Source organism: Megalops cyprinoides, chromosome 23, assembly GCF_013368585.1.
Source record: "Megalops cyprinoides isolate fMegCyp1 chromosome 23, fMegCyp1.pri, whole genome shotgun sequence".
Lineage (NCBI taxonomy): Eukaryota > Metazoa > Chordata > Actinopteri > Elopiformes > Megalopidae > Megalops > Megalops cyprinoides.
The window spans coordinates 8,035,001-8,088,336 of NC_050605.1; the positions used below are offsets into that span (position 1 = coordinate 8,035,001).

General features: G+C 44.0%; 2 protein-coding genes across 3 annotated transcripts in view; both read right to left on the reverse strand.

Moving 5' to 3' along the window:
* The window catches only part of LOC118770194 (FERM domain-containing protein 4A-like), a 165,560-nt gene extending 161,688 nt beyond the window's left edge, over positions 1–3,872 (reverse strand). Inside the window, exon 1 of the mRNA XM_036517720.1 lies at positions 3,641–3,872. Coding sequence (XP_036373613.1) covers positions 3,641–3,685 — 45 coding nt within the window. The 5' untranslated portion in view covers positions 3,686–3,872. The remainder of the gene's footprint in view (positions 1–3,640) is intronic.
* A 13,146-nt stretch (positions 3,873–17,018) lies between these two features.
* Positions 17,019–39,201, reverse strand: LOC118770334 (protein FAM107B-like). 2 transcript variants are annotated; one of them, XM_036517939.1, is made up of 4 exons: positions 39,021–39,201; positions 22,107–22,290; positions 18,168–18,324; positions 17,019–17,564 (listed from the first exon to the last, which is right to left on the reverse strand). In XM_036517939.1, exons 2-4 carry the CDS (start codon positions 22,232–22,234, stop codon positions 17,445–17,447), a joined length of 405 nt encoding a protein of 134 aa, XP_036373832.1. In that variant the 5' UTR covers positions 22,235–22,290; positions 39,021–39,201; the 3' UTR covers positions 17,019–17,444. The 2 variants fall into 2 exon arrangements, with proteins under 2 accessions (XP_036373832.1, XP_036373831.1); XM_036517938.1 differs by lacking the exon at positions 39,021–39,201 and adding an exon at positions 24,423–24,534.
* Positions 39,202–53,336: the final 14,135 nt, after the last annotated feature.

Consider the following 53,336-nt stretch of genomic DNA (forward strand, 5'->3'; position numbering starts at 1 on the left):
GACATCTCCGCTTAGCACAGGCTGTCTAAAGGTAGAATCTTATGAGCTCATCCCATCAGGCACCATGATACCATCTCATTACAGATCGGATGACAACATACAACTCTGTGACCTTCCGCGGCAGATATGAGAACATGCTATCAATCCTACATTTTAAAACACAGCCTTTTAGACCATTAAAAAAAGAGACAAAAATCTGGCTGAAATAGCATAGACCCAGTTCTGGAGTTAGAAAGCAATCTAAATGTACCCACTGAAGTATACATACTGACCATGAGCTGAAATATAAAACAAAGGATAAGGGACAAATAGGTTGCTATCAAGTTTCACATTTTAAGTTTAATATTCAGAGTGGTATCTTAATAAAATTTACTGGGAACAAACCACTTAATTATTTTCGATTTGTTCCATCCACTTAATGATTCTCAGTTTCTCTGTATTACTGCTAAGGGCCATCACATCCACTGAAAATAAACATGTTATCTCTACCCTGAAGCGAGCTGGGGCGCTGGAGGATTTATTTTTTAGCCTTTAGCCCTATTGAGAAAAAAGGAAATAATTTCCAACCAGGATAATTATATTGTGTCAATAAGAGCCTGCTTCTGTGGCGCTGCAGGGCCTGATGGGAAGGCAGGGCAGGATGTTCCAGTAACTATGGCGACTAATTTGGCAGGTGGACAGGCGGCCCAGCAGGATCTTACCCACTGGGTTCTTGTGTCATTAGCTTGCCCTGCTGGGCTCGGGGTAGGATGGAGAGGTGGGGTGGAGGACTCCCTCTGCACCACGACCTGTCCCTATGTCATCGCATACAAACTAGGAACGTGGAGAAACATGGAGAAAACCGAAATATACAGCTAGAAAAATGTCTGAAGTAATTTACAGCAACAGTTCTCCAGTTACGAATGACACACTGGATTCTGACCAGATATGGCTTGCTCTTGGCATGTCTTAGGGTTTCCTTACTGAATGACATCACATGAAGGAAGCTGTGTCCTACAATACAATTTTTTAATCATCATATTTTCCACTCTGACTTCAGAATGGTAGGGGTAGCATTTTACCCCACTACAGCAAAGTCCAGCTCCTCAGACTTAATCTGGTTTCCAGAACTAGGACAAAGCTTGTGCCTTGATCCTGACACATCTACCCCCTGACCCTGAAAGAAGTCTGATGTAGTGTTACGGATCTCACAAACAAGAGGATCAAGAGGAATCAAGAGGAAATGCATGAATCCTGTGTCAAAATTATGAAACGGACTTCACATTTTCAGACTGATGTAAAAACTCAAGCTTCACTCTCATGAGAAGGGTACACTATAACTATGTTTCGTAACAACCAACAGTAGAAATAATTATGAGAATTCATTTTAGATGGAAAACCAGCGGTACTCTTTTTAATAAGCTAGTTGGCTAGTCCCAAAAATTCAATCAATATTGCAATATTAGATTTCAAATTATGTACAAAGGCTATCAGCTTCAGATGACCAAGATGACCAGGTCACTAAAATTAAAGCTGAATTAGTACCAGCAGGCTTTATAAGTGATGCTCTCCAACCAAAATATTAAATGTTTATCGAGAGATATCCCAGCGGCAAACAGAGCTAAATAGAATGGACCCTTCTGTTGGTTCAAGCCTTCACTGATTACGCAAATGACTAATGAGTATAACGCCTGCCACAGTTGTCTGCGAACTTGGCACAAATTAATCAACAGATGCTGTTATTCACATGAGGGGTGAAGAGAAGATAAAAAGGCATTTTATTTTTGCGGTGGCAAACAGGTTTGCATGTCTATGTTTGGTAGACAGGGTGTGGTCTGATTGCATATGACCTACAGCTACACGCTTTGTGTCATGGATCACTGTCATTATTATTGGTAGCATGATTTATAACACTGTTGCCCTAATATTGGAGGTATTAGTGACATTTCCAACAAGTAGAAATCAGCATAATTAATGTTCAAGTTCATAAACATGTGAGCTCTATGAAATATTTATGAGCACGGCAGAATAAAATCATAAATATTCATCGCCATGCCAATGGTGGATAAATTCAAATGAATATTTCAGTAATGTTCACAGTCTTAACAGGATAAGCAGAATGCGATTTGGTGAGGAAATCAAGTGTGTTAAAAAGCAATGACTTTGGTGAAAAAATAATTCTGACCACATGGTGATGTGACACGGTTTTCTTGAGATATGATAGCACAAAAGAACATGGCAATCATTCAAAATGGAAAACTCAAGCTAAGTAGTCATTTATCACATTCTAGATAACGCAGGGTAAAGAAACAACAGATTTTTGCTAATCCACAGAGCACAAATTCAATATAAATTGAAAAGGTGAGAGAACTTGAAACAATTTTGACTGATGCAACACAGAGATGTTTGTTTCATTAGCAGCGCCCCTATACCAGGTGCCACCTAGTAAAGTCTGTTACGGGAGTCAGAAACTGGGAGGCAGTTTCCATGCTGGGAGTTAGTCTGACAGCTGCCTATGAGAGTTTCAGCTCTGCTCCCCTCCCTGGACGAGCCTCCGTCCACACTGATACTACATTGACCGCGAGGGAGATTTCTGAGTGAGGCCGTGAAGCGTTCCGCCTTTCAAAGCAATACCACGCAAGTGTCTGATACACGTCTCTCTCATTATCGCCTCCCCATTAGGACCCTGGGCAAAGACAACGGGGAGAGGTCTGGCGGACCCCGCCTGCTTCCATCCCAGCGGGGGGAGAGGCTCTGTCACCATGGCAACGGGCTTCCCTGACAGGTGCGAGGCACAGGTAGAGCAGCGATGCAGAATTCTCCTCGGGACAGGAGACAGAAAGCTCTGCAGATGCCACGCTCTGCCCTAACAAGCCCCAGCTACTGAGGTCAAATGGGACCGGGGCTCTCCCTCAAAGCACATCAAAGTGGAAACACAGCCCCCAGAAACAAAACACTCTTGCCCCCCCCCCATGCAAAAAGCGCACCGCACACACTGGTTTTGGCTCTCTGAGCAGAAAAGATCCCGCAGTGAAACCGTGATCGGTGTGCGAATCCTCCCAACCGGCAGAGAAATAAAGCGTTCCCAGGTTCCCGTCTTTCACTTCTCGTTGCTCTCGTGCTCATCAGAACCGTTCTTTTCAAAACGACGTGGCCGCGCATGTAAAACACCGCTGTGACTGCTGCAATCCCGGCTTAACTTCGCCATCCAAGCGCCTCTCCCTGCTTGATAAGCAAGCTTTAACGCCATTCACAATCCTGTAATCTGTTTGTAATAAATCTTTCAGGAACAAAAAAGAAAAAAACCGAAGCCATATTTAAGAAGCTACTAAACTGCTTATGAACGCATAGCTCCTGAAATCACCTACATTAAGCCTGCTGAAATACCCCCCCCCCCCCCCCCCCCCCCCCCCCCACCGATTGCTGCTAGTGCACAGAGGGAATTGAAAAGCAGAAAGTTACTTAGCAGATTAAAGTCAAGGATGCGCATCAGGAGTCAAATGGCTGGAGATTACGGTTTCTCCCGATCGCCTCGAACAGGGAGCACGCGCAGATTAGGACTTTGACAGGTGACGGAGGCCGGAGCAGCATGCGAGCCGGCGGGAGCGGGAGATCCAGGTACGGCGGGCTGCGGAGAGGAGAGAAAAGCAGCGGGACTCACCATGAGAAGGCAGACGGCCGAGTCGGGCATGAGCTGGATGGCCATGGTGTCTCCCGCTCTCTGCGGCTGAAAGGACGGTCACGCGACAAAGCCCCCGCGGTCTCTCCTCCTCCTCCTCCTCCTCGATCACTGAAGCGCTGGGTGCTGGACCTCGGAGCCTCTATCAGGGAAGCAACGCGCTACAGACTGCTCTCAGAGGCTGGCTCTCACAAATCCCCACTTCATATCTTGATGCACGCATGACACGAGTAAAAAAGAGAGGAGAGAGCGACAGAGAGAGAGAGAGGGAGAGGGAGAGGGAAAGCGCGAGACAGAGGGAGGGAGAGAGAGAGAGAGAGGGAGAGCTTCAGAGGAAGGCGAAAGAAGCCAATGAGAGATTTCCCAGGCAGAGCGGGAGAGAGGAAGCAGCATGCCCATTCACGAAGGTGGAAAGCATTATCAGGCAGCGCATGGCTGCTTAGTTAGGATACAGCCAAACACACCTCGACACGCTCAACGTGATTGGGCTGTTAACCCTCGGAGAGCCACGGCGCGGCAACGTCGCCGGCCATCCAGACTCCATTTTTTAAAGACGACTGAACACATGGTGATAAATAATTCAGAGTGAAACACAGTGGCGGTGCTCGCGGTGGCTTGTGCTGCGTGCATGCCTGTTCCCTTCAAAGGGAGAAAGAACAGACAAGAGGAGGATGACACAGGGGATGGAGGGTACGGTGCATATGGTGCTGCGTTGCACAAAAAAGGCACGAGGAAAAAAAAAATACGCTGACATGCAACAACTGCTTCTGCACAGTACTGTACTACTACTCCCCCTTCCCCTTTACCGGCGCAGAAAATGGGTTAGGATGTGACCATCTTTCACCTCGCCGATATTGGTACCCCGCTGAGAGGAGCTTGGAGGCAGCGGGGTGTCCCTGTGGGGCTAACACACTTTCTCCAAACATGCGATTACAAAGCTGGTTCTCCACCAGTGTGTCCCGCACTCCAGAAGGCACCAGCTGCACCTCTCTAACGAGCCCCATCCCCCCTCCTCTCCGCTCCGCGGGGCTCTGCTTTTCCACCACCCCCCCCCCTTCCCCCACCCCCCAATCCCGAAATCCCCCATCCCATTTTTCCTTAGCTGCTCCTGCGTGCTCGCAGGATTAATTACAATCGCAGAGAGCTCGCAGGACAAAAAGACAAATGATTCGACCCCAGATTCAGAGCGACTGAGTCCGCCGTCTGATACCGTGGCAACCACAAGTACATTACTTGGCTAGTCTTTTTCAAAGAAAAAAAAAAAAGATTAAATGATGCGTCTAGACTTCATCATACGGTTGTCTACGCTTCGTTTCCAGGGGAGGGGCAGGAAGGAAAAACTCACGTGGGGATAGCGGAGAGGAAACCAGCAGTTGAAACGCGGCGGACTGTAAAAGGAAAAATAATAATTGGCAAGCGCAGGACCCACACTGTCAGCACAGTCAAAGGTATCTGGGTAATTGGTATCTGACTTCATTATGCCGTCGTTCAATGGCACATTACTAGCACCACTGTGGCTCTCCAGCTCTTTTAACGATTAAACTGCTGTGCCCTTTGGGTGTGCCCTTCTCCCCCTGACGGGCGGATAAGCACTGACTTTCCTTTCTTCTCGGTGGAACGGTGATCATGTCCTCGGTCACATACTGACTAATCCACCGTACTGATATGTAAATTCCGCACAAATCCCCGCCTTTGCTGGGGCTACAAGAGAATCCCTGTTTCTTTGAGGTGTTACAAAGCTGGCGACAATCACGCAGTTTTCAGCGTCCAAATCTCACGCCACCTCAAACGACGCCAAGCCACGTGTCTCCAAAACCGGGGAGCGTCATCGTCAGCCCAAGAAGTGACATCAAACATTCCACAGAGCACCTCTGAACTTGCAGAGGTGGTCAGCATGCTCAAATCTGGGTCTGAGTGATCCAATTTCAGCTGGAAACATATTAAATGCGACTAAAACTAAACACGGAACACTTGCAGTCACAGTTATTTGATCTATGGGCCATACTAACAGATGTGTTTTCAGCCATATTGGTTGGCATTTCACACAGGAAAACGGTGGGACTAGCTGGACCACGAGAAATTTGTAAAACATTTATAACTGTCATATGTATAACTGCACAGAGAGAATGGAATAATCGTGGTGTACTGGTTAAGATGAAAATATGCATTGCGAGTTTATTCGCAAAGCCTCAACATTTCCATGCTTGAGTAATGAAGGATGAACAGACGCATACATAAAGGATCAATCATTTTTAGCAGGGAATTTGAATCTGTTTAAGATAATGTATTCCCACAGATTGCACCAGTCTGCACATTCAAAACACAATGTGATGTGAATGAAATATATAAAGGCTGTAGCACACCCATGAAATAGGAGGGAATCAAAATATGCCTGCAAAGGCTTACTTTAGAGTACAACTGAGGCAAAACAGCTGACCACATAATGGCTATGTCACGCTCACTCAGCTGCCCATGACAAAAACTTTCACCTGAAGATGATCTCTAAATACATGCTTTGTACAAAAGCACATACTTAGCATACTTGACTTTACAGAAAAAAATACAGTTGTGTGTTACTGACTATTGTCATCATGATTAGGGAACCAATTACACTGTGTTTAATGTTAGCCAGCAGGGGAGTGGAGAATCAACTGACTGGTCTTTGGTGTGTTCTGCGATGAGCGCAATTTCAGAATGTGCAAATTAGTGACATCTAAGGCGTGACAAAAAAAGCACAAAAAGAAAAATCACGCCACCACGTGCAACATGGGTAATGTAGAACTGAGCAGGGCTTGCTTTGCAGAGAGCGTTGGAAGCGAATTAGGCCGCATTTCTCCCCGAGAGACGCGGTTTTATCTCGCGGTTCCTTCTGGTTCCTCGTGGCAGCGCCAGCCAGCCCTGTGAGGAAAGGCGACCGCGCCGGGATGATTAAAGAGGGGGGAGATAAAGAATGCTGCGCGGGCCCCTTACGTTTATCAGCGTGGGCTGGAGCCTGCGCCCCGCGCTCCGCCTCGCTCTGATCTGACAGAGCGCCCGCCGTATCCACGGGCATGTCACGGCCGTGTCAGGCCCGGCGCGCGGAATCCGCGGGAAATGGGATTCCGCCACCAATAAGCGCGCAATCTCCCCACAGGTAGCTGATAAACGGCTGGGATTATTCCGCGCTGAAGAAGTGAGATGGGGGACAGGCGAACGTTTGAAGGTCACACCTTCGCTTCACAGAACCTGTCTTGGTAAATCTTGTCCGTAAATACCACACAGGCAATCAAGTCTAAGTCGCAATTCCTGACTTTTCTACGAGGAGTGATTGACATTCAAATGTGTCTTTTTTTTAAACATTACATCAGCATCAACCAATCAAATTGCTTTGCATTAGGTACGCAAAGTGCTCCTTCAATAAGAGATATTTCCCGTACATTTTCCGTTCCATCGTTTGGCTTGGGCTGATGACAAGCCATTAAAAAAGGCTGTTTACAGACTGAAAGAGACTGAAATTTGCAGATGGCTGGAAATCGCGTGCGTGCAGCTCATTTCTGCTCGGACAGCAATGAGACCTGCGCCGTCCTCCTGAATGTCTCTGTCAGGGCGGATAAGCTCTGCGAAGCTGGCAGCCCCTCGCCCCCCCCGCGGATGACCCTTCAGGGGCTGAGAGCGGAGCTGCCAGGCGGAAACAATGACGCCCCGCAGGTGTGCCCTAGGACAGGCGCTCATCTCCCTGCTCCGGCTCCACTCTGCCGACGAAACACACGCAGATCGAATCACCTCACTCTTATTCCGCCCGTCAGAGGGCTACATGTTCATTAGACTGAGTAACTACAGCACTGCTGTATCTGTTCAACAGGGCAGACACTACCAACCCCCTTTCCAACAATGAAGAGAAAATGAATACATGCATCTTCCTGAGAATAGTGGTGAGACTGGCCTGGCTTCGATGGCAAGGTTCCATGCCAAAATGTGTGTATAAGGTGGTTCCATAGTTGCAACTCTACTGCGTATGTTAACAGTGAGCTTTCAATTAAATCTGTCCTGATACAATATAGGCATGATGTATGCAGAGACCTTCTACACACCAGCACTTACGACATAAAATTTGCTTGGATCCACCTGTAAAGTCAAGGGTGACAGGAGTGTGGCTCCATTTCTCCGACTGTAAATCAATATTCTAGCCCTCCTCACAGTTAAACACTTCTGACAATATCTACCTGGCCTGTGAGAGGAATTGATCCAACCAGCCTGATTGTTGGTGGGGGTTGGAGCGTCACCAGTTTTTCTACGTTGTGTTTTTTCTGGGGTAGTTTTTTTTTTTTTTTTTTATGAAATGGTGGTAAATGGGTGGAATCCCTAAGGGCAACATGATATTAGTAACTAAGTCAACAGACCAGTCAACTGACTTACAAACTATCACAAGGGATATGAATTTAAAAGCAACACTTGTGTTTCCTAGTTGGTGACAGAAAAATGCACCCCGCTTATACTCCAAACACTCCGGTAGCACTACCCGTAATGACAGGAAACTTCAGGAAGCTTCCGTAAAAAGTGCACAAAAAGGGTTTCCCCTAAAACAATGATTGCATTCTGATTAATGAGCCAGAAACCCACTGCAGTGACCAGACCAGAAATGACCACTAATCACCACCCCACTGAATATCATCACAAGCCTGGGGGTGTCTCTGAGAGTCATATGTCAACTTAAATAATTCTGCATCAATGCCCTCTATATATACAAGCCTGTTGCAGTGATAAGGCTGTTAAAACCAAATTACTAAAATATGTACAGTACAATGCATACAGCTTCAACAGGTCATGCTGCGTTTAAGGCATCAGACAGAACTCTTTTCACAGCCTGGAGACGGAAACAGGGAGAGAGATAAGGATCCGCACCAAGGTGCTTCACTCTGTCACAGTGATACAAAAATAATATTGCATTTCAGGCAAGGGCAGGAAATACATTTTTGTCTTTGAGTGCCATGGAGATTCTGCCGGAATCAATATTAATTCATGTGACATTATTGAAGTGGCTATCATCGCTGCTTGATCTTCACTGCTTCTTTGAATGGTTCGGAGGACACGGGAAACTGGATCAAAGGGATGACGTGTTATGCAGTGCTTTTTCTTTATGCCTGAAACTCAGTAAGGCAGAGAAATTTAACAGCAGAAGATAAATGCGCTATTGTATAGCTCTGCCATGTAAAAAGCATGTTGAACTGCCTCTATCATTACACTATCAATACCATCTACACTATCTACATAATGTTGTTCATTACTTACTTCAAAGACATCCCTATCTATCAAGTTAGTATAAGATTCATTTCTACAACAGAAGCACACTGTCCGAGACTCAAACTGACAGCATTTTGGTTACGAGTCCAATTCTAGAGTTGATGGTAATACAGATGAAAAACATCAGCACTGATGACGAGAGAGCCAAGCTATTTCAGGACATACTATACAAAGCGTAAAAGTGCTTATCTGAATTTTTTTCCCCCACACAAAATGTTCATGATTCAGCCATGCGGTGCTGATAAACCCACACAGAAAATAATTTATTGTGACAGATCAACTGTCAAGGCACATCAGTCATCAGATGATGCATTAACTCTGGACTATTCCATCACTGGCACACCATGATAGCAAAGAGCATTGTTTCCTTTGATCTGCTCAAACATGGGCACGTTTCAAAGGAGCGGGGCATGACAGGCACCGGGCAGCGCTTAACTTACAAGCTGCACTAACACACACCAGAAGCGCCACTGAACTCTAATCACGGATTATGTCAGCTGTGTTTTCAGATGTTCTGGTAAAGGACAGAGCGCGTTCAAAGGTCAGTTTCAGGGCCAGCTTCATCAAGCCGGCTGAGAACGTGAAGCTTAACAGAGAAAGCAAAGGGCCAGAAATTGGACGAGAGGAGGCATTGGTGAGCTGGTGCGGATTTACGAGCTCCCTCGTCAGCACAGGGAGAGGGGGAATGATTGTGTAATGAACAGGAAGAGAGGGCCAAGCCCCTGGAGAGACTTAAGTCTGGGGATCTCAGCTGTTGGCTCCTTCCTGAGTAATACCACCAAACCAACTGCGATGTAAGCCCTGGATGCTGAGCAAGCAAGACTGAATACGTGAACTGCACACCTCCTTGAAGGTTAGCTACTAGTGAGCTAACTAAGGATACGGTCAGGATGATAAGAAGAGGCAGAATATTAAATTATCTAGTTTAATGGAATTTTAAACGGGAGAAATGTTCTTTCTTTATAAATCTGACTTTTCCGTACTTACTCTTTCCCATTTTTCTACCCAGTTTCATGTATAAGTACGTTTTATATCAGTCTTGTGTATTTCTTTCCCAAAAGGACATCTTCTCATGGAAACGGACTCTTTCTGTCTGTAGCTAGCTACAGACAATGCAAATTCAACTGCTACAGGTATAGCTGTAAGTCATGTTGCTGGCTGACAATTTTGCTTACTAGTAATAGGTGTTAGATTTCAGGCTATGATGGTCAGTTTTTGAAAGCTTAAGCTTAGTATTTCTTCCCCCTTAAAAGGACTGATGACCAAACGCAACCTTACTGAGCTGTGCTCATCTTAATAAATTCTGTCACAGAATGGTGTCACTAAATTCTGGATGGGCATCCCAGCTGTCCCCAGACTGAAGGTTTAAAGCTCGACTATTCGCCTACTTGAGTGACCTGCTCAGTGACAGCAGAGAAAACATCCCATCAAGGGGTCCTCAATGTAAGGAGATGGGCGGATTGCAGTTTAGCTGTGGGCTAGCTCCAACCAAAGAAACTAAGACACACCTGACAGTGATAAGAAAGCAAAAACCCACGTTTGGCCATTTCCAACGCTTTCTAAGATTTGGGTTGTGCTTAAGTATCTGCCACACATAGTCAGAAAGTCACAACCACATCCTGAGAGGTGGAAAGGCTTATATTAAGGGTCTTCACAGCCCAGGGGCTGCGACTTAACATTCTGCAGAGTTCTGAAAAAATAATAAAACGATGTATGCACTCATAATTATGCCCCACACGCCTTCCCTGCACCAATTACCATTCATGTATTCATGTAAACTGAAAATAAATTGCTTTATAAGAGGCATAAACTGCTGTAGGTTAAGGAGAGAGCGCAACAAGAGGCAAGATAATGAAATTCTAAATTTTCCATTTCGTTTTCTTTTTGAGGACCCACAGGCCCACGGCAGGTCTTCCTGGCACAGCAGGCCTGATTACCCCAGGACTGTCAGTCCAACTAGAGGCGCAATCCATTCCTCTGGACTAAGGCTGGACTGACACATCGCCAGTCTGTTCTCCTCTCTCCTGGTTCCTGACCTCAAGTGTAAGCATAGACTAGAAAGATGAACCCAATGCAAAAAAAAGTGACTTCTGCAGGTGAAAACATTCAGAAAAAATGGCAATCTAGAGAGACAAAGAGAGAGAGAGAGAGAGAGAGATGCCACAAATATTACACCAGAATGAACATGTCACTGTTGGCATGGCTCCCACAATGAAATGCCTTTTGACACAGTAGCCCAAGTGTAACAACTTTCAATTCATACCACCAGAGGGCACTGGCCCCTTACTTTTCATTATTGCTTGTCGCAGCAACTGACTGTACACATCACAATATTGTTTTACCATAGCAAATGGTAAACACTGAAGTTAATGGTCAAACATGAAAATGTGTTTGTGGAATGATGAACTGCCTATCGGTTAAAGATAAAGCGAAGCATTCCCATGTGCTTTGGCAACACACGTAAAAATGTCCCATATTTCACGTTCATGGACGGAGCGATAGCACGCTATCTGTAGATAAGGACAATTGCTGTCTGGATAATTCAAACAACTGCAATACGCGTTTACAGATCCGGCTCCCTTTTACGCAACCGCTAGTGGTAACTATGCCTTTGTGATGCATAGACAGACATGTGGACCCTCCAGGCAGAGGTAATGATAAGAAGTTATCTAGACAATTATTCAACCATATGTCAACCCATTCAGACATCGAGCACACTAAATATGTGGTGGGAAACACTACATGGAAGATGCACAAGCATCGCTAATGAGGCTAAAACATATGTGGTCAACTTGGTATGGTGGGCTATGGCACAGGGTCTAACAGGTCCCACTAATTTGGTGGGAGTCCGTTATGAGCAAGATCAATGTCTGACAGTGGGAAAAACATGACCGCAGCTTCTCCCCATACCAACATTAAAACCTGGGACAGCTTCGAAACAATCTCACATTCAGTACCCTCAACAGCAGCAAGATACAAGCAGGCTCGCATTGTTTGCTATTCGATGCATGCTATGCTATTATTTGCTGTGTGAACAAATGTGACCTTCACATTTTCTGGAGTAAAAATCCTCATTTATAAACAATAGGGTCTTGTTCTGTGCAAGGCTATGAAATGTAAAATCTTTTTTTTTGGTTCCCACTTAATCAGGGGTATGAATAAATATGGAAGGTACTGTATCTAACATGAGAAAGCCAGAGACCAGGGGTATGAATAAATATGGAGGGCACTGTATCTAACATGAGAAAGCCAGAGACCAGGGGTATGAATAAATATGGAGGGAACTGTATCTAACATGAGAAAGCCAGAGACCAGGGGTATGAATAAATATGGAGAGCACTGTATCTAACATGAGAAAACCAGAGACCAGGGGTATGAATAAATATGGAGGGCACTGTATCTAACATGAGAAAGCCAGAGACCAGGGGTATGAATAAATATGGAGGGAACTGTATCTAACATGAGAAAACCAGAGACCAGGGGTATGAATAAATATGGAGGGCACTGTATCTAACATGAGAAAACCAGAGACCAGGGGTATGAATAAATATGGAGGGCACTGTGACAGTCAGAGGAAAAGGACTCACCATTGGAAGGTAGCAGGTGCAAACCCCAGCTGACACCCAGCTGCTGTGCATTGTGGGAAAAAAAGCACTGAACCAGAACTTGCTCGGTTAACTCCCACCCGAGTTTATATTTTCACCCTGGCCTTACGCCTAGAGCCTGCGGAGGAAATAAAACTAATTGCCAGGCCAATTGCATTATTTCATTTTGAGGTTTATCCTGTACATGCATCCTATCGTATCTAGTCAGGCAGATTTCCCAGCGTATAAACAGACGTGTCCTGACCCATTTTTCATGTCTTTCAGGAAGCGGGGAACCATGGAAAGGAGCTTACGTGGGAAGAGAGAACGTAAATCTCTGCCCCAAATTCCACATCCCCAGAAAAAGGATTCACTTCCAGCGCACCGCTGTATCTGACCCACTTTTTTCCAGGAAATCAGTTTAAAGTAGAAGTTTAAAGTTAGAAACTTGGCTAATTTAAAGTTGCACTTTGACATAAGAATGTTAAGATGTTTCAGAATACAGCTACAGATGCTTTTTTTTATTTATTTTATTTTCAAATTCATATGCAAGGGGAAGTGTCAGGGTAATGAATTATTAATTCCATCCTGTTGAATACCACTTAAGCAATGTGAGCTTAAATATGCAGCAAATCCCTTATACTAACATTACTGATGTGATAATGAGTCTACATAATTATAAAGATGTATTTGTCGATATATCCTTTGTTAAACTCTACTTTTATGATTATTTATATTGTACCTGTGAGAATGTGTGTGCATTTATAAACATAAAACATATTATATACAATTTAGCCATGATACTCAATTAATGAGTTTAATAAAATTGTAAATTTCCTTGTATGTTAAGGGTGTGTTTTCCTCACAAAAATGAGAGGACATCCATGCCTGCTGATTTAGTCATTCAGCCATTATGACTAGTACACATTCAGCTTTCTAGGTCAATGACGTAAAATCTCCCTAAATAAGACAAAATACAATTCTGAAATAGAGTTCAGCATCAATACAGAAGATATTTGGTGCGCTATTTTTGGGTGGACGGTAAGCGAACAATCCTACTTTTACCATCAAAGCAGCATTACTATATGTTAATGCTAGAAAGACTGAACCGTGATTCATGGCAAGAAACAGAAAATCCAACCGCCGTGAGGAACATGACTTGCCAAACCACGCCATCCTCTGGATAACAAAGAAAGTGGATGAAACAAATCATTTGCGACGAAACACTACTGTGGCCTCAGAAAACGACAAATTACAGGCTGCACAGTTTATCGACATTACCAAACAATATCGATTCACAGTTTAAGTAAAAAAAATAACAGTGAGTTCAGTTATCAGTTTCAATTCCTTCGGGATTAATAAAGTATTTCTTATTCTTATTCTTCTTAAGAATGTGTTGGCAATGAAATTCAGTGTTTTATAATACACGTATTTAAACGACCAAAGACGCTGAATAAGCCTTTCGCATTTTAAATCACTTCAACAGTGCCAGGATGGCCTTGCCTCCTCTCACTTTAGACGTCTCTTGCAGACTTCTGTCCTTCATTTCGCTCTGCGATGAAATCATGTGGAAAACTTCCAACTCCTGCTGAAAGACCTAAATAATGTGGTACCTCTCTAAACACTGTAGCACTGAACTTGAAGGAGGATGTTGTTCGGCCTGTTCGTTACAAACATGCCAAACATACATACAAGTGGCTACTTCTGCGAAACGTAAGAGTTAAACTTATCATTGTCGGCATTAGCTTCAGTAACCAAACTCCTTAACTTCGTGATTTGACGATCAACTCTTTACAACACTTCTATCAAATCAGGACAATGACGTCACATCGAAATGCTGGGTTTTCTATTTTAACGTATAGAAAACAAACATATAGATCGTGTTTGCAATAACACAAATAGTGTAATTCGTTGATTAGATTAAATACTTTCAAGAGATTAAAATATGTTAGAAATGGTCTTCCTAGCTATTTAAATATCAATGGGTATGGGCTACATTAATAAACTGGGTTACAACCAGCAATTCACACTGGGGTTTTGCAACGACCTGAGCAGGGATTTAAGCCTACTATTGCTTTAATGCATTGGATCAGGCGTTCTGAGCGAATGTAATTTTTATCTTATGAGACGTCCAAGTTAATTTTCTTGACCTCGCTGTAATTATCTTTTAAATACCGCCATCTAGTGGAGAAATATTGAATGCTATGGGAGGACTTAAAATATTTTAGATGAGATGTATGGATCAGACTAATATTTACCGGTCAAGCTGCTTTCTGCTTTCTTTAGAAATATATTTGAACAAGCAGAATATAGTGCGTATCTTCTAATGCAAAGGGCAATGGCTGATGCTGGTCTTTCCCCTAGGTGTCAGGATTGTCCTATACGCACGCATACTTTAGTTACTCGATAATGATTCATTCGATAATGTTAATTGCATATAATTTGCACAGAACTTCAAAGTCACGGGTAATGTTGGTCACGCGTTGAGCAAGAGATTACAGCTGAATGGAGTCAACAGACGTAGAGAAGCATTTCCACTCATTTAATATTCGCCACACAGCCTTTCAATCTCACGCTCTAGCAGTTTTATGTGGAGTTGATTTGATTTTAACCTACTAAGTTTTTTGTTCCTCTTGGTATGCGCAAATAGCGATTACAAGTTGTTTTCTTAAAAAATCAGATCAGAATTCTCTGACTTTGATTTTAGTGCCGGTCATCATCAACTGTTTGAAAAGTAGGATGAGGACATGTGAAGAGTTGACTGGATGCTATGGAAGCCTTTGCTGTGACACAGAAAGGCACTGTGTTGTGGCACGTTTCCAGTACTGGAACACCAAAATATTATCGGCATATGTTCCAGATGAGTCCTTCATCAGAAATGAGTAATCTTTGTCTAGACTTTGTAGCATTGATGGTCACGTGCATCCAGCTGGCTGAAACGGGTAAGATATGGGGCCCACCAACAGTGCTTATGAACTGTTGTTCACATTGGTTCTATCTAAATTTATCAGCCTTTTATCTCTGTGACCCTCACATATTAGACAGCCTCTCATAAAACTGCCTCACCCTTTCAGTGTAACAATTGATAGCAGTGTTTTGCTGCGTTCTGGGTGAGCTGTGAACTGCTTGCTATGGGACTGAGGAATCTAAGGAATGCTTGCCTTCATTGCCACTCCAACCAAATAAAACTGCTCTGGGAAAAGAGAACATCAAACTGCTGGCATGCTGAGTATGTACAAAACGTATGTTTTGTTCTCTTGTCCTTATTCAGTCATTCAGTTATTTATCTTTAAGACTTCACACTAGGCTGAGTGATCAAGTTTGACTGTAAAAAATAAAGTTGTTAACCATTAAGTTTCAGGAGAACTAAAGAGCAAAGAGCGAAACCTTGAATGTCGTACTGCTTTGGTGTGTTTTGGATGTCAGTACAACATGTATTTTTTAAAAAACTGATAAAATCATGTATTTGAACAGGCTACTGTATGAAAGAGCAACTCCAGGGCTCAGATTTCCACCCATCCCCAATTGGCAGCCATCATAACACCTTCAGTCAAGGAAAACCTACCAGTTAATAACCAAGTATTTACCTACTATCTATGCTGTAATTATTTAATATTATTTTTGCCAGGATGACTATCCTTGACAATGTAGTTTCTGATAATAATTATTTTTTTGATGTGAGTGACTGGGGGGTGGGGGGGGGGGGGTGGTACAGGGTTGTTTACATTTAGAAAGAGTGCTTGGTGAACTCAGTCCAGTCAGCACTGACCAGGTCACATGACCACATCTGTTCCCTCACTTCCTGTTTAAGGGTACCCGTACTGTAAGGTGGCATTACAGACCCAACTCTCAAACAAAATTTAAATGTTGACATGTTTGAGCACATTTTTAAAAAACACTAATACATTTGGACACATCCTTTCTGCATGTGCACCTCTGACTGTGTTATTGTGTAATGTAGTGCTAGATATTCAAACATTTTATAATCATCTTTATTAAAAACAAGCTGTTGATTCAGTAGGGGAAAGAACAGTGTGTGGTCATGGGATTCATTTTACATGTATTGCTGAGGTCCTTTTCATAGTTCATTCACAATGGTCATTCTCATACAATCTGTTCAAGGTAAGAAGAAGTTGCATCTGGTGGACAGAAATGTAGGAAAGGCCTTTTCTTTAAGTAACCTCCATATATTTATTCATTGTTCTTTTTGTATTCATTAAAAAACCAACACAAAAGTATGTATAAAGGAGAGTACACTCTCACACCTAGTTCTAATATTTTCAGGTGTAGTGGAGAAAATGAAGCATACATAACAAAGAGCAAGCAACGTTAACCACACAGCCGAATGCTTTTTCTTCTGTGACTCACAGAAATGAGGGAAAGCACTTTCCGGCTGACATTATAAAAAGAAAAGACAGATGAAATTCCACTCCTATGAATGCAGGAACAAAGAAGAAAACGCATAAATAACAGCACTAATTTTGGCATACAAAAAAAAAAAGACTTCAGCGCGGCTTCAAGAGTTCATCCAGTGTCCAAGTTTCCATTCATAATGTGGAAAATAAAAGTAGCTTTCTGTAGCTTTCCAAACACAAAAAAAAAACTCAGTAAAAAAAAACCCTTTTCAGTTCTGTCTGTCAAGGCGACATGCTTCTTCCAGGGTCAGCCTGCTTTTGACCAGTTGCAAGTTTGCGCTCCCACTGCGGCCAATGAGAGAAGTGTATACTGCTGTATATTGGTGAATACTGGTGAGCCTCTGAGCTGCAGGGGACTTTTCATCTACACAGTCAGTCACTTCACTGCTTAAAGGGACACGGGGGCCAGGTACATCAGGAAATGCCCTCCAGACTGCCATTCCCATGGCAACATGTGCTGTGGACTCCACCCCCCACCCCCCCTCCACCCCACTGTCTCCTCCTCCTCTATGGGGCGTGCTCCTGTGGCTCCGCCTCCAGCCTCGTCCTCCTCAGGTTGCCCTTCATCTTGACGAACTCGGGCGTGTTCTCCTGCTCCTCTTCACACTTCTGCTGCTCTAGCTCAAGCTGGAGAGAGAGAACACACACACAGCCAAACTGTGAGCAACGTGCTTTTATCAAATGAGGCTACTGTGGAAAAGGTGACCTTCCAGTTTCGCTTATCACAGATGTATGTCAAACTGATTGTTGCTTCGACCATCCTGTCAGTAGCATAATTCAGAAATCTGTGCACAAGCCTGGCAGAGTTATTTAAGCTAGGTCAGCACAGTTTAAGCTTTATTGCCCATGTATGGTCTGGCTGTAATTATATTCTACTGCTCACACTTAAGCAGTATGTGTCCAAATCTACTTCTTCCTCATTTTATCATAGTTGCCATATTTGTATACTATGTGTGTATGTCCTGTAGCTTATGATGGACGTTTCCAGAAACAAAAAAAACAATCATCCATGTTATAATGTAGCTGTTACATTTATAAGATGCATAGAATACTTTTTACAATACTATTACATATTATTCATTTATACACTTGGGTACTTACTGAAGCAGTTACTGCTAATTTCTCTGTTTAAGGGCATAAAAGCAGTGCCCCCTGTCTGAACTTAAACCTGTAAACCCCTACACTGCCCTGCCCCCCTGAGTGGGCATTTCCCAGTCTCACAGTACAGACCTGCTCCAGTTTCTGCTGCCTCTTCATGAGCTCGATCTCCAGGTCCGACCTCTTCTTGTGGGCCTCCTGCTCCTCCTTCTGCTGCTTCAGGATCTGGTCCCGTTTCCGCCTCTCCATCACCTTCTGCAGCTCCGGCTTGTTCTGGGGAGCCAGACCCCTGCAGTGGGGAAACAGCACGTGTCACTCTCTCACTCACGGAGGGCCCTTCCCCCACGACCACACAGCTGTGAGCGTGTGGCACTTCTGTGTCAAAGCGCTTGGTGTGTGTCCAACCAAACCCACTCCCTGAGTTTAATTATCTGCTTTAGCAAATAAATTTAGAGTAAGTGCTCTTTAGTGCTCTAATTTTGTGAACCTAGGCTATTTTGCTCATGGGCAGCAGCTTCCGGCCTGACTTTTGAACTCATGAGGACCCTTACAGCACAAGCTTGGTGCCTTAAATACGACCCTCCGTGACCTATTCGGCGTCACTACAAATGTTTATTCTTATTCATATTTATTACTTTTATTCTTATTATATTTATTATTAATAGCCAGCCAACCCAAATAGAACAAACATGGCATTTATAAATATCCTGTGCCTCTGTTACTCTACCAGATTGGTAACAGACCCAGATTCAAAACACGTACGTTTACTGGAACAGTAAGTAATAACTAATAACTGCACGGACCTCCGTTTCACCTTTCCCTGAATGTTCCCGCAGCGTTGGTCTAACGTGATTGGGAGAACGCAGAGCCAGCTTTAATGGGACCCGATGAATGGCACGGGAGCTGGCAGACACCCGAGAGCTCAGTGCCCGGGGCCAGCTGTGACACCACAGCACCCCGGGCGCCATGTGTCACGCTGCCCTGACGGCAGTGACAGGAGGATCATGGGGAAAAAAACAGAGCTCTCCCTGCCAACTCTGCCGTGACCCCATTGGAACACGGCCACGGCCAGGCCAGCAGGCAATCTGTGCGACTTACATCAGGGGATAATATTGATTTGGTGTAGTTAATATGTGGTTATGTTCTAGGTCTTCATTCATATCGGGATTGGGCTTTTCCTGGTAAGTTACATAAAGGGAATTTTCAAGCCATTGTTCATCCCCGATTGGCCAACTTATTTGCCCTGTGGATTGCACCACTCTGATAGGTCAGTGTTGAGGACATATCTGCAACTAGCCAGAATGTGTGCCACTGTTCCACCAACAAAGCAAGTCAACATGAATTCAGGTACACATATTCAGGCTTGCTCTTTCATCACAAGGTTTGGCCAAATGTATAAACCAGAAAGAATGGACTGGTCATTCAAATGTTTGTAAAATGGCACTGAATGAATCAGAACCTGTGCTGTCTGTGTGCAGTCATGCTGCAGTTCATGATAAGAACAGGACCAAAAAACAGTGCATGCAAACAACTTAATTTTGCGGGCTCCCCTGAGTTATGCATTAGATTAAAGGCCACAAATTAGATACAGCATGAAATCACAGTTCAGAACTGCAGCCCAATCACAGGAATGCGGATAACATAAGAGCTCCCGTGGAGATGGAGGGTTAGACAACCAAATGAACAATTGATGGGGCTGCACAATGCTATGAAACACATTATGCAAGGTCTCTCCCCCCCCCCCCCAGCCCCCTGGGGTCACATGTGACAGCATTCCTCACTCTTTCATTGGACACGTGCAGTGTTGAGTGACTGAGGGCGGAGCGACCAAAAATGTGAACCCCATGGTGGCAAATGTGGCCCGACCCACCACAACCATATTCATGACTCCATGAACGCTGTAATCTACTGAAACTGTGATGAATGATGAGGATGGACACTTCACGTTTGTCATTTAAACAATGCATTTATGACTTAACGTAGGCCTGATAATGTCAATGAAATGGAGTTGGACACTTCAGATTTTTTGTTTCAATCTGGCTTGAAATTGGTTGTTGATTTGTGGTGTGGCCCAATTTGCGAGCGGATGTCAAATCTCATGTGTTTGACACCAGGACAATGAAAACTGATTTGAGCCACTTCTCACTGAGACAGTGAATGAGACAGATGAGATGAGAATGACTTTGGCATGTCAAGCCTTCCTTGATACTATTTCTAGCAAGTGACACATCAGGGGATGTATGAAAATAATTTAACGATCATTTAGAAAGTCACTCTTCCACTAATGTAATAGGAAGGAACACTAAGCCATCCACAAGCAGGGAAAATTGATGGAAGATTCTAACCGTTACGTAAACAGCACCTTAAGTGAGTTATCTAATAACCTCTCCATCATCTCAGCCGATGACCCCGCCCACAGCTGTGATGTCATAAGCGATTTCATATGTGTGAGGCGTCAGCTTGCCGTAAAGTGGCGGCGATGAGGCGGAAGGCGAAGAGCAGAGACCCTGGAGGGGGGCGTAATCCCCCTTACGTAACGTTCCATCTCCAGCCCCCCCACCCAGCCCCGCTGAGCGATGCCTAATCCCCCTCCCCGTCCCCGCCCTCTTCCAGTGGCACAATATCACTATTAATCAGCCACTGCCGCAGGTCATCGCCCCCCCATACACAATCACTGTAGCCATCTCACCGCAAAGCACTGGAGTGCGTGACTGTGTGATGTAACAATGACTTCCGAGTGCAAATATAGAAACAACAATGCCAGGGGCTGTATGAAGAGACAAGCAGCGAGCGGAGGAACCAGCCCTTGTGTTTGCTTTATGTACACATGCACGCACACACAAACACACACACACACACGTGCACATAAATAAAAGTACGAAAGCCAGAACTTTGCGCTGGACCAGAGTTTATGCTATGAGGAACGGCTATGTCACAGCATGTAATGTCAAACCAAGATATATGTGTCTCAATTACATCCCCCAGACCACTCAGGCTCTGCTGATCCACACATTGTGTGCTGGGTTTTGTCTGAGCCTTAATTAGTCCAGGTAATTAGAAACATGCACTGAAACGCTTCCAGGATTTTCTCTTCAAACCGGTTGGGACAGAATGCAGGTTTGGTTCATTGTCATCCCGCTTTGTCTTAATTTTCCCCCAGGCGGGTGTTTGGTTTCAATAACATGGTGTTCAGTCCACAAGCATGATTCCCTATCTGTCTATCAGTCTGTAAATCAGGCCTCTGTATGCCCAGATCTGTGTATCTGCAGGGCTCTTAAAGCAGATGAGATTTGTGTGTGCGCAGACCTGCATATCTGCTGGGATCTTGAAGCAGCCTTGCATATGCCCAGATCCACGTATCTGAAGAGATTTTAAAGCAAACCTGTGTATGTGCAGACCTGCATATCTGTTGGCCAGTCATGGCTCTGGACTATTATGTAAGCAGGACCAGCTGGAGTGACATCAGGTTTAGAGCAGAGACACACCTTTTCATATTATGTGGGGAATTATCGAGAGGGATGGGCATAAATAAGTCACAAACACTTTACATAATCGCCCCAATTGACTGCCTGATTCACTTCTCAGGATTTATGACATCATCCACTGTAACAACAAAGCATCCTGTCAATTGGTAGATGTAACCTTGTCACCCAATCACATCGGTGCCTCCAATTTCTCCAGCAGTTTGAGCGGTTACCCAGTAAACAAGTGAATCCCTTTGGATACAGTGCCCCCTCCCAGCTCTCCCTATTCTGAAAACGAAGGATTTCATCTCGTAGATTCCTTCTTCCATGTTGTTTTAATATACTGCAAACCTTACAGCCCTGCTCTGCTCATATACCTCAGCATATACTGTAACTCTTAAAACAGTGTGCCTACATACTATTTATATATGTTCACAGGTCCAAGGCCACTGTAATGAGAAATGTCGCCCACTGCTTGTAAGAATTATGTGTCTGGTGCATTGGCTTACGCTAAACCTATCAAGGAAGTTTGCCTCTTTACTCTGGTTTTATGGGTGACCATAGCAGATCAGAGGGAAAAAGAGGGTAAAGAGGGTGCAGGCGCTACCGTTTCTGGTTCATCAGCAGCTCGCGGTGGAGGTCCTGGTGGTTGCGGGACGACTTCACAGGGTTGACAAGCTTCTTGGGCTTGATGAGCTCGTCGCAGGCCCCGTCGATGTAGTCCGGCTCGGCCATGATGCTGCGCGCCCTCGGCAGGCCCTCGGTCAGCTCGGCCCGGTCCAGGCACGGATCTGCAGGCACCAGGAGAGAAGGGTCTGTTTTAGTTTGAGGCGGGAGAGTAAAGTCAACACTAACTCCTTCACTTCCCTGCATGCAAGCAGCTCTTATTCATTAGTCTGTTTAGACATCTGCAGTTGCGTACCTAACAGCAAACCTCTATGAACGAATCTCTATTATCACTTTCATTCAATGAAAGAGTAACAAAAAAATCTGCATAATTTTGTATGCAGGGCATTCTGGTCCAGCAATCCAAAAGTGCAGCGGTGTGAGTGATTTCTGTAACTCCATATTTGTGGCCTGTACTCAGCTACAGTGTATATTGACAGTGTGTCTATTTGCATTAATGTATTTCCTAGGTAAAAAGTACATGCTTGAACATTTTTTTTCATAGATCTGTAGTTATTTTTAGCAACACTGTAGAGGAAATGACATCGAGTAATGTACTACGATATGCTTACCTTGTTTTGCATATATGTGAATAATAAAGTCACAATAAAATGCTCGTGCAGGGCGTCAGTTTGTTTATTTCTACATGATGTTTGCGATAAAGAAAATGATACGGAATAATGCACTAGGACAGACATTGACTTTGTTTTGCATATATGAACAATAACGTGACAGCAAGGCTCTACGCGCAGGGTGTTCGGCGCCAAGCGGAAAAGTATACGCTTGCTCTGCGCTCACTCTCCCTATTTTATGTTAAAACTTACACGAATATTCAAATTATACAAAGAAAGGAAATACAGGCCTATGACCTCATACCAGCATCATGTGACTGTATCACCGAAAGACAAGCTGAACACGAAGGAACACTTGTTGTTACTTATTTTTACATAGCTGCGCACCTTTCTGTTTAACCGCGGACGCGATTATGGCCCTTTTACGCATCCAGGTTTTCCATATTCCTGCTCGACTTTAAAATACATGATAATCCCCCTCGTTCAAATGAACATCTAAATTAAATTATGTTTCATATTTAGCCCACTAGAAAGCACAGAAATAGATGGAAGATTTCAAAGTACAGCTACTCAGGTACTCCCCAGTTAATTTGTTTGATGAGATATTTCATGTTTGCAGTGCTGTCCAAATCAAGTACAGTCATTTAACGCCTACACTGATTTCGACTGTAAGTCTCCAATCTGACACATTAAGTCCCTTCTAATTTATAACAAAACAGAAACTGCTTAGCACTAGATATTTCACATATAAATCTAACTCCTACCCGTTAGTAAACCGAGGTTTGTATTCGTACACATACATTTCAAACCCACAAGCACATCACAATTTGATTCAAGTAAAGGAGAAATTAAACAGCCGTGTATCTGGGGCCACCATATATATTTACGGTGTTTGAATGCACCACAACAAACTCGTAAAGGCACTTTGCAAGCGCTCCAAATGTGACTATTTCTCCTATGTGCAATGACAGATTCAAATGGGATACTACAATCAAAACATGTTAGTCAAACTTCACTGCTCTATGTTTCAAATTAACTTCACGGTATCATTTACAAATGATAAAAAGTTTTTCAAAATATAACGCTCTCACGGCTCCATTATACGCATGGCATGAGCTCTCCGTGTTAAATCAACTACTTAATAACCATATTACAGTCTGTTATTGATATCAGGGGAGCTGTTTATGGATCGTGGAGGTAGCATTGGAATCCAAGCAAAACTGAGAATTTGTCAATTAAAGTAATAATTTTCCTCTCAGACAAATACATTAAAACTTAAATGAAACTCAATCCAGCCTGCAAGAGTGATGCTCGCGCAGAGTGTAGCTTGTTCAACCCATTATATAACATTTTTCCACTGCGCAATTCCATTCTCTTAACAACTCTACATTTAAAAGCCACACACAGGGTGTACTTGAAATCATCAACTTTCATCGGCCCAAACTAAGTTTTTTCTTCTGTGTGCACCCAAGGAAACGGTGATTTTTTAAAGAAAATCAAAACATTTAACGAGAATAACGGTAATATGTTCTCGCATTACAAATTCAATATTTACACACAACACGTTCTCTTTGGGGTGCGTAAAGTGAATTGCACGCTGGTTACTGACGCTTGAGCATGACGAAAAGCCATAATTAGATAAATTTTACGATCAGACAAAAGTAATGAAAACTATCCAAACTTACCTTGCAGGAAAGGAAAAACTTGATACCTTAGCATGGTTGCCATGTTAACCGCGTATTGAGAGAGACACGCTTTGCTTTTTATGTTGCTCGCGACAGAAACCTGCGATGGGACAGCTACTTGTTCCAAGGGAGCTTAAAACACTATTGTCTGCTCTGTCCTTGGCAATACTACATTATCTAACAATCCACTCCCCTCGGAAGAGAGCGCGGAGAGGTTGGCTAATCGTTAAACAGCTGGATGACGCCCGCAACCCTCCTTATATGGCAAATGTGCCACAAACCAAATCCCAAACTTTCTGAGAGTTCAGCGGTCCAGGTGAGCCGAATCTAAGGGGCGTGTCACCACCTCGAATTACGGATGTGCACAGGAGATTATCGTAATTAATAAAAATGCACATCTGTATTTTGGGCTGTTTCTAAATACGATTAAAACACGCGTTTTGTTATATTCAATCTTATGGTACAACGTGTTACTTCACAACTACAAGTTAACATAGCGTAGCAAAACTGTAAATATACAGTCGATTTAATAATTACAGTTTTCAAGAAAATCAATTAATACCACGTTTCAAATGATGCGAACCTGATTCAGTGGTTCACATGTCGCTGCGCAGGATTAGGGATACAAGCGTTGTGAATTTCTGTCAACTGCAAAATCATTAATGCAAAATCAAATCTCAATTTCTGCTGCTTCTCGCGTTAATATCCTTTGTTTCTCTAACCACGCATCCGCACTGAGTGAAAATAAATCATTCAGTTTAGGGACCTGCTAAGTGCGCATACGTCCGAAACAGTTTAATTGCGTCGCTCTTTGCGTAACCTTATCGCCGACGTTCTAATGCTTACGCAAACATCGCGTTTGAACACTACTTGCCTGTGCACCAAATGATCCATTAACTCTATAGGGATTCGGTCAGCAGCTAACGCGGATAAAATTTCACTAAAGGGCTTTCACAGGAGTGCTAGTCAGTATAAGAGGTTCTGGAAGGTGGCCAGGCATCTTAACGAAGCTCTCATGACTTTCTAACTCTAATGAAAGTCATTATGTCAGAGATTCAGTTAACGACTTTCGCTCTGTGTCACAAGGCGAACACGGATACAGTAGCTACGCACACAGTACGTTATACCTTTCATAGGCACATCTCCCTGTAATGAATCGCAGCAGCCTTTGACGAAATAGACCTTTACCACATTAAGTATGCAATGCCTGGGACAGTACTGTAATTACTAATTAGCCACTTAATTATGTCTTAGAGCGTCTCACCATATGTAAAGCCAGCGAACACACCTGGTCACTTCTTACAATTTATTAACATTGCGATTAGGTTTAATACCTAATTAGCTTTACCTTAGCCAGTATTTTCGCTGTAAACGTAGCTGTTTGACTTTTTCATCAGAAAACACGGCACAAAGAAATACAAGTTTCCTTAATGTAGCTGATGACATCGATATGGCTATTTTCAAAAGTGTTTTATTTCATTCTCAGATCACAAGGCGACAAAAGTTGCCAAAGAAAATATACCAGACAAACAGTAGTAGACACAGGCAATTATTCTTAATTATGTCCCTTCTCTGATTTATATATGATTATTTTTCAATTTCTTTAGTTGTTCTTTTATTCAATCAGGACAACTCCAGCAAAGAGTGCTTAAGCCATCGCTAACCTCAACTTCAACGTCAGAGATCTTGTCTCCACAAGAGGGCACTACACACTCTTAGAAAACTCCGTCCACTCAACTACTTAGTGTGTAAAAGATCAGTACATATCCACTCCTATCGAAAAATAAGTTTTGAGAGTCTTTGTACTTTGTATTAGTTGTAGTCTGTGTACGTACGTATTGTCTCACGTTCCGTCCGTTCTGTTCTGACATTGACTTTGTAACATTTCTGGAACGTCTGGACTTGGCTATGACACAGTTACACTAAGATCTCATTATAAGATTCTTGATATTCCTATGCCCCTAATTTCACATTACAACAAAATGGAATAATACTAACATGCAACAATGTAATATAGCAGCCTGTTTTTGTAATCATTAAAAACACTGCCATCTAAAGTTTCAAGAACAGATTTGAGCAACATGACAGGCTGACTGCTGGCTGTCACTCAAAACCATGAGTAAAAACTTTAATCTCCTTCAGCATGAGGGCATGTCAGTTTCTCCAAACATAAATCAGTAGAGCACGACTAGAGCTCGTACCCTAGATGCAAACTGGTCACAAAACTACAGCCCACCAATCAGAGTTTGCTTCCCAAGTGTCATTGTAGCCAGACAATCAGATACATCCTAGCACATGGAAATGTCCCAAACTTGGCTAAATATAAAAATGATCTAAACAGAATCAAGTTTGTTCTTTTGTCGCACTGCACAAGTTATGTTGAAACAGTTCTGAGATTCAGTTCACCACGTGGGTGTGTTTCTCTCTGTGTGTTTCCAGCCTAAACCAGAAATGTGCAGAAAAATCTTAAAACGCCTGGGTGGTACCAGCTCACCAGGATCATTTAAATAAATACAGTGTGGATGAAATGACTAAAGAATAAACAGGTAGTTACTTCAGCCCAGTTCCGACCAAACCCTAGTGCCTCCGAGCACTGTAATCTGCCACATTCGCATTCCACATATTCACACACAATGACATCATGACGGCAGAAACTGAAATGGGGATGACAGACGCTAACTGTATGCTGCAGAGATTACTCAGGCTTACCCTAAAATGCATTAGCATTACCGCCAGCTTTCCACAGGCTTAGATCATGCGAGGAGTTCTGCACCATAAACAAACTGGGAATCCCTGTTTCCTGAGGTTATTATGGGGCCTGCCGTATATCCGGCCTTTAATTACAATGGTAAATTTAGGAAGTAAGTGAAATGACTGCTTCCAGATACACACCCACATATGCGCTAACACACACACACACACACACACACACACACACACAGGTGTCAATCCCTTAAACACAGTTACCCAACACATCATCACCCATAATGTCTAATACATCAGTGAAATGTGTACAAACTGGCCCTATTCTGATCCACGGTACAGGCGGATACTCAACAAGACCAAGCACATACCGCCCTGCCTCCTGCACTGGCAGACCTGGGCGTGTGTGACAGCATCTGTCTCACAGTCAGCAGTTCCGTCCTCCACTGCATCGGGGAAGGGAGAAATAACACATGGGGTTCAAAGTGTCCCGATTCTGCATGGTGGCGCCCAGCCCAGACGACGCGTGAGTGGAGAGGAAGATGAGAGGCCATGTCAGCCATGATCACATGACTGCCTGTCCCGCCTCGGTAGGGCTGGTAGAACAGCGCATTTGCATCAGATAAGACTGCCAGCAGACAGAGGGGACGTGTGAATGTAAACACAGTGCATGGTTCTTAATAGCTGACTGAGCTGGGGGGCCGGGGGGGGGGGGGGGGGGTGCTAGACATGCCTGTGTTGTGATGTGGGTGGTGCTACGCTTTGTTCTGCAAGAGCTCTTCTCTCAGAACCTACCTGCATGAGACGCCACACCCAGGAACAAGATATCTGTTATAACTAACAGATTGTTGTTTTGGATAGAGTCCATCATTGTTATGATGTCACACCTCATACTGTGATCTCTTGATATAATTTATTCCTTAATAAATAATGGTGAGAATTTTATCTTCAGCCTATGACTGTAGGTCCAATCAGACGCCAATTATAATACACGCCCTATGGACACAGGGCTTGTTGAAAAATTGATACCGAAAGGGAAAGAATGAATATGAATTTGTCCAGCCTGGCTCCTCTGTTGTGTGTTACGGGACAGTGAACAGTGCACCTCATTAAAAGGTGAAATGTGGTTTAAGATAAGTTTTGGGCACCCCTGGGACCCCTAGAGAACCCACAAAGCTGGAACCCCATCCCACACCGCCCCCCCTCCCCCCCATTACTCCTATAGGTCACATGTGTCAGTCTCCTGGCCAATCAGTGTCGTCTGTGCACAGCCCAGAGGAAGCATAAACAGCTTTCCAGGATTATATATACTGCCATTCCAGGAAATGCTATTAACATTGCTCGAAGGCAAAGGTTTAATGGTCCTGGAAACTCTCACCAACTCCCTTATTTTCCACATTCCCCAACGTGTTCAAAGGCAAGCTTCAAATGACGATCACCTTTGATCCTTCGAAGCAAACCGCTTTTATGACAGCTGTATTTGTATGGCGCACTGTATTAATATGATAAACAGGTGCTATGAGTAAGCAAGGTCAGTGACTTTTACATCATAACGTGTTTGTTTTTCCGACTGTAAGTGACCCGATATGGGACAGTCCCGTCCCCTCTGTAATGCACGCGTCTCATCCTGCCGCGGGGTCGCGGCACAGGAAGTCCCCTTTGCGGAAATCGAAGTGACAGACCGCATGACATCACGCTCGAAGGATGCTGGGTCAGGAGTGGAGGAGACGGTATCTAAATGTCAGCACGCAGCTGTGGGCCCCGTATCCTGAGCTGGCTGATTTTCAGAGTCGCCGGGGGTCAAGACGGTGGCCTTTCCCTGTCCTCTCACTCTGTCACTTCTGCCCTGCAGCCTGACTCTGCTACTCTTGGGCGGGGGGTTGGGGGCTTTTACCAAAATTATTCCAGAAGGAAAATAGTAGCCAAGTATTTTGCTGTGTACCTTACTTTGGTATCAACAACTAACTACATCAAAACAACTGGCCTACAACAAATCCTATTCATCCTATTCAGATGTAAAAAATTTGGGATCTTTTTGTGAAAATTTTATATGTAGAGAACAGAAAACACAAGGTTGAAATTTAATGCTGCTATTGAGTCAGAACGGCTTCTGATTCTGATTCTGAGTCCTTTCCGCGTTGTAGCTAAAACTAAAGACCCGAATGAAAACCAACAACTGAAAAGCCAACATAAAGCCCACTCTCTCAAACACAAGCAGAAAAGGCACAATAGAAAGTGCACACACAGCAGTAGCCTTTTAGCACTAGGCTGTATCCTGAGCACAATACATTTAACAAGGCTCTCTACTGTCAGGAGAGATGGGGCATATCACTATTAGATTTTGTGTAAATCCTCTCTCTGTTCCACAAACCAGGACACTGTGGGTGATTTATTAGCCCACTGGAGCTGGGCCTGACCCGGGTCTCAGACCAGTTTCCTAAATCATTTTTTAACTTCCTTATCACTACAAAGAAAAGTGTCATCACAGTAAACTTGTGAAGCAAGAATTGTCAAAAACAGGAAACTGCAGGACCGGCACGTGTTTGCCAAAAACCTTGAACAGAAACTCAGTCTTTCTCACCTATGTGAAATATGAACGGGCAGTTTTTGCTAAAAAAAAAACAAAACATTGCCACGATGCCTCCAGGCACTTTGTGATACACTTCCCAGTAGGACACAGATGCAGTCCCCATGAATTAGGACTCAATTTGGCAAGAAATATGAACAGAAACATTTTTTTTCCTTCAAAAGAAAAAATTCTCCAGCATTTTAACCTCGAGAAAAATGGTAATGAACCCAAATGAGATGAAATGACTGTAATGGGTAGATTGGCCTGGCCATTATCGTTCCCTCTCCTGACCGACCGGAGAGCCGACGCAGGGCCGACGCTGGGTCGCTGTGGAACGCTTGGCCATGGAGCTCTGATGGGACATGAGAGACAGGGGACGCTGTACGCCTCTTTGTTCCGGCAGATAGATGCTCCCCTCATTACGGATACGGAGAGGGACGGAGGGAGAGCAGCTGGCTGCCTATTACACCGCCTGACCTTCTCGCTCCCTCGCTGTAAACAGTTTACGCACAGTGGAGAGACGCAATCTGCCCCCCCCAAGGGACCCCGGCCCCACCCCCATAACCCCGTTTCTCTAGCTCTGTAAAAAAGCCTGTCACTCACTCACTCTCTCTTCATAAAAGAGCCATAAAGCAACAATAACCAAGAGGGGAGGACACCAATTAAAAATAAAAGGACTGCTTGGCAAAGGACTGCTCAGGTCACGGCGGCTTTGGGGAGGTCCTGTTGTCTGTGAAGGAAGCTTCTCGGCTATACCGCAGTAAACATTTACGAAGGTTCTTCCCTAAACCAGCTGTCACTGAGTTCCAAATCAATCCCTCATTGGTGCTAAGAGATACAGCCATTTCATTTTTGGGGTTTCTAGGCAATGGTGACACCTGCATCCCAAGGAGAACAAATGATTAACAACACAATGTGTTACAGGGGAAGGGGGAATAGGGGGTTCTCTTTAGTGACTGGAGATTGGCAGTAAAATGAACTACTGTACCTCATGTGTACAATCATTTGTGACCATAAAATACAAACTGCTCTTCAAAAAACAAGTCTGAGGTGAGACACTTCTGAAAAGGACTTTTACAAACCCTCCATGGAGACATCTTGACCTGAAAGACATGCATGTTGATTTGGGCACCAGGAGCGAAATATTTAGAGAAACTTCCAGACTTACAAGCACCGCAGCTTGTTATTCAGCGGGGAGCTCACAAACGGACCGGATGCTGTCTTTGCCCAGGAAAGTGTTTATTCATCCACATGTTTGCTTAGCTCTGTAATTATTAACATCTAAAGCGGCAGGAAGGTGGGTGTTCGGTCTCAAACTAGTGATAAATACTACACAGAGGGAGTATAAACAAACACAGATAGACAACCTCCGAGAAGATGCAATTGTGTTTTAAGTACTAAATAATCTAATATCCTGTCACAACTACTAGGAATTAGAATGGTAAATGACTGCTGTTTGACATGGGCATGCTCACAGCGGTCATTGTATGATTTCTCCACCTGAGCAATCATGCTGTGTATTCTGTTAGATACAGTGGAAGTCTCATTGACATGTTCTACTGTTCAACCAGGTGATTGGGACAGGAGAAATTACTCAACCAGGAACACAATCCGTTTGAAATCATGTGTGCAAAAACAAGCTAATATGGACCTTGGACGTCAAGCAAACAGCATGTGAAATAAACACTTTCATTTATCCCTGGCTAATCAGGTAATTAAGAGCTGATTCCGCTCTTGCATGGAAAATATGGGAAGCCTACGTGGGAGAAGGATGCAATGGTTTCTGTTGCCAGAAAACTGCAGGGGAGAGAGTGGGCTGCTAGTCTGAGAAAGTCAGGACTCCGGCCAGGACGCTGGGGTTGCTCTTTTGCGATCAGTGCCGTGGGATCTTCAATAGTCATGCTTCCTCTTTAAGAAATGTGTTTGTTTTCGCTGTTCTGTCTGTTGAGTGACCTTGCTGACTGGGGGGACCACGTGACTGACTGGACATCCAGACCAAAGATGGAAAAGGTTGAAGTGAGTGAGTAATTGCCAGGACTGGGGGGGGGGGGACAGGGGTTTGGGGTGAGGGGGGGGGGGGGGGTATACTGTCAGAGGGCACTGGGTTGAACCCTCTACAGTAGATCCTGACCTGCTGGGAGAGGGTGGGAACTGTAGATTTTGGGTCTTTGGTCCAGTTGATGAAAGCCTTGGTGAGACAGTTTTATCATTAGTTTGTAAACAACAGAGGTGGCCAATCAGTGTGTGAGGAACTGCTTATTTTCTGAGCTCCTCTGGGGAAGCACAGAGGTCACTGTAAAATCTGAGAATGGACATGTGACCCATATCCCCTCAACAAGACAAAAACATTGGGTAAACGTTATGTAATAACTTGGAAACTGCGACAGAATTTCTACAAAATTCATCTTCACAGGAAACTGTTATAGGCAGAAGATTCTTTAGCATTCACTCAGAACTTCCTATTTCCTCCTGCTGCACTGAACACTTTCCCCAGCCATTTTTGCAAGAGGAATCAAGTTACAATAACTCTATAAAGCTGTTCAGCTTTCAGAGAGAATGGAACTGAATCTAACTGCCACCTGCATCAGTGGGCTTCTGACTGCCATTAAAGACCTTGTCTTCCTGCTCTGCGGGAAATGACCAGGAGCTGTTTTTGCCAACCCCACTTCAGTGACATCACTGTAAGGCCAGAGGAGTGCGTATGACTAAGGCTTGATGGGTCATGGCAGCAGACCCAAAATGTTGTCACTGTCATCTGGTTTGTAGAGCCCTTTAACCGAAACAGGCATATGTGCGGGAGAATACCACTGGCACAAAAACACACTTTTCTGTAGTTTCCATCGCTATAAATGCAAACCAATTAAAGGGCAGCTGGATTGGTATTGTGGGAAAAACCCAGGGAAAGCACTAGCAGAACAACTCTGGGAATCTGCTCGATACCGTATGCGGCTGGCAGAGTGCAAACAATTTAACACTGTCCCCTGGGGACATTTTCAATCTCAGATTTTTCCAGAAAACGCAAGTATAGACATCAAGTTCCAATTAGAAACACATGTACGATGACCAATGGGTGGGAAACTATCAAGAATTTTGTCAGAGATCAGATTAGGACTCCCTGTGCATTGAGGAGACACAGACGTGCTTCTTTGAAAGGTGGTGGGAGGCTAATCTCATACACCTTCAACATCTTGTCAGCGGAGACCGATTAAAGAACTAATCACCATTAAACCTCCCTGTAGAACAAACCCAAATCAGAGACAATAGCCTTTCCCCAGGATATTCTGGGTGTCTGCATTTTCCACCACCTCGGTGATCCGGAGATCCGGGCGGGCCCACCGAGAGACCAGATAGCTGCGTCCGCCTCCCGTATCTGTGAAGAGCTATTTTCAATCTCACTTTCACACCCTGCTCTTTTCCTGTGCTGTAATCCGGTTCAGACTTATCATTACGGCCTCCACATAAGCTCTAAAATAAACAGCTCCAGCTCGGTGTTTTACACAGAGCTGAAACTTAATTCAGGTGAACACCAATTGATGTTCACACCCACAGTAAGAGGTAAAATATGAATACATTAGTAAACACTGAAACAGCAATAATCGTTTCTTGTAAAATGTACAATAAGCCAGTCTGTATTTATCTGTTCAACATCTCGTATCTCTGTGCTCAGAATTACACTGAGAGTTTAGGAAACGGGAGTATATCGTTGTCATGGGTCCCATTAGCCACAGGGCAACACTGATTACAGGCCGAATGGAGCTCGTCCTATCATATATAGACCACAGAGGCTTGCATCATGCTACAGGAATGCCATGAACCTCTGTCTTCAAAGCTTCAAAGGGAGGGCAGGGCACTGATCCTCACCTGAACTACCCTCCTGATGTCAGACACAAGGACAAAACAACATTCCCAAATGTCCACACCTTCAAGAATGGTTCTATGAGCACACAAAATTTTATCTTCTCGTGTGACAACAATGTAGCAGAATCAGATGTTGAAATACCTGAGAAAATGTTATCTGTTTGCTGGGGTGACATTTCAAGAGAAAACTATCCTTCTGCTGCTTAGTGGTGAGAATGGGTTGAAATCCTGGCAGGGGCATTACTACTCTAGGGCAGGATACTTGACCTGTATTTTGGAACAGAGAGCTGTATGTATAGATGATAAAAAATGTCAGCTTACATAGCTCAATGACTTCAACTGCTCTGCTAGGACAAAGATATCCATTCATTTCTAGCTATATTTACCAGGTTGCACTCTAATGTTCATGTTTGTCAGGATGAATTATCTAAGATTAGTATTGTTATGGTTAAAAAAAAACACAATTGCCACATTGCTTTTATGTAAAGTTATGAAACAACTCCCTGCAGTTGTAATTCAGCTAAACATAATAGTGGGCGGCAAAGAGAGGCAACAAGTCAGGGCAATAACTTGTCACTGACTCACCACGGAAAGAATTTCAAAACAAACAACTGAAGCGGGCAAAGACGAACCCATCAACTCAAGCTGTCGAAGAAAGCAGGTGAGACAGGTGTGCTTTGCTTACAAAGGCCACTCTTTATCTGACCGGTAACACTCTGTGAATTAATGGCTTTTCAGGATGGGCAGACGGAGCTCGGGCAGACAGTGCACACCGAGGAGATGGGAACAGCAACAGCACTGATAAAGGCTTCAACTGCAACCACAGAGTAGCCTTGTGGTTTCAGTGACGAGTGACCAGACTGGCAGAGTTCACAGTGGCTGAAACAGAGAGAAAAGAAGAACAGGGAGAGAGAGAAAGAGCGCGAGAGGAGGGGGGACATTTGAATAAACCTCAAGTTCACCTTTGCACGCTTTCACATTTCGCCTCGTTTTATAGCCCCACTGTTACAATGTGAATATTTTATTTAGGCTGGAAATTCTCCGTCCAAAATGAACAATAAAATCAGACAGAGAGAAGGATAAAAGAGAGAGACAGAGAGAGAGAGAAAATGAGAGAGAGAGACAGAGAGTGAAAGAGAAGTGAGAGTGAAAGAGAAAACTATCAAGACGAGCCATAAAATATCACCTGGTGACAGGCACGGATTTTCCCATGCCATGAAAACATTTGTCGCCCACAAGTGGCCGGCCAGATGGACGGTCTTTCCCTAAAGGTTTCCTTAAATGATTCTACCTCAGATTCCCCCCTCCATCTTCATGCCATACACCTGTCCTGAGGAGGGGATGGCGAGGGCGCAGCTGTCTGTCCATGTCGCCTGCGTCTGCGCGCAGACAAAGCTGGCAGTATGGGGCAGCTGCGTGTCCCCACAGCTGGCGTCCGCCCCATGAAAATGCACGGGAGGCATGTGTAAGAAAATGCCGTCCGGGGAGTATTTACATACACACCGATCTTTCCATCTAGGGAATCTCGTCAGAGACAGGCATGCGCACAAAACCAACCGAACAAAGCATTCCCACGCTCTTAACACTCGGTGAGCATAAGCAATCAATCTCTGAACCTGTTTGAAGAGGGGCAGTGCCTTTTGTGCTCAAAGCTGCCTCAGATTCATATTCAGGCTGTTTATGGTATTTAAGATCACGGGATTTAAGAGACAATACAGACTAGCAAACTCAGGAAACCCTGAGCCCTGACCAGGCGATGCCTTGTGCACAGCTTTGGACATGCGGCGCGTTCGCCTTAAGCCCCGGTTGTGTTCCAGCTCAGCTTGTGTTCCAGTAACCGCCGGAGAGGCGGGATACCCCTCTGTGGCCGCGTGTGCTCCAAGCGGAGCCGCGGGCGGTCAGAGAGAGAGACCACCCGTGAGGGGGGTGCGGGGAGGACACGCGTGTGGACTGAGACAGGCGTGTGCTCATGGAAAGCACACAGGGCCCCACACACACACTGCGCGGGGCTTCAGGGCTAGCACTGCCAAAGCCAAAACAGGAACGGAACAGCATTTGAAGCTTTTTTTTGAAGTCCACATTGCAGACATGAAAATCTATTGTTCTATGAATTCCTGTGTCTGGGCACAGCCAACAGAAGGCCCAGTCTATAATGTCTTTGTTTTATCTGGTTGCTGTAGCATTCATTCCCAGAGATATTAACAGTTGTTTTCCACTCTATTCTATTCACAACTGCTACAACAGTAGACGGACTTAACCCCCCAGCCACTGATTAAATCTCTCATTGGGCCGGGGGCATATTAAGAGGGATTATGAAGACACCCCCCTTTGTCGACGGACATGCTGTTGAGAACAATTGCTGTTGCCCAGCCTGGATCCAGCTCCGCGGCTGCGCTAACCCGGACAGCACAGACTGACATGGCTCCACCCACCTCACCAGCTGGCCAGGTGTCTCACAGAAAGCCAATCAGAGCTGCTCTTTCCCACAGAGCAGCTACTGGCCCCTGGGCAGCAACCCCCTTCCAAACATGATGGCAGACGGGTGCACTGGAATAAAACCGCACTGCTTTCTACAACCAATTCTAAGACAACAACAACAACAAAAACAGGGTATTAAAGGCCAGTGCGCATACAATGATCTGCTTACGATTAAGGGTATTGCCAAGAGAAAGAGCCCAGCCTCAGATGATTTGCCTTAACATAATATGTAAAAAAAACTTGCACGTTTAAAAAAAGAGACTGGCTAATAAAACAAAAAACAATACTCATTAAATAAATCACTTAAAAGTAAGAAAATTTTGATTTTTATAGCCATATGCTTGATGTAAAAGTCCCTTGTGTTTATAACAATGCTTGCTTGTGTCCAAAAGTACTACAAGGGGCTCACAAGAAGCCTATCAGCTTCTAGGACTGTCAGACATTTTGAACAACAGCGTCACGTTCTGCTAAACTGAGAGGGGTTCCCTCGGCCTGAACTTTCACAAAATGAAAAGGATCAAATATCTCAACTGGAGTCATAACTGGGTCTTTGTTGCTGGGCCAAGATGAACTCAATAACATGATAGTTTGCCTTCCAATACTTCTTGGCATTTGGAGTGGGCAGAGAGAAGCACAAAGGCATTTGGCATTTTCAGGTAATGCTTTTTTTTTACATCAAACCTGGTGAACAGGTAAAAGAAAATGACCTCTGGTCCACAGAAGGGCAGACAGAAGCAGACTGCTTCAGGGAAAATCCAACGGTGTGTCCCGTTAGCATCCTGGGTCTGTCTGGTCCCCTGGCCCTGAGCAGAGCCCTCCTAGCCCCAAGCATACAGGCCCCCCACCCAGTCAGGACAAGTCACTCTGACAGCCAGAGGAATGGGGAAATCATGGTTAAGGGTTTGAGTGTCCTTATTTCTCACCACTTAAAATAATTAAGATGCATTAAGGGAAGTTTCCCTTGTGTCTAAAAGCACAGAAGTACTTTGGTCATTTTATGTCTGGTGTTTTTGTCTTCTTGAGGGGTTTATTCAGCCATTTCTGACATTTCTTGGATGCGAAAGTGTTCATTTCAGAGTCTTTAGGCAGATATGTTGTGCTGCAGCCATTTTCCAAGTGATTTATTTCAGTCCTGGTCTGTGACGAAAATCTGAATGAATGCGTTCGTATTGTTCCATTATTTTTTTCATCTGTTACACACCATTAGCAGTTTGGCAGAGACGGCAATAATAACTTGCGACAAAAGCATCTGACAGAAAGCTCAAACACTTGCTTAATTTGCTTATTCTCACACCTGGACAAAGTGCACTGCGGTTAGATTTGATTTTGGATCTCACTCTCACAGGGTCAGAGGGTCCGAAGTTTGACATCTGCAACCCTGCAAGACTAGAATAAACATCTTCCAAGGAACACCTTTTAAAGAGAGCAAAAACAGAAGCTAAAAGAACAGGAGAGTTTCCTGAGAAATTGTGATACATTCATGAGGTTTATAATAGTCTGTTTCAGGCCAAGTTCCCTGAGAGGGAACTGCCGTTAGAGAGAGACCTGCCCTAGGCTTAGAGAGCGAACAACATGGAACTCGTCAGACAGGATGTTCCTTTGAGGGGATGGGAACGCACACAGGGCACTGTATGCACAGTGGAAAGCTAGTTAAATCAGAAGATTTCGAGGAGAAAGGTCCGGCCAGGAGAACACCAGAGGTGTCTGCTCTGTGCGCCCCCACCCACCTAATCCAGGGGGCTAAGAGGTCCGCTAAGATGCAAGGGGAGGGAGGGATAATTTTGCAGGATCAGTTCAAAGATCAAAAAACAGATGTAAAGCGTTTCACAAAACAGGCGCCAAATTGCAAACACATGTGTTCCGCGACTAGCCCCCCGACTTCCCGAAAGGGGAAACCCTCCCAGCTCCAACCCCCCTACCCCACACACACACCAACACACACACACACACACAGAGCAACCTAAATTTGTCACATTGAAAGGAATGTCTGGATCAGACTAGCAGGCTTCAGTCAAGTCATCTTAACCGGGGTTATTTTTTTTATTAAGTCTGTAGCTTGACATCACAAAAGCAATTTATAAAGCACAAAGGAGAGTGAAATGGTGTGGGGTTTTGACTGGGACTTTTAGAAATCTACTGAACACTTTCACCTCCGCTGCAGAAGGGTACTTTGGTTTTGTGCATTTCTGACTCATTTTGTGCAGTTTTGTTCATGGCAGTGCCGTCCCTTTTTGTTGGTCTGTCTTTCAAACTCATCCAGGTCTTGGTTTGGAAGTAAAGAAGTAAGCTCTCATTCAATCAGTGCAAATACCGGTGTGATCGTGTTTCACTGATTGGGAAATTCAAAAATTATTACAACTTTTGGATAATTTTCTGTCATCCTTGGGGCATGGCTATACTGACTTTTTCTGCCTTACACATACACTAGAAGGATCGCACGGGGTGCTGCGCGTCTGTCACCTGAGTGAATTCCCCTCTGACAGCAATGCCAAGCCCCACGTGCCTGAAATCACTGGCCAGCGCTGCCGTTACTGTGGAATCCAAGGGAGCACAACGTCGTTAACACAGACCCAGACCACAGAACTAGAGAAAGACCCGACAACAGGCTCACAGGATGCGCGTTTCCAAAGTAGATGAAACATTTTTATCGCACAGTTCAGTGCTTGCGAAACTAAAGCGCAAAATCGCAAGTCATTCCATGCGCTTTGTTCACATTCTACCAAAAAAATCGCTACGACGGACTGTTTCAGTGTCCTGTTTCAGCATTGCACAGCATGAGGTTCCCATATGCTTTTACAGAAACTGCGCTCAAACTTTGATTTGCCCGTTGCTTTCGGCAATCGCCGCTTTTTCTTTGCAAAGCAATGCATTGTTTTCACCCGTTTAAGCTAACAGGAACGTTTTGTCATTGTGACAACTACACGCGGTGTAAACGATGATAAAGACTCAACCCTCACTTCAGCCCATAAAAGACAAATGAAAATTCATACCTTAAACTCTCCCGTTGGCGTTGCGTATCCCAGTTCCCTTGTTTGTGAATTAAAAGCTAAGAGTGGTCTGTGCACCGTTTATGCCTTTCTTATTTCACTAAGGTATATCTCTAAATATGCTTCTCTTTCTTGGAGGTAGCTCAATGGCAGATGAGATCAGTCCGAAATGTAAATTACAGCTTCGGAGGGGGTGGCTGATATGACCCAATGCCTGAGTCACGGAGTTACGCTCCTCCTTCCGGACTGTTTTTTGTTCATAACCGGGAGAAACTCCGCCAAGCCGTTGTGTGGATCTTCTAGGCGTGGTCGGGTAGGAGGGGACTGGGGTTCCAATTAATCCGCACGGTCAACTGCACAAGTGTTACAGAAATAAGCAGGATACGCATGGCCAACGCGCGCTCACGTTTTCTTTTTCAAAATAACATGTTCGTCGGCTCTATAGCAATGAATCACAATGATCTGAGAACAATTAAATAAATGGGATTTGAAAGTCTGAAGAAAATATTGAATACATATGTTTTCGTGTTATATATTATCGTATTAGTGCATGGGTGTTCTTCAAGTAAAGGTAATTCAGATCCGGTCAATTGGTTCAGCGGCTCTTTCATCGAATTGCAGACTGTTGCATTATTAGGTCTGTTCTGAAGATCCCCTCGTGGTAAATCTGAGCTCTTCGGTTTCTTGCCAGCTCAGTAAATTTTAGACTATTACTTGTCTCTTGATAAATTCGCCGTCTTCCGGTCCATGTGTTTGAATATTATTCATAACGAATACTACACTCGTGAGCCATACAAAGGAAAGTATGAATAAAATAAATCGTTATTATATTTTATTTGTGATTACAGTCACCAATAAAACGTTGATTTCCACGCCCGCCTGGGATCTTGCTTCGAAATCCTTTCACGTCACAGGAATTGTATTTTTATTGTCGAAGCTTATTATAAAAGGGAAAATCCTGGAAATTTCCCGGAAAGTCTCCAGCTTCATTCAAATATTTTTCTATAAGTTACATTTACTTTGTAAACTTTGCAGTGCAAGTTCAGACGCACGTAGAACTTCAGGTAGGGTGACCATACGTCCTCTTTTTCCCGGACATGTCCTCGTTTCAGGACCTAAAACATGCATCTCTAAACGAGGACGTGTCCGGGAAAAAGAGGACGTATGGTCACCCTACTTCAGGGACCTCAGATTTACATTCATTTACAGTAATAGTAACTCGTAGTGTTGTTTCCCACAACTCTTCTGATGTCTATTAATGATAGCTCTAGACAGTAACACATTTGGTGGGTCTCTTTGGAATTTATGACTCACAGCATTCCACTGAAAAAAATTACTTGTAAAAACATTTACATGACAACAGTTTCAATTTGAATAACCCAGAAAGATTAGACTGTCTTTCAAACCATAGACATAAAAGCCCCTGTACAAACAGAACATTAAGAGGGTGGTTCTGTTGGGGAGTGATGCTATCTCAGATGTATAAAATTATCCATGGGCAGTTTCTAACACAGTAACAGTGATTACAAATCACATCTTTTCCAGTAACACACTGGGGTATAATGTTTGGACCTGTTTGCCTCTCTTTAACAAGGCAGGGAGATTAATCAGAATATGTTGTTATGCTCTGCACAAGAAAAACAAATTCAATCCTAATATATAGCCATGGAGTCAATGGGGGTTTTTAAAGTCAATGTTTAAACTGAGTAAACTGAGCTAGATAAAATAATGGAAACATCAAGCAATGTATGAATATTTATTAACTAATAAGGTAGCTGGGCCACCCTTTGCCTCCAGCTTCAATCCTTCCTGGAATGCTGTTCTACAAGAATGGATATGTTACCATTCTTCAAGAGTGAAAGTCTCCAGTTCTTTAAGGTAAAGGAGGTAGAAATCTACTGTGCACTGTCAATTCAATAATTTAAAGTTTTAATGTATAAAGTTTGGTGTATAGATCTGTTGATTGGGGAAGCCATGGCAGGTATGTGACTATGTCCTGAAGTTCATAAAAACACTCTTGAGTCCATATATCGGTGTGCATGAGGGTGCTATCATCTTGGAATATGGGAATATCTTGCGTAAATATTGTTTGCACAATAGCATGCAACTGGTTGCCTAAAATGGTTTCGTGCTCCTTGGCCAAAGTTCTGTCACACAGAGTAATTGCCGGAACCACTGATTCCCATGAGATGGTTGCCCATACCGTTACAGATCTACCATGTTTAACAGTTAGGAGCAGGCAAAGAGGTTTGAAGATTTCCTTTGACCTTCTCAAACATAAACCCATAGAGATGTGGGTAAAAGAGTAAAAGAGGACTCATCAGTCCACATCACGGTCATTCTGAGGCTACTTCTTTGTGTATGTCAGCGGCTTATCCTGTTACGTGTCTGTCTGTACCTGCCAATGAGCTTCAACTCACAGACACTGTTCCTCTTTCCCGGCGCAGTTTTTCCTTGTCGGGCATTTAACAATTTTGCTGTTACTGATATACCTGTAATTCATACCAACTATTTTACTTCTTTCAAAGATCTGTTAGATCTCTTATGTTGCTTTTGAAACCCATATACTCAGAGCTCAGATTTGTTGTTAAAATGTCTTTTTAAAAGTCTTTTATAGCAGAAACATTGGCAACTAGTATTGGCATTAACATGGAATACCTATAGACTTTCTTTAGAATTGTGATTCAGTTACTTCAAAATATGAGTCCCTTTTCATTTGGTGTTTCCATTATTTTGTCTACGCTGGTTTATATATCGATATTGGACCATGGGAACCTCTGTTAATGTAAACCCTCCAGCATTTACTGTTAATGTAAACTCTCAAGCATTTAAGTTTCATGTCTGCATAATAGTGACTATGCTCAGAAACAACATATGCCCATAAATCACATTTCACGTTGTCTGTACACTAGAATCAAACATGAAGCAGCCAATCAGTATGATGTTCGCTTATACATCTTCTATTCAATATACACACTTGTCACATAGCACACATTAGCCAAAAGCTGAATAAAACCAGGTGACTCTGTCAGACACAGTGGTTGCACGCATTAACAATGGAAGGTACACGTCTCACCAAGAAATGGACTCTCTCCATTTTGAAGCCACTTTAAAACAGATCCCACAACTGGTCTCAGCTGCAGGATACAGTTACCAAAAAATTGTGTTTTCAGTGAGTCATTACTATCTGTGCATGTGGATGGCTGCCTCTTTTCCTCAAATGTCAGCTGAATTATGTTGACAGGACACCTCCCTGTAGTTTATTTCACAAAGGATACATGATTCAGAGCATCTCCTCAAAATGTGAGGTGGCTGGGGGGGGGGGGGGGGTATCTAGAATTTGGCCCTGTCCAGCTTTTTGTATTTTTTGCCATGTGAGTATGTACCTGTCTAGCAGACATCATCATCCATGCCACCATATGTTCAATTTATGTGGCGTTTGGTCCATTTAAACAACAGGACATTTAATGAAGCAATTTAGGATGCAGGGTGCAGAAGCAGTGCACCGCATTGGATTCAAAGAGTAGCTGAATATTCACAATGCTATGGTCAATCTATAAAAATCAATATTTGAAGAGTGCTATTTGCAAATAAGTTGTCACACAGCACTTCACCATGGACATTTTCCAGAAGGAATAAAAACATATATAATTATTTGAATGGCTCTGTTACTGTAATTGTACAGTTTCAGAAAAAAAACAGCTGACCAGATTAATATGGTAGCTGTGGTCTTTCATTGCTTGGAAAGTCCCCAAAGCAGTGACCTCTGGACGACAAAGTTCATCCAACTGCTCCCATCATGACCTCCCTTCAATTGCAGCTCTGTTCAGGAAACCGTCCTCAGTCAGTAAAACCGCATCAGGGAACACTGGGGGCTTGCCTGGGCCTGTCCCACATAGAGACAGCGAGTTCCTAAAGAAATCCCAAAAACACTGCCTCCCCACTGATTGCCCTATGAATACTGATTCTATCTTCCCCCACTGTGGCTGTCATTCTTATGCAAACAAGCCCCCCCCCCCCCCCACCCAGTTGAAAGGAGGAGGAGGAGGGTGAGACTCGCACTAGCTACAGTCTCCAGGCATTCTTTTTTTACAGCAGGTCCACGGTTGCGAGTGTGTGTGCGCGTTCCTGCAACATGGCTCACACTGTTCACGCTGGCTACGATCTGCATGTTTGCCTTGCGCGGCCTGCGTCTCATTAGGCTGAATTACGCAACCACTCACAGGGCCTCCAGACTCATGCCTGCATACAGAGGAAAGGGGGTCGCGCTCCAACGACCGTCATGAGACCGTCACGGTCACTGGTGTTATGGTGTGTGGGTGGGTGTGGGCGGGGGGGCGGGGGGCTATGACAGATCCCCTGTAACTTCCCGCACACTGACTCACTGAGGGGGAAATGACTGCTCTGCGCCCCGAAGAGGGGTGCTTGGCGTCAGCCCGTAGCGGGGAAAGGGAGGCCCACTATAACTGCTACTCCCACCAGCGACCCAAAACACCCCTCTGGAGGAAGAAACAGGTCTGTGTGTGTGTGGGTGTTTGTGTGTGTGTGTGTGTGAAAAACCTTCAGTGACCTTCAGAGACCTTCAGTGGTGTTACATCACCCACACATCACACACGTGCTGGTCACACTCTGGCCTAGAATTGTGCAATAAAAGCACATGAGGAAATACATTCCTCTACAATGTTGTGGAAAGCAGGGCTTTTCTGCACCACTTCATTCTTGGGCCTCATTATTAGGTTCAGTTTGTCCTCAGCATTGCAAATATCCTTCTAACAAAACTTCACTCTGTCATTCTGTCTGGCACAGTATTATATCAGCTGCCAATGCAGGTGTAGCCAGACATGGTTGAGTCTGCTGAAGGGATTGCATGCATCGAATTTCCATTCTTTATCTGCTCCACAGACATACTTACCCAGGACAATTTTCACACTAACACACATTTATCCATTTAATTCCTCTGTTTTTTTTTTTCTCTGAAGGAATCTGAGGTAAATACCTTCCTCAAAGGTACACCTGTAGTGTTACAGGAAGAGATTCAAGCGTTCCAGCTGCTCCTTATTTGTCTGGTTCCATAACCACTAAGAAATAGGAGCACACTGAAGTGAAATTTCACACAGCAAGACTTGGAGACGGTTCAATAAAGCGATTTCACTTTTGTTTGGTAATTGCCATTAGAGAAAAATAAAAGGTGTAATAAACTTTCACTGTCTAAGGAATGGTGTAATGGTGTAATAAACTTTCACCGTCTGTGTTGTGTCTGCAGTGGTATCTCCCCTGGTCCAAGAGCATTGCTCCAAGTCACCTGAGCTCTAACTCATGTATGCCACTCCACCTGAAGATGTACCTGTGTCCAAGCGTCTATGCCTTTTCATACATACCCAGAAGTACCAGGGCAAGTAAAATGCATCATGTGCTGTACACAGAAAAAAGTCGAATTTCATAGACCCAATATTTGAATGTGGCCTCACTGTCTCAACAGACAGATGTAATCCTCTGGCGATCTCCATGGCAATGTGGTTCTGCTTTGGAAACAAACATCAGCAACCTTATCGTAATCTGTCGGTGCTTTCCGTTTCGACAAGCGCATGGCAGCGTTCAGGAAGGCTAGAGGGTTTCAACACATTATAAGTGTGAAAACAGGGTGTACTTGGACTGTACTGGGACTTCCTGATGATCACATGTCGTACACACCCTTCTTATTATACACTTATTATTACAAAGAGTACATTTGAACTCATAGCTGAGAGCTGCAGTTCCAATTAACAAGCTCTTTGTCCCTTTGTCTTTTTTGGGACAATGTCACTACTCACAATCAAGCTGGGCAGCAGTCCAGCACAGTAATAAGGGGTTTGGACCTAAACTCTGTAGGTTGCAAGATGAAATCCTGACTCTGCCAGTGGTGTTGCCCTCTTAATCAGGGTGCCCAACCCTGACATGAACAGCCTCTGTGACTATCCTGCTGCACAGGAGGACAAATTGAGATATGCAAGTAAAAACCTGAGGTATGTAAGTTCAGCTCCGTACAGGATGCAGGTTTCTGCTTGAAAGAATAGCACACTATAACACACTGCCATGTAGTCTTTTTTTGCTTGTTCTGTACATTATTGCTTGACAGCCCCATAAATCCTTTACACTGCATCCCAGGTATGTCTGTCTGCCAGGTCAGTATGGCTCTGCAGTGTCTGTCTGTCCCCCACTGGGGCAGACAGCTGCTTCCATCATCACCGCACCGCGCTCCCGCAACCAGAGATACCCCCCCCCCCCCCACCCCCCCCAGTTCCCGGCTGACCTCCATGCTCCATGCAGAGCAGGAAGTGGCAGGCCTCCAAAGCTATGGCAATGCAGCTGTCTTCCTGCGAGTGGGAGGAGCCTCCAGGGCCCATACTGACAGGAATCTGATAAAAATCTCAAGCTCCTCCTCCCACCATAACAACCTGCCAAAACAAATATATTTTCACTATAAAACCAATGTAAGGATGCAAGTATGTACTATAAAACCAATGTAAGGATGCCATTAACAAGTGACTCGCATGCATATTTATATACCAACGTTAAAAATGCATGTAATATGTGCAGTGTTCTGCAGCCCAGGAATACGTTGGGAACGGGGAATTCAAAACTGCACACCTGCAAATGGTGAGGGTCTCCTGTACATCTCATTGGAGATGAATGTAACCATAAGCCCTCTGCAAAAAAAGGAATTAGCAACTGAAAGAGAAACCAACCTATAGAAAGTTCATGACAGGACTGGTTTAAAAATGTATGCATTTCAGAGAATCTCTCAAGATGTTGCCTGTGTCTGGGACAATATAAGGTTATTAAAACTGCACTCTGAAGGCTTCTCATTAGATAATGTTCCTTCATCAAAGCCTCAAGCTTACAGGCTTGCATGTTGGTGTAAAAATTTGAACAAATGTGAGCATCAGCACACAAGTAATTGCAAACTTACTGACTGTCTGTGCTCTATACTAGAAAGAACAGGAGTGACATCACTGGCCAGACAAAATCAAAAGTTGCATTCCTTCCACAAATAACAAATGAGAACTCCACCCTGGAGCCAAGAGAGGACCCAAAAAAGTAAAAAAGGAAAAATCAGAGCTTTGAATACTGTTTGTGTTTCTGTGTTTTGTGGGTGGAAAGAAAAGTTCTTCTATTTCCAGATGAAGAAGGAAAAGAAAGATTGCTCTTTTACATATTTTATTTAATTTCTGTTGTAAGAATAGAAATAATATATTTTTTACACAGAAGGGATGATAATTTATGATACAGCAATGTGAATATATATTTTAAAGGAATCTAAGGTTGCTGCTAAAATTCTGTCATTTGTAGATTACTGTTTATATATAAGGACAGAAGGAGCTCTAATTCATAACAGCAATTTTATGCACAAAGAGTATTTGACAACTGAACCTGGCAGATGGCTCTTGCAAAGGTTAGGTAAATGTTTGGCATGTCAAACAATCACTTTCCCTGAGCTTATGTATTTCAGCGAGCCACTCCCATCGCTCTATAAGCAAGTCTCAAATGGTTTTCAAATGACAGAAAAACCAGAACAATACGCAGATTGCACAGGGGAAAGGGCGAAATATAGTGGAACAGCAGATCTCTCTCTGTCTGTTTTTCCTTTCGTCACTCAGATACGATATCGTTATCTCCGGACAGGGGAGGTGCCACGCTGCTCTTCCCCTGGTGTCCACAGTGACTCCTGGAGCCTCAGAGCCACCGGTCAGCCCCATGGACACTGTCCAGACGCCGCCAGCGGTTCATCAGAAAACCCATGTCCGGGGCTACCGTCCAACGGTGACATCACTGCGTCATCGTCCTCCGTACCCCCTATGAAACCCCATGCACTTTTCTTTCCATGTGAGGAATGCCCTGTGCCTGACTGATTCCAGGCTTGTTCCGCACGCACGTCACAAAACGCATGCACTTTGGAAATGTCCGTATTTCATTGCTACGCTGTAACACGGTTGCATCGCTGACGCAAAAGACCTTCTTGTTTTATACAAAGTACTTAAACAATGTGCTGTACAAGCTCTGTTTTTGGAGCTGAGAATGGATGGTTTTTGTTGCTGTGGGGGCGCAGTTTAGTTAAACTGCAGTGGGGGCATCTAATGTTAATGCAATTACTCCAGTATATAAATCCTAAAAGCATGACCAGCATTGAGGGTGGATTTTCTAATTAGTCTTACAGGCCCAAAAACAATGACATCACCATATTGCTGTGGAAACTGTCGAGGGAAAACAAAGGAAACATTACAGTGTACTTAATTGATACCTAATGTTTCCCTGCTGAAGATGGAGCAAATAAGCACCATCCTGTTTCAGAATCTGCCTGAGCTGTACAGCGGCATGCAACACTTAAACTAAAAATTATGGGCTATTAAGATCTCTCTAAGCCTTAAGCAGCAGAGGGATTCCTGTCGATATAATGTAATCCTAAAGCAGGATTTGTCCAGACTCTGTGATACTGTTATGCTTGCCTTGCAGGGGACTTCGGTTTCCCTGGCCTTTTAATTCGATAACCTCGGAGTGACTGCAGCGCTGCCGTGCCTTAAAGTGACCTCAGTCTGCCCCGGCGCGGTTGTATTAGCCTCGGGACACAATTCACTTAAGTAGCCTCAAAGAGGCTCATTTTATTACCTCCTCCGCATTCTGTCGGACGTAAATCTGTGGGCTGGAAGGGGATGCAGTGGGTCACTGAGGGAGACTGGGGGAGGTGAAGATACAGCGATCCTCTGTTACGATCAACGCAATGCACGGTTTCACCTCATTACATAGCATGTGCATGTGCTGCTGTAAGGGCCCCAGGTGAATGGCGTGAGCTATCCAGATGATATGAAGGTCAAAGCCATGATAGGTGCTGTCTGTGGTGCAGGGAATGTTTCCTAGTGGTTACTGTGTTAGTTTAAAGCGCCCGTATGGATTTCGCAGGGGTCAGGATGTGGTCAGTACGCTCGGGCACTGGTAATTTATGTCCCCTGTTCAAATAGGGTCATTTGGGTGAAAGTTACTGAAGTAGCTCTTGTTTAAAGTGATATACAGTATATGCACATAAACTGATTGTTCCATCCACACTAGTGATAACTCTTTCTTAAATTATGCCCCATCTATGCTAAGTAGGGTTGTCCTGGACATTTAATGACTACACATGAGGTACAGTGTGGATTCATAGTATGGATTTATAGTGGACAATCCACCAGACCTTCACCCATTTAAAAATCATTCCAAGTATCAATCTTCAAATACATGTATTTGTCTCAGCCTCATTTGTCTGCAACTGATTATCTATTCATAAAAATTAAATAGGGGGTTCCCACTGAATCTGATTTGAAGCCTGAACAATACGGCTGTATCCCTACACTGAAGTAACTGTGAAATTTTACCTCTTCAAAGCAAACAACATGAATTAATGAGAATTACAGGCATAAAGCATAGGGGATCTAAATATGAATGCAGATTTGTAGTCCAGTCCTGGCTGCACGGTTTTACCTTCCTCTTTTTCAATGGATCATTTTCATAGATCAATAATCTGTTGTGCAAAGGACCAGAGTCTAAGCCTGAGCTCCTAGCTCTGTCTGTAGTAGGTTTGCTACATGCAGTGCATACGTACGGCTTTGGTGGCAGAATTATCCCTAGTGTGATGGAATTTGACCTTGTGTAACATTGCAGGAGAGGGACATTCTCTTCCCCTTTTGACTCTGCGCAGCAGTGTCGTGGTCAACAGGTTTAATGGTGTACAGCGCAGCACGTGATGGAACAGGCTCAGCGGAGAGGGCAAGAACAATGCAGATGCCTCCCTGAATGCGCTGAGCTAGCAGGAACTTCAGAACAGGAAGAAACGGACCGACGGTCTCACACATAAAAAAAGAGTACCACATTCACGGGAAGTGGGGGAAAAAAAAAAAATTCAAGGTCAGCAACAATGTTTGTCTGTGAAGCCCCCTTTTGGAGTTGGACAACAAGGTCATCTTTAAAAACAATATGCCAACAACGTCTTATTTACAGGAAACAGCTCCTCTGCGGTGGCCATGCACTTGACATACAAATATGTGCTATGCTAGAATAACCAGGCTCATTCATGGATAACACATCTTCTAAAGCGACACAACCTCACATCTAGAGGGAAAGTACACTCCCACTCGAAATATTCATTTTTGTAACAGCTTGCCAACAAGCATGCAGCAGAACATTGCGGGGGTACAGCTATGACCAACGTTTTCCCATTACTGCAATCAGTAGGGAAACAATTAACCACAATACAGTCACACTCATGCAGCATCAAACTGACTGCATTCAGAATGTCACTGTGAAAGTACTGGCGGAATTACACTGCTTATAATGTAGAATATTTCTCTGATGCACCACACTTTTTGTGCAGTAAAGCTATCCATCTGGTGGCACAGACGCAGCAGCACGCTGTTAAAAAGCAATAATGTCCTGTTGTGAGCCCATGTGCTGCAGAAAGAGTCTGCACTGACCAGAGCAGGACGAGTTATTGCTCTGAAATAAAAGTTCATCAACGATAACAATGCCGGGCTGTTCTTGCACGTTAGTGTCGTTTGTCTTTAGATAAATGGGTATGGATATCCATCTGTTAAAAGCATTTTTAGCTAGAGAATAAAATTAAAAGGAAAAATGGTCAGCTTTAGCGAGAGTGTTTACTATATTCAGTTATGTGGAAGAAGGCCCATCCATTTACTTGTGAATTGCAGCCAGAGTTTCAGTTTGCACGTGACTGCCATGGCTCAGATGTGAGGCCTAGACAATCAGTATCCCATTATTGTGATTTTAACTGTTCCCAGGACAGTAAGACAATGCTTTCTGCCCAGATAATGATTAGCTATCCTCTTGTTCCGTGATGGGTTCCAGTGACAAGGTCTCTATTGTATGGTGCTATCTTTAAACACCGCAGTTTATCACCAGGCATCCTGTGTGCATGTGTTTTACACACAAATACACACATGCCCACACATATGCACATACGCACAGATGCACGCAAACACTTACACACATATGGGTGCATACACAGACACACACACACACACACACACACACACACACACAAACAGATGTACACACGCACACACACACACACACACACACACACACACACACACACACACACACAAACAGATGGGCACACACACATACACAGATGTGCACACACATGCACGCACACACGCACGCACACTCCCACTCCTCTCCAGAGACCTTCCTGTCTGTGATGAATTGCCCTGAGCCAGCAGGGCCATTGTGAGCCTGCCTGTCTCTGATTGGCCGAACCTCCCGCGGCCCAGGTGCGGGACACAGGGCACTGATGAAATTTTAAAGCGACGTGCAGACCCACGTCAGCACAGTGCTAAGACGAGCCCTGCCTGTCACAGAGCACCTCTCACACGCTAATCCCCCCATTGTTCCCCCTCACCCCATTACTGTCTGCACGTGATACGCAACAAAAGGGCCGGCTGCGCATAACGCTGGGACTCTTTATTGTCCGGCGGTCCCCTGGGGTTTGATGGTGCACACAGGGGCCACACGTGGGCCTCGTACGGGCCCTCCCGCTTGCTGTGATGAGAGCCACCCCTCGGTGGGCGCTCACACAACTGCTCAAGCGGTGGGTCAGCTCAAAAGCCAACATGAAAGAGAGGCGGCGTGTTCTGGTCCTTTTTATGGTTGTTTTTTTCAGATTTGTGGTCCTCCTCCAGAAGGAGGGAAGGGCCACTGATTTGTGCAGCCGCGCTCCTGACTTAGGGCCAGATTTACTCGACGCGACAGAAGCAACTGCACGCCAACGCCTTTCCACCCCGAGTCTGAAATGGAAAGTCACGGATCGTAAAAGACTGGATCATAAAACGACGATTTCCATATCAGCTTAAGAGCCTGTGACCGGACCCAAAACAAACAAACAAAGAGCGAGCAAAGCCAAAATGCTCTTGCTATCCCATTTCTCCAAGGTGTGGTTATGTACTAAGATCATCCACAAGTGTAAAATTCCACTCAGATAGTCCTGCAATAGAATATCATTATGTGACACGTGCTTGAAGGCCAGTCCGTGCCAACGGTCTAATGCTGTGCGTCACTCTATTTTTCACAGTAACACAACCCCGCAAAGATGGATTTTCCAGCACGCCCGTCTGCGCCAAAAGTTTCCTTCTTCAGAGCCAAGCGGGTTTCTGAGAGGTGGTGGTGGGGGAGGTGGGGGGGGGGGGGGGGGGCAGAGAGAAGATTCTGCTGCCTTCTGTACCTGATAATGTTCCATCCTCCGTCTCCGTGTGATCCGTCTCCACAGACAGCCCTTCCTGGAGTGGGAACTCCTTATCCGAAACCACGAGGGGGGAGGGGGGAGGGGGGTGGTGGCGGAAAGGAGGGGGTGACACAAGGTGCACTGTCAGTCATACGTTTATATCCAGCCACTTGGCAAAGCTTAACCCAGGACATTTAAGAAAACAAAGGTGCATTATTGCATACAATAAATGTATCACTGTATCAACATGTCACATATTTGCTTAGGACATGAATATAACACATTCTGACTTGTGTGTGGGTAACCCTGCTTGAGAACTATCTCAGTACTATTGTTTTTCTGTCTGTTTTTCTGAATAGAAAAAAGCTGAATACCCATATTATGACTCGCATTTGTTTGGCCTAATAAATGAGTCAATTAAGTAATTAAGAGTGGAACAAACGGTATAATTAAGCTCCAGCAATCCAGGACAAGTGCCGCTTGTGCATTTTGCTGTGAGGAGTAGCTCACTTTTGAGTTTCTTTGGGGAGATACAGGGACGGCATTCCTTTTTCATTGCGTAAATGTTTTCCTCATCAATGTGCTTTTCTTTAGCTGGAATGGAAACGATACCTTGACATTCCAGGAACATTACAAAGTGAAATACAAGCGGTGAGGACATCTTTTCGCAAATGGCTGAGTGGCTGTCACTGCCATGTCAACGCGAGTGATTGTTGTTCTTTGTGGGGCAGGTTGATGATGTCACATAAATCAGTTTTTTTTCCCCCCATCTTCACTCTGGTTCAATCTGTCCAACACACGACTGCTACTGCCATAAGACTGAATTCAGAATGCATTTCCCCGAATGTGAATGTAATCTTAAATATGTCTTTAAAGACTTTTATATTAATTTCTAATCATAAATGTTTCATGTGGTCAGAAAATGATTCCTAAAAAGCAAGGAAGGTCATTTCTCTCTCCTGAGAATCAGGCGCTAACAAATGAACCGCAAAAAAAAGGAAGCAAAGATTAGTGTGTATGTTTGTAGATGGCAATCAGCCCCTAAACCTTTTGTGCTGAACAATGCCCATTCTCCCATCATAAAGAAGAAAATTAAGAGGGAAGGGAAGTACCAACGGTTCTTTGGCTACAGCTTGTGAATATTTAACAGTGAGAACTTCAGCCAGATGAACTCTTGACTTCCACACATCAGAAATATAACATTACAAAACTGTTACTGGAAGACATATGTTACAGAAGACAAAAGTTACAAATTCAAGAAAGGATAAGCAATCACCAGGATGCTATAGCTGCCTGTGTCTTCCACAAGGTCCTCATAATAACTCTGTTATGTTCAGTAATGTTTACTGGAAGCCAGTTGCTCTGCAGACAGCGCTGAAGTAAAGGTCATTTATCCAATAAGTCCAGCATGTCAGACTGCGGGCAAGAAATAAATGGATATTGAATTAAAATTTGTTTATTACATACAGCATCATTTGGGGTTTTATTAGGCCATATACCCTTTATGTAACCCTGTTCTGGAATTGCCAGCTGTGCTTTAAGCTCGTCTGAACACGAAAATCTCTGCAGTCGTGCAGGAGTACTGAAGCGAGGAGGATGCAGTCTTCCAATACGCTTATGTGCAGCCAACGGCAACGTTTCGCACCACAAGTCACAGTAGCACCAGTTGAAGGACAGGTGCTACTCCACTGATGTCATCCAAAAAATCGCAGGCACCTTATTGCAGTGAGACAAGAAAACCTGGGCCCACCTACCCATCCCTATCCCCAGCTGAACAAAGCCAATCAAACCCAGGCAACAGGACTCTGTCTATGCTCACAACAAGCACCACCCCAATGCCACTCAGTAGACTTCCATCTTGATTATTTTATTGTAGTTTTGGATGTGACATGCAAATGATTTCTTCTGTTTCCTTTGGATATATCTATTTCTCCAATGAAAATTGGAGATCATGTTTCTGCTCCAGATAGGAATGTACACAATTATATTTCAGTTTATTTTAATTTGACTTAAAAAACAAGTGTATCAAATGTCCCTTCCGTATGTTAAACCATGTATAGTACATCAGTGGA

Excerpts from the sequence above, each read along its gene's own strand:
- LOC118770334 (XM_036517938.1), bottom strand. The coding sequence starts at position 24,465 with ATGGCAACCATGCTAAGGTATCAAGTTTTTCCTTTCCTGCAAG. Across the intron at positions 18,325-22,106 it reads CTGCTGATGAACCAGAAACG|GGGTCTGGCTCCCCAGAACA; the intron begins GTAGCGCCTGCA and ends TCCCCACTGCAG. Across the intron at positions 17,565-18,167 it reads GGCAGCAGAAACTGGAGCAG|CTTGAGCTAGAGCAGCAGAA; the intron begins GTCTGTACTGTG and ends CTCTCTCTCCAG.